Source organism: Anomaloglossus baeobatrachus, chromosome 5 (assembly GCF_048569485.1).
Source record: "Anomaloglossus baeobatrachus isolate aAnoBae1 chromosome 5, aAnoBae1.hap1, whole genome shotgun sequence".
Lineage (NCBI taxonomy): Eukaryota > Metazoa > Chordata > Amphibia > Anura > Aromobatidae > Anomaloglossus > Anomaloglossus baeobatrachus.
In genome coordinates, this window is record NC_134357.1 from 414,535,906 (window position 1) to 414,607,994 (window position 72,089).

General features: G+C 46.8%; 1 protein-coding gene across 2 annotated transcripts; it reads left to right on the top strand.

Annotated features, from left to right (window-relative positions):
• The first annotated feature begins 394 nt into the window (after positions 1–394).
• On the top strand, positions 395–55,663 carry ACBD4 (acyl-CoA binding domain containing 4). Of its 2 annotated transcripts, XM_075350258.1 has the most exons (12): positions 395–547; positions 23,190–23,250; positions 35,602–35,874; positions 36,439–36,559; positions 39,576–39,660; positions 40,066–40,186; positions 49,199–49,351; positions 50,626–50,723; positions 50,800–50,932; positions 51,829–52,025; positions 53,128–53,178; positions 54,104–55,663. In XM_075350258.1, the coding sequence occupies exons 2-12, from the start codon at positions 23,190–23,192 to the stop codon at positions 54,209–54,211; spliced, it is 1,401 nt and encodes a 466-aa protein (XP_075206373.1). In that variant the 5' UTR covers positions 395–547; the 3' UTR covers positions 54,212–55,663. The 2 variants fall into 2 exon arrangements, with proteins under 2 accessions (XP_075206373.1, XP_075206374.1); XM_075350259.1 differs by lacking the exon at positions 23,190–23,250.
• Positions 55,664–72,089: the final 16,426 nt, after the last annotated feature.

Here is a 72,089-nt window from a genome sequence, read left to right on the forward strand (position 1 = left end):
TGGACAGAGACATAGATAGAGGGATAGATAGATATAGACAGACATACAGATAGGTAGACGGACATACGCGTAGACAGACAGAGATAGAGGGATGGATAGACTGACTGATGGACAGATGGATGGATAGAGGGGTAGATAGATAATAGATAGATGCCAGATTCTTTGCCATTCAGGACTCTAGGAAAGTTGGATGTGCAGCCTTCCTCTACACATTGACATGCTATTTTCTGGCAATTATGCTTAGTAATCCGCTTACTACACATTACTGACTGTATCTCCCAACAAAATGGGGGATACGACCAATCCCATCATGTCTCCATGACAGCATGACATGCTCACTGTCCTGTTTATTCTCGTAGTCATGATGGAGCCTCACGTCAGCACAGAGTCCTCCCACAATGCAAGCTTTCCCCGCCTCGCTCCTCAGGCCTACTTCTACCTCATAATCCCCGGCCTTGGGTGATTGCTGCCTCTGGATGTGTGTGCGGCACAGGCGGGAGGAGGAGATGCTGGCAGCTCCTGAGCCTCAGTGCCCGGCGCTGTGTAGGTAATGACATTGCAGGGCTGAGGTACAGCAGTGCATATGCTAGTATTGTGCTATGTGATGCAATAAAGCTGCCATTTTACAGAATGTTACTGATATGAATGAAGGTGACTGGACCCTAGAAAGGATTAATGTCTTAGTATCTTGTTTACGTCACACTTTTCTTTATAATGATGCAAAATGGGCATTTTTGCAACATTTTTTGTGAAAACATGGCTCCTTAAATTTGTGAGGACCTGTATCTCAGGAGTTGCCTGTCACATGTCCACCATTTTGGGTTTTTTTCGTTGTGGAAGTCGCAGAATATATACATAAGACTGCACGTTGCCTCCATGTATTGAGAAGTTCCTCCAGAGGCGGTATTACAAAATTGACTGATATAAAAGTGTATAAAAAATTAGGGTGAAAATCATAATAAATTATATACGTTATCTTCGGACATTTTGGCCATAGTGTCAAGACAAGGCGTCATTAATTTGTGATCCATTTTTGGTGACACTCGCACACTTTTATATCTTACGCCACCTCGCCCACGATATTTTGTGGCAAACGGTGCACGGCTGACAAAAAATTTTAGAGCAAATTTGTGCTTTTCGTGCCCACGCAAGGTGAAATTCAGATAACTGTATATGACGGACCAAGTATGGACCGCGATGCAAGGACCGGCTGAGGGTCTCCTCACCCAAATATACCAGCCTCATATGTGCCTGAGGATGGTGGTCTTGGGTCAGGAGACCCATGGTTGGTCCATATGTCGCCGTCCACAAGTATCAATTCAGCCTAAATCAGAAAGATGCCAAAAGTAATCCACCAATATACCTCTTTTTACCATATAGCACTCTTCTGCAACTTACCACTGTATAATTGTATCTTTCTCGGGGGGGGTATGGGGACTTCTATTTGTCAGATGCCACTGGCATATATGATTACAAACAAACACCAGGAGAAGAAGAATGGGTATGATTGCCGCGCTGCCATAGTCCGAGAAACATCCAGGAGTAGGTCAATAGTGATTTATTTCTACACGTTTCACAGAGAGCCTCTCCTTCCTCAGGAAAATCAGTGAGAACAAGTCACAGGAGACAGGGGTAATGCTGTGCTGATCTGTGCTGCTCTGTACGGCGGCTGCTCTGTATGGTGGCGTCTCTGTACAGCAGTTGCTCTGTGCGGTGGCGGTGCCCTGTACAGCCAGCGACGCGGTATGGTACGGGCCATTCTGACGATGTCGGTGGTGAGGACTTCAAATAATGGCGCCCAGAGTTCGCGTGTGCGCAGATGGATCTCTCGGCTCAAGATCTCATCTGCGCACGCACCGCATCCAGGCACCATTTCTTTGAAACCCTCACCACCGACATCTTCAGAATGGCCCGTACCTCACCAAGAGCAGGGCCAGCACAGCGATAAAACACCACCGGATTATAAAACGGACCCCATCTTTTTTTTTTTTACCTTTTTCTTCCTCTAAATTTGGGGTATGTTTTATAAAACGAAAAATATTGGTGGTATACACCACTGGGGTCAGGGGGCAGACAGTTCTGGGGGTATATAGCACTGGCGTTAGGGAACAGACAGTTCTGGGGGTATACACCACTGGGCGGGAATACAGCACTGGTGGGAGGGCAGACAGTTCTGGGGGTATATAGCACTGGTATTGGGACAGACAGTTCTGGAGGGTATACAACACTGATGGGGGGCAGACAGTTCTGGGGGTATACAGCAGTGGAGTGAAGGGGCAGACAGTTCTGGAGGGTATACAGCAGTGGAGTGAAGGGGCAGACAGTTCTGGAGGGTATACAGCACTGGGGTCAGAGGACAGACCGTTCTGGAGGTATACAGCACTGGGGTCAGGGGACAGACAGTTCTGGAGGGTATACAACACTGTGATGGGCGGCAGACAGTTCTGGGGGTATACAGCAGTGGGGTGAAGGGGCAGACAGTTCTGGAGGGTATACAGCACTGGGGTCACAGGACAGACCGTTCTGGAGGGTATACAGCAGTGGGGTGAAGGGGCAGACAGTTCTGGAGGGTATACAGTTCTGGAGGGTATACAGCACTGGGGTCAGAGGACAGATCATTCTGGAGGGTATACAGCAGTGGGGTGAAGGGGCAGACAGTTCTGGAGGGTATACAGCACTGGGGTCAGAGGACAGACAGTTCTGGAGGGTATACTACAGTGGGGTGAAGGGGCAGGCAGTTCTGGAGGGTATACAGCACTGGGGTCAGAGGACAGACAGTTCTGGAGGGTATACAGCAGTGGGGTGAAGGGGCAGACAGTTCTGGAGGGTATACAGCACTGGGGTCAGAGGACAGACAGTTCTGGAGGGTATACAGCAGTGGGGTGAAGGGGCAGACAGTTCTGGAGGGTATACAGCACTGTAGTGGGGGGAAGACAGTTCTGGAGGGTATACAGCACTGTAGTGGGGGGCAGACAGTTCTGGAGGGTATACAGCACTGTAGTGGGGGGCAGACAGTTCTGGAGGGTATACAGCACTGTAGTGGGGGGCAGACAGTTCTGGAGGGTATACAACACTGATGGGGGGCAGACAGTTCTGGGGGTATACAGCAGTGGGGTGAAGGGGCAGACAGTTCTGGAGGGTATACAGCACTGGAGTCAGAGGACACACAGTTCTGGAGGGTATACAGCACTGGGGTCAGAGGAAAGACAGTTCTGTAGGGTATACAGCACTGGGGTCAGGGGACAGACAGTTCTGTAGGGTATACAGCACTGGGGTCAGGGGACAGACAGTTCTGTAGGGTATACAGCACTGGGGTCAGGGGACAGACAGTTCTGTAGGGTATACAGCACTGGGGTCAGAGGACAGACAGTTCTGTAGGGTATACAGCACTGGGGTCAGAGGACAGACAGTTCTGTAGGGTATACAGCACTGGGGCCAGAGGACAGACCGTTCTGGAGGGTATACAGCAGTGGGGTGAAGGGGCAGACAGTTCTGGAGGGTATACAGCACTGGGGTCAGGGGACAGACAGTTCTGGAGGGTATACAGCACTGGGGTCAGGGGACAGACAGTTCTGTAGGGTATACAGCACTGGGGTCAGAGGACAGACAGTTCTGGAGGGTATACAGCAGTGGGGTGAAGGGGCAGACAGTTCTGGAAGGTATACAGCACTGTAGTGGGGGGAAGACAGTTCTGGAGGGTATACAGCACTGTAGTGGGGGGCAGACAGTTCTGGAGGGTATACAGCACTGTAGTGGGGGGCAGACAGTTCTGGAGGGTATACAACACTGATGGGGGGCAGACAGTTCTGGGGGTATACAGCAGTGGGGTGAAGGGGCAGACAGTTCTGGAGGGTATACAGCACTGGGGTCAGAGGACAGACAGTTCTGTAGGGTATACAGCACTGGGGTCACAGGACAGACAGTTCTGGAGGGTATACAGCACTGGAGTCAGAGGACAGACAGTTCTGGAGGGTATACAGCACTGGGGTCAGAGGACAGACAGTTCTGTAGGGTATACAGCACTGGGGTCACAGGACAGACAGTTCTGGAGGGTATACAGCAGTGGGGTGAAGGGGAAGACAGTTCTGGAGGGTATACAGCACTGGGGTCAGAGGACAGACCGTTCTGGAGGGTATACAGCACTGGGGTCAGCGGACAGACCATTCTGGAGGGTATACAGCAGTGGGGTGAAGGGGCAGACAGTTCTGGAGGGTATACAGCACTGGGGTCAGGGGACAGACAGTTCTGGAGGGTATACAGCACTGGGGTCAGAGGACAGACCGTTCTGGAGGGTATACAGCACTGGGGTCAGAGGACAGACAGTTCTGTAGGGTATACAGCAGTGGGGTCAGGGGACACAGTTCTGAGGGGAGCATACAGCTCAGTTGGATGTTGGTGCTGCAGCTCCTCTTTTCATGGTAGATGCAAGGGTAAATGCTCGAGTGTATGAGCGCCTTCCAGGTACTGTACCTTCTCTTCAGCTGTGGGACAGGAGTTCAGCACACTGCGCGCTAGCTCCGCCCACAGATGAACTTCACTGTCCCTGCACACAACGCTCAGCAGTGACACGCTGCGTGCAGGAAAGTGTGGCGGCTGCCACCCGAGCACTGCGGTCCACGGAACTCAGCCTGAGGTCCGCAAGATACATCATAGCCCCTGCTGATGGTGAGTGGGTTTCCAAGGCAGTCCAGGGCCGCAGCACTTGCCCAAGTGCGCCGAGGCTAATGCCGGCCCTGATCATTATCATTAAAGCGTAACCTTTGTTTTAATTTTTATTTGATGAATCAATAGTGCACATGAAACTAAGAAACTTTGTAATATATCTTATCAGACAAATTTGATTTTTTTCTCTGCCAGAATTGATCAGTCATTATGAAAATTTTGTAGATAGAAGATGAAGGGGTGGAGCTCCGCCTCTAGCCCCTCCCTATGCCTCTAGCTCCTCCCATCATAGACTTATTGAGCTGTTTGCTGTCATTTTGATAAAATCAATGTTTTTCTGCTGCAGATCTAGCAGTTATACAGAGCTCATGAATATGCTGGATTACCTGGCAGCACGCCAAGTAGTCCTCTAATGATAATCTCCTGCTGATTAATCAGTGATTTTATCAAAACTACACTAAGCAGCCCAGTAAGTGACACATTGCTGGAATCAGGATCTCTGCCCCTACATTATGCTGCTCTCAGATTAGGTGGTGACAGATTCCCTTTAAATTGATGGTGCCAACAATTTTGTCCTCCCCAATTTTGGAATTTTGTAAAATTATATCCAATTTGCTTTTTTTTTCCCCCTGTTTTTTGTTGTTCCAATTTACACAAAGGAAATAAACATGTCTATAACAAAACATGTTTAACTGCAATAATTTTCTGAGAAAAATGCTTCATTTTCTGGAACAATTTCTAGGATGCTAACCGTTTCGGCCATGACGATATGGCACTGCTGATGCAGACCTGGTCCACAGTAACATGGGGTTAACAATAGAAAGATGCAGATTTACAGTAAACCAGATGAGACACATATAAGCAGACGGGAAACCACAGGCAGAGAATGGAGATGGTAGTTTCCTCCTGCAGAGCTGGAGTGGAATGGCCTCATTAATTTTTGCAGAACGGATGTAGAAATGCAGGTAGGATACGGTCCCACTTGCGTATCACTCGTGCGAGTCACACATCGTTATCACCCGGCACGGCTGCACACTGTCCAGACAGGAGCTGCTCGGCTGCATGTATTTCTATGCAGCTGAGGCGCTCCTGTTTGGAGAGTGTGCAACCGTGTCGGGTGATACCGATGTGAGACTCGCACGAGTGATACGCAAGTGGGACCGTACCCTAAATGTTAGATCTGATGGTCGATCGTTAATAGTGGGTGACCTGCACATCCTGAGCTCCACTCGCCCATTAAGGCCGGCTTCTCACTTGCGAGTTTCTCGCAGTAGAGCAATGCAAGAAAATCTCGCATTGCACTCGGACACATGTTAGTCAATGATTCAGCTTGCATTTGCGATTTTTTTTTTTTTTTCTCAGTCCAAATCGGACTGAGAAAAAAATCGCAACATGCTGCTTTTTTGCGAGTTTCTCCTGCGAGTTTCTCCAATGCAAGTCTATGGGAGCGTGTAAATAATCGGATGTCACGGGACGGCACTCACACCATCCTAGTGACATGCGATTTTCTAAATACATTTCTCGCATGTTTCCTAAAACACTGGAAACGAGTGATGTCTCCCAATGTCTGTCAATCACTATTCTCTGTCAGTCGGTCTCCCTCTCAGTCTCTATTCTCTCTCTGTCGGTCCGTCACTATCTCTGTCCCTCTCTCACAGTCTGTCGGTCATTTTCCCCTCCTTTCTCATACTCACCGTTCCCCGATCCCCGGCTTGGCGCTACACGGCATTTACACTGCTGCGGCGGCTTTTACTATTTTGAAAAAGCTGGCCGCTCATTAAACAATCTCGTATTCCCCGCTTTCCCCGCCCATAGGCGCCTATGATTGGTTGCAGTGAGACACGCCCCCACGCTGAGTGACAGGTGTCTCACTGCACCCAGGGCCGGCGTCAGCACGCGGCATACCCGGGCAAATGCCGGGGCCCTGGAGAGCTGGGGGGGCCCACTCGGCCTCGTCAGTTCTGCTGCCCCCGGGCCAAGTTCCGGAGACTACAGTCCTTGGCACTGGAAACTGTGGCTGCCGGCCCTTTAAGGCCCGCAGACCACAGCGTTCACTGTGTTCTCCTGCATTGAGCATCATCTGTGGGCGGAGCTACCGCCCGGCGTCCTGCTTGGTCGCACAGATGAAGGAGTCACAGTGCCAGCCAGCGACCCCCAGCACATCGCTTCCCTCCGGCGCTGTGTGGGCCCCATCTGCACCGTGACCTGATCAGTATGTGGGACATCACTCCCTCCCCGCCCCTCCCTGTCCCCACGTGCGTGTGTGGGCCCCGCAGAGCCGCATGTGTGGGCCCCGCAGAGCCGATTGTGTGGGCCCTGCAGAGCCGCGTGTGTGGCCCCCGGAGCCGCGTGCGTGGGCCCTGCAGAGCTGCGTGTGTGGCCCGCAGAGCAAGGTGTGTGTTTGTATGTATGTATGTATGCATGCAGCAGAGCAGTATGCGTGTCTGTATGTATGCATGCTAAGCAGTATACGTGTATGTATGCATGTATGTATGCAGCAGAGCAGTATGCGTGTCTGTATGTATGTATATATGCAGCAGAGCAGTATACGTGTCTGTATGTATGCATGTATGTATGCAGCAGAGCAGTATGTGTGTCTGTATGTATGCATGTATGTATGCAGCAGAGCAGTATGCGTGTCTGTATGTACGGTATGTATGTATATATGCAGCAGAGCAGTATACGTGTCTGTATGTATGCATGTATGTATGCAGCAGAGCAGTATGCGTGTCTGTATGTATGCATGTATGTATGCAGCAGAGCAGTATGCGTGTCTGTATGTATGCAGCAGAGCAGTATGTGTGTGTCTGTCTATATGCATGTATGCAGCAGAGCAGTATGTGTGTCTGTCTGTATGTATGCATGCAGCAGAGCAGTATATGTGTGTCTGTCTGTATGTATATATGCAGCAGAGCAGTGTGTGTGTGTGTCTGTCTATATGTGTGTATGCAGCAGAACAGTGTGTGTCTCTATGTATGCATGCAGAGCAGTATGTGTGTGTCTGTATGTATGTAGCAGAGCAGTATGTGTGTGTCTGTCTATATGTATGTATGCAGCATAGCAGTGTGTGTGTCTCTGTATGTATGCATGTATGATGTGTATCTATGTATGTCAGTGTATATGACTGTATAGATTTGTCTGTTTATATGTATTTTTGTGCGTTTGTCTTTAAATATGTATATGTACGTGTATGTATCTGTGTATGTGTGTGTGTCTGCGTGTTTATGGGGCCCACTGGGACTCTTCCGCCCGGGGCCCACAAAAACCTGGAGCCGGCCCTGACTGCACCCAATCACAGCAGCTGGTGGGCGGGTCTATACTGTGCAGTGAAATAAATAATTAAATAATTTAAAAAAACGGCGTGCAGTCCCCCCAATTTCAATACCAGCCAGATAAAGCCATGCGGCTGAAGGCTGGTATTCTCAGGATGGGGAGCTCCACGTTATGGGGAGCCCCCCAGCCTAACAATATCAGTCAGCAGCTGCCCAGAATTGCCGCATACATTATATGCGACAGTTCTGGGACTGTACCCGGCTCTTCCCGATTTGCCCTGGTGCGTTGGCAAATCGGGGTAATAAGGAGTTAATGGCAGCCCATAGCTGCCACTAAATCCTAGATTAATCATGTCAGGCGTCTCCCCGAGATACCTTCCATGATTAATCTGTAAATTACAGTAAATAAACACACATGCACACCTGAAAAAATCATTTATTAGAAATAAAAAACACAAATTCCCTCATTACCAATTTAATAAGCCCCAAAAAGCCCTCCATGTCCGGCGTAATCCACGGACCTCCAGCGTCGCTTCCAGCATGAAGGTGACAGGAGCTGCAGCAGACACCGCCGCTCCTGTCACCTCCAAGCAGCAACTGAGGTGAGTAGCGCGATCAGCTGAGGTGTCACTGAGGTTAATCGCGGCCACCGCTGGATCCAGTGGCGGCCACCGGGTAACCTCAGTGGCAGCTCAGCTGATCGCGCTACTCACCTCAGTTGCTGCGTGGAGGTGACAGGAGCGGCGGTGTCTGCTGCAGCTCCTGTCACCTTCATGCTGGAAGCGACGCTGGAGGTCCGTGGATTACGCCGGACATGGGGGGCTTTTTGGGGCTTATTAAATTGGTAATGAGGGAATTTGTGTTTTTTATTTCTAATAAATGATTTTTTCAGGTGTGCGTGTGTGTTTATTTACTGTAATTTACAGATTAATCATGGAAGGTTTCTCGGGGAGACGCCTGACATGATTAATCTAGGATTTAGTGGCAGCTATGGGCTGCCATTAAGTCCTTATTACCCCAATTTGCCAACGCACCAGGGCAAATCGGGAAGAGCCGGGTACAGTCCCAGAACTGTCGCATATAATGTATGCGGCAATTCTGGGCGGCTGCTGACTGATATTGTTAAGCTGGGGGGCTCCCCATAACATGGAGCTCCCCATCCTGAGAATACCAGCCTTTTAGCCGTATGGCTTTATCTGGCTGGTATTAAAATTGGGGGGGACCGCACGCCGTTTTTTTTAATTATGTAATTATTTATTTCACTGCACAGTATAGACCCGCCCACCGGCTGCTGTGATTGGGTGCAGTGAGACACCTGTCACTCAGCGTGGGGGCGTGTCTCACTGCAACCAATCATAGGCGCCTGTGGGCGGGGAAAGCAGGGAATACGAGATTGTTTAATGAGCGGCCGGCTTTTTCAAAATAGTAAAAGCCACCGCAGCAGTGTGAATGCCGTGCAGCGCCGGGGATCGGGGAACGGTGAGTATGAGAGAGGGCTGCTAACTTCAGTCACTCCGGGGATTAGCGGTCACTGGTGAATCCTTCTCAGGTGACCGCTAATCAGGACGCGGCACAGACCGAGCTGCAGCATGACAATGAAGTCGGGTGAAGTTCACCCGAGTTCATTCTGATCGTGCGGCTCTGTCTGTGTCTGCTGTCGTCTGCCATTAAGCTCTGCTGCATGGCTGTCTGTGTCTGCTGTCAGCGGCCATGTAGCAGAGCTGAATGGCAGATGACATAGTAAAAAATATGCATTACACACGCATTACACACGCATTACACACGCTAGTAAAATCATTAATTTATTCAGAAAAAGCATCGCACTTGCGTTGCACTCGGACCTAACGTGAACTAAAATCAGCCGAGTTTTTTTCAGCCCAGTCGGACCGATTTTACTCGCATAGGTGTGTTTCCAGCCTAATAGTGGGTGACCTGCACATCCTGAGCTCCACTCGCCTATTAATAGTGGGTGACCTGCACATCCTGAGCTCCACTCGCCCATTAATAGTGGGTGACCTGCACATCCTGAGCTCCACTCGCCCATTAATAGTGGGTGACCTGCACATCCTGAGCTCCACTCGCCCATTAATAGTGGGTGACCTGCACATCCTGAGCTCCACTCGCCCATTAATAGTGGGTGACCTGCACATCCTGAGCTCCACTCGCCCATTAATAGTGGGTGATCTGCACATCCTGAGCCCCACTCACCCATTAATAGTGGGTGACCTGCACATCCTGAGCTCCACTCGCCCATTAATACTGGGTGACCTGCACATCCTGAGCTCCACTCGCCCATTAATAGTGGGTGACCTGCACATCCTGAGCTCCACTCGCCCATTAATAGTGGGTGACCTGCACATCCTGAGCTCCACTCGCCCATTAATAGTGGGTGATCTGCACATCCTGAGCTCCACTCGCCCATTAATAGTGGGTGACCTGCACATCCTGAGCTCCACTCGCCCATTAATAGTGGATGACCTGCACATCCTGAGCTCCACTCGCCCATTAATAGTGGATGAACTGCACATCCTGAGCTCCACTCGCCCATTAATAGTGGGTGACCTGCACATCCTGAGCTCCACTTGCCCATTAATAGTGGATGACCTGCACATCCTGAGCTCCACTCGCCCATTAATAGTGGATGACCTGCACATCCTGAGCTCCACTCGCCTATTAATAGTGGGTGACCTGCACATCCTGAGCTCCACTCGCCCATTAATAGTGGGTGACCTGCACATCCTGAGCTCCACTCGCCCATTAATAGTGGGTGACCTGCACATCCTGAGCTCCACTCGCCCATTAATAGTGGGTGACCTGCACATCCTGAGCTCCACTCGCCCATTAATAGTGGGTGATCTGCACATCCTGAGCCCCACTCACCCATTAATAGTGGGTGACCTGCACATCCTGAGCTCCACTCGCCCATTAATACTGGGTGACCTGCACATCCTGAGCTCCACTCGCCCATTAATAGTGGGTGACCTGCACATCCTGAGCTCCACTCGCCCATTAATAGTGGGTGACCTGCACATCCTGAGCTCCACTCGCCCATTAATAGTGGGTGATCTGCACATCCTGAGCTCCACTCGCCCATTAATAGTGGGTGACCTGCACATCCTGAGCTCCACTCGCCCATTAATAGTGGATGACCTGCACATCCTGAGCTCCACTCGCCCATTAATAGTGGATGACCTGCACATCCTGAGCTCCACTCGCCCATTAATAGTGGGTGACCTGCACATCCTGAGCTCCACTTGCCCATTAATAGTGGATGACCTGCACATCCTGAGCTCCACTCGCCCATTAATAGTGGATGACCTGCACATCCTGAGCTCCACTCGCCCATTAATAGTGGATGACCTGCACATCCTGAGCTCCACTCGCCCATTAATAGTGGATGACCTGCACATCCTGAGCTCCACTCGCCCATTAATACTGGGTGACCTGCACATCCTGAGCTCCACTCGCCCATTAATAGTGGGTGACCTGCACATCCTGAGCTCCACTCGCCCATTAATAGTGGGTGATCTGCACATCCTGAGCCCCACTCACCCATTAATAGTGGGTGACCTGCACATCCTGAGCTCCACTTGCCCATTAATAGTGGGTGACCTGCACATCCTGAGCTCCACTCGCCCATTAATAGTGGGTGACCTGCACATCCTGAGCTCCACTCGCCCATTAATAGTGGGTGATCTGCACATCCTGAGCTCCACTCGCCCATTAATAGTGGATGACCTGCACATCCTGAGCTCCACTCGCCCATTAATAGTGGATGATGACCTGCACATCCTGAGCTCCACTCGCCCATTAATACTGGGTGACCTGCACATCCTGAGCTCCACTCGTCCATTAATAGTGGGTGACCTGCACATCCTGAGCTCCACTCGTCCATTAATAGTGGGTGACCTGCACATCCTGAGCTCCACTCGCCCATTAATAGTGGGTGACCTGCACATCCTGAGCTCCACTCGCCCATTAATAGTGGGTGATCTGCACATCCTGAGCTCCACTCGCCCATTAATAGTGGGTGACCTGCACATCCTGAGCTCCACTCGCCCATTAATACTGGGTGACCTGCACATCCTGAGCTCCACTCGCCCATTAATAGTGGGTGACCTGCACATCCTGAGCTCCACTCGCCCATTAATAGTGGGTGATCTGCACATCCTGAGCCCCACTCACCCATTAATAGTGGGTGACCTGCACATCCTGAGCTCCACTTGCCCATTAATAGTGGGTGACCTGCACATCCTGAGCTCCACTCGCCCATTAATAGTGGGTGACCTGCACATCCTGAGCTCCACTCGCCCATTAATAGTGGGTGATCTGCACATCCTGAGCTCCACTCGCCCATTAATAGTGGATGACCTGCACATCCTGAGCTCCACTCGCCCATTAATAGTGGATGATGACCTGCACATCCTGAGCTCCACTCGCCCATTAATACTGGGTGACCTGCACATCCTGAGCTCCACTCGTCCATTAATAGTGGGTGACCTGCACATCCTGAGCTCCACTCGTCCATTAATAGTGGGTGACCTGCACATCCTGAGCTCCACTCGCCCATTAATAGTGGGTGATCTGCACATCCTGAGCTCCACTCGCCCATTAATAGTGGGTGATCTGCACATCCTGAGCTCCACTCACCCATTAATAGTGGGTGACCTGCACATCCTGAGCTCCACTCGCCCATTAATAGTGGGTGACCTGCACATCCTGAGCTCCACTCGCCCATTAATAGTGGGTGATCTGCACATCCTGAGCCCCACTCACCCATTAATAGTGGGTGACCTGCACATCCTGAGCTCCACTTGCCCATTAATAGTGGGTGATCTGCACATCCTGAGCTCCACTCACCCATTAATAGTGGGTGACCTGCACATCCTGAGCTCCACTCACCCATTAATACTGGGTGACCTGCACATCCTGAGCTCCACTCGCCCATTAATAGTGGGTGATCTGCACATCCTGAGCTCCACTCACCCATTAATAGTGGGTGACCTGCACATCCTGAGCTCCACTCACCCATTAATACTGGGTGACCTGCACATCCTGAGCTCCACTCGCCCATTAATAGTGGGTGACCTGCACATCCTGAGCTCCACTCGCCCATTAATAGTGGGTGATCTGCACATCCTGAGCCCCACTCACCCATTAATAGTGGGTGACCTGCACATCCTGAGCTCCACTTGCCCATTAATAGTGGGTGACCTGCACATCCTGAGCTCCACTCGCCCATTAATAGTGGGTGACCTGCACATCCTGAGCTCCACTCGCCCATTAATAGTGGGTGATCTGCACATCCTGAGCTCCACTCGCCCATTAATAGTGGATGACCTGCACATCCTGAGCTCCACTCGCCCATTAATAGTGGATGATGACCTGCACATCCTGAGCTCCACTCGCCCATTAATACTGGGTGACCTGCACATCCTGAGCTCCACTCGTCCATTAATAGTGGGTGACCTGCACATCCTGAGCTCCACTCGCCCATTAATAGTGGGTGACCTGCACATCCTGAGCTCCACTCGCCCATTAATAGTGGGTGATCTGCACATCCTGAGCTCCACTCGCCCATTAATAGTGGGTGACCTGCACATCCTGAGCTCCACTTGCCCATTAATACTGGGTGACCTGCACATCCTGAGCTCCACTCGCCCATTAATACTGGGTGACCTGCACATCCTGAGCTCCACTCGCCCATTAATACTGGGTGACCTGCACATCCTGAGCTCCACTTGCCCATTAATAATGGGTGACCTGCACATCCTGAGCTCCACTCGCCCATTAATACTGGGTGACCTGCACATCCTGAGCTCCACTCGCCCATTAATAATGGGTGACCTGCACATCCTGAGCTCCACTCGCCCATTAATACTGGGTGACCTGCACATCCTGAGCTCCACTCGCCCATTAATAGTGGGTGACCTGCACATCCTGAGCTCCACTCGCCCATTAATACTGGGTGACCTGCACATCCTGAGCTCCACTCGCCCATTAATACTGGGTGACCTGCACATCCTGAGCTCCACTCGCCCATTATTACTGGGTGACCTGCACATCCTGAGCTCCACTCGCCCTTGATCTGACTGTGGGTGTAAATGGGAATCATATAAAATAATTGCCTAGCTTCTTAATTTATATGGTGTTTATGGATATATACCTTTTTGCTTTGTTGTTCTGTGGGATCAGCCAATCCCTCCTTCAGGACCAAATTAATCTACCTGGTTCCTACCGGATGTTATATGTTCATCATATTTAAAAGGTTTATTTGGGATGAGAAAAGACTTGTCCGTTTTCTTCCACAAACCGCTCAAAATCAAAGTCCGGTATTGCAACTCAGCTCTGTTGAATTGAATGGTGCTTAGCTGCAATACCACACATAAACTGAGGACAAGTGTGGCGCTGTTTTTAAAAGATAGCAGTGATTTCTTTTATAATTCTGAACTTTTATACAGGAACTTGGCATCATTACCATCTTGCATATGCCCCCATTTACAAGTGCCCCATTCACTCGGAGTACTTCCTAGTAGTATCCTTATGGGAGGAGTTGAGCGGCTGTTCAGAGATCACTTTCTCTGAGACCGCGGCAATCATAGGAAGTGATATGGACACTATATGAAAATTGGGGCACTATTCAGGGGGTCAGATATAGTGTTACACTTCATAGGAAGATACAGCATTGCTTTAGTTTTTCCTAAACAAAGCATAGTGGAACACAGGTGTCATAAATGGTGTAATTTGTGCCAAATCTTTTACTATACACAGAACTACTCCATATTTATCAACAGATGCACCCTAAATGTGTTGTCCGGTCTAAAATGACAAGTCTGTAGTCGCTCAATGTTACTCCTATGTGACTGCAGACTTGTGAATCCTCACATCGTGGGCACTGTGCGCTGTGAGGATTCTCCAGTATCGGAGCTGGGAATCCAACTAGATGGGCACGGCTGCTCTCTATACACTGGCATTAAACAAGGCTGTTCCCATCTAGTTGGATTCTGTCTGGGATTATGCATATCATATACTCGCGGCCATGTGACCGCTGTTCCCGGCTTTAAGCCCGGAGAATCCTGACAATTCTGCAATGTTAGATCAGACAATCCTTTTAAAGAGAATCTGTCACCAGGTTTTTGCTACCCCATCTGAGAGCAACATAATGTAGAGACCCTGATTCCAGAGATGTGTCACTTACTGAGCTGTTTGCTGTCATTTTGATAAAATCAATGTTTTCTCTGCTGCAAATCTAGCAGTTATACAGAGCTCATGAATATGCTGGATTACCTGGCAGCATGACAAGTAGTCTTCTAATGATAATCTACTGCTGATTAATCAGTGATTTTATCAAAACTACACTAAGCATCCCAGTAAGTGACACACCGCTGGAATCAGGATCTCTGCTATGGTATGCTGCTTTCAGATTAGATGGCAAAAACCTGATGACAGACTCGCTTTAAGGCTATGTGCCCACGAGAGCTTGCTTCTGCGGATTTTGCCGCGGAAAACCTGCGGATTTATCTGGATTTTCCAGATAAATCCGCAGGTTTCAGCAAGTACAGACACTCCCCATGTTATCCTATGGGACGTGGGGAGGGTCTGTGTCCATGCTGCGGAATATGCTGTGGCTGTCCCGCAGCCGCACATAACTGCATGTCAATTATTCCTGCGGAATTACCTGCAGAAATCCCGGCCCTCCACTATGGAGATAGAGGCCGGGAAGTCCGTAGGTAAATCGCATGAAAGTCCGCAGGTTTACCGCAGCTATTCCGCTGTACTACTGCAGCTAAAAATATCTGTGGATGCCGGCGGGCAGCTGCGGGAAACATCCGCAGGTAAGAGCTCCGGTGGGCACATAGCCTAAAGGCTACTTTACACACTGCGATATCGGTCCCGATATCGCTAGTGTGGGTACCCGCCCCCATCTGTTGCGCGACACGGGCAAATCGCTGCCCGTGTCGCACAACAGCCGTCACACATACTTACCTGTCCGGCGACGTCGCTGTGACGGGCGAACCGCCTCCTTTCTAAGGGGGCGGTCCGTGCGGCGTCACAGCGACGTCACTGAAGCGTCACTGAACCGCCGCCCAATAGCAGCAGAGGGGCGGAGCTGAGCGGGACGTAACATCCCGCCCACCTCCTTCCTTCCTCATAGCGGGCGGGAGGCAGGTAAGGAGAGCTTCCTCGTTCCTGCGGCGTCACACGCAGCGATGTGTGCTGCCGCAGGAACGAGGAACAACTTCGTTACTGCTGCAGTAACGATTTTTAAGAATGGACCCCCATGTCGCCGATTAGCGATTTTGCACGTTTTTGCAACGATGCAAAATCGCTTATCGGTGTCACACGCAACGGCATCGCTAATGCGGCCGGATGTGCGTCACAAAATCCGTGACCCCAACGACTCCGCATTAGCGATGTCGCAGCGTGTAAAGCCCGCTTTAGGGGAATTTGTTAGCAGGTTTTTGCTATGTAATCTGAAGACAGCATGCTGCAAGAGTTAACGCAGAAGATTCAGGGATGCCTGTTTTGTCATGGTCTGAACTGTTTGTTTATTTGCTCTACTTGTTTAAGCATCAGGATGTCTGATTGCAGGGACTACAATGTCATGTGCATGCTAGTCCGACACACCCTCTTTTCTGATTGACACCTCACTGTCGATGTACAATCTCTACAGAGAGCCTGGTGTGGGTGGGGACGGCTTTCTCAGGTCTGCTACATTACTAAATGTAAAAAATCTGATTTTGTCAGAAAGGCTGCACCCGGGCCAGTAGTTTAAGTGATACATCTTTGGATTCAGGCATTTGGAACAATCTCCTGCCAAGATCCTGCAAAACTGTGTATAAGGCTGTGTCCATGTTGCTTTTTTATGTGCTTCTTTAATGCACATAAAAAAGCATGTTTTGGCAGGAAACACGGAGCAGAAAACACGTGCATTTTTTTATTGTTTTTATTGTTTGTGTGTTTTTTCATATGCGTTTTTTCTGCTTCTTTTTGAGCTTGTTTTTAGTTACGGCAATCGCGGGGGTTCTGTCACTGTACCCCGCGATCGTTATCGCATCTCCGACTGATGTTACAGCAGGGACCTGACTCTCACTGCCTGAAGCGATCCCTGCGCGCTCCTGGCAGTTTAACCCCCTAAATGCTGTGATCAGTGCGATCAAATCACACAAGAGGCAGGGAGAGAGCAGTCATAGAGACCCGAATGCTGCCATAGTAACTCAGGGTCATCACCATGACAACCCAGGGTTACTGAGCTATGGAGAGCCTCACACACCATGCAGAGCCTCACGCACCCGCGGCAAAAATGCGCAAAAAACACATCGGTAAAAATGCATGCGTTTTTATTGCGTTTTTGTGCGTTTATGGCTGCGTTTTGCTGCGTATTTGATCTTTGCGTTTTTCTGTGTTTTTCCAATGCATTGCATGGGGGGAAAACTAAGAAAAATGCAGGAAAGAATTGACATGTCCATTTTTTTTTTTAAGTTCAAAAACGCAGCTTAAAAAAAAGTTGTGTGCGGAGAACAAAAATGAAAACTCAAAGACTTTGCTGGGGAAACAAAGTCATGCAGTTTTGAGCCCAAAAACGCTGCGAAAAACGCACTGTGCGCACATAGCCTAAGGCGAAGGGCTGCAATATAAACTACTGTAGTGATAAAGCATTGCAGTAAATTCACATGCTGCTGCTTTGTTCAGCAACAAAATCTGCAACAAAAAAAAATGCAGCGTGTGCACAGCAAGTCACGATTCTCATAGACTTTGCTTAGGTGCATTTTCCTTGCTTTTATTGATTAAAACAAGCAAGAAAAAACACATAAAAAAGCAAAAGCTCCACGTGTGCCCATAGCGTTTAGTATACCTCGAAGAATTGAGGCTGTTTTAAAGGCAAAGAGCAGTCACATGAAATATTGGTTTGATTTAGATTTCTCTTTTGTTCATTCACTTTGCATTTTGTTAATTGATACAAATACATTTGGCAACACATCTATTTAAAGCTTTCTTACTTTGTAGGTTTTTCCCAAACCTGTGAAAACATTTAGCATTTTGTACTGTGTGTGTGTGTGTGTGTGTGTGTGTGTGTGTGTATATGTGTGTATGTATATGTATATATATATATATATATATATATATATATATATATATATATATATGTGTGTATGTATGTGTGTGTACATATATATTATATGTGTGTGTGTGTGTATATATATTATATATATATGTGTGTGTGTGTGTGTGTATATATATTATATGTGTGTGTGTGTGTGTATATATATATATTATATATATGTGTGTGTGTGTATATATATTATATATATATATGTGTGTGTGTATATATCTATATATATAATTGCCTTATTCTGTCTGTCTGTCTGTCTGTCTGTCTATCTGTCTGTCTGTCATGCTCCAAAATTGTGAAAAACCTTACGGTGACACAAAGCTGATTGGCCGCTGGGCTCGCCATGGCCCCGCCCCCCCACACGGATTGGCCGCTCGCCCAGGCTGCGCCCCCACACGGATTGGCCAGCCGCTCGCCCAGGCTCCGCCCCCCCACAGATTGGCCTCTCGCCCCGGCACCCTGCAGGCATTGGCAATTCGGCCACGCCCCGCCCCCCTCACGCAATGCACGCTAGCTCTGGCCCCGCCCCCTCCCTCCCCCCGCGCATTCCCCGAACTGACACGGCTGTCACGTGAGTACTGTACTCCCCCCCCCCCCCCCCCCGCCCCCGCTCGCACGGGAGTGGTGTGGATACGTTGGTAACCAATGGTTACAAGCGCATCAAGGTCCTGCGCACGTAACAGCACACACACAAACATACACACTCACTCTCACACACACCTCACACACACCTCACACACACCTCACATCGCATCCACACACTCACAGCATCCGGCGATATCGCTTGCTTCTCGGCCTCGATGTGACCTTCCAGGACCTGACGGAGGATCACATGACCTGAAGCATGTGGTATCTCCGGATGTTGTGACTGTGAGCGCGTATGTGCGATATCGTCAGTGTCTGTGTGTGTGAGTGTATGCGATCGGGTGTGTGTGAGTGGATGCGATCGGGTGTTTGTGAGTGGATGCGATCGGGTGTGTGTGAGTGGATGCGATCGGGTGTGTGTGAGTGGATGCGATCGGGTGTGTGTGAGTGGATGCGATCGGGTGTGTGTGAGTGGATGCGATCGGGTGTTTGTGAGTGGATGCGATCGGGTGTGTGTGAGTGGATGCGATCGGGTGTGTGTGAGTGGATGCGATCGGGTGTGTGTGAGTGGATGCGATCGGGTGTGTGAGTGTCGGCAGAGGAGCACGGCGTGCTGGAGGAGGCTGGGAGCAGAGAGGCTGATCATGGGGAAGGCTGGGAGGGGGAGGCTGATGCTGAGGGAGACTGGGAGGGGAAGGCTGATGCTGAAGGAGGCTGGGAGGGGGAGGCTGGGAGGAAGGAGGCTGGGAGGAGAGAGGCTGATCCTGGGGAAGGCTGGGAAGGGGAGGCTGATGCTGAGGGAGGCTGGAAGGAGAGAGGCTGATGCTGGGGGAGGCTGAAAGGAGAGAGGCTGAGGCTGGGAGGAGAGAGGCTGATGCTGGGGAAGGCTGATGCTGAGGGAGGCTGGGAGGGGAAAGCTGATGCTGGGGAAGGCTGGGATGACGGAGGCTGGGAGGAGAGAGGCTGATCCTGGGGAAGGCTGGGAGAGGGAGGCTGATGCTGGGGGAGGCTGGGAGGAGAGAGGCTGATGCTGGGGGAGGCTGGAAGAAGAGAGGCTGATGCTGGGGGAGGCTGATGCTGGGGGAGGCTGGGAGGAGAGAGGCTGATGCTGGGGAAGGCTGGGAGGAGAGAGGCTGATGCTGGGGACAGAGAGGAGAGGCTGATGCTGGGAGGAGAGAGGCTGATGCTGGGATGAGAGAGGCTGATTCTGGGAGGAGAGAGGCTGATGCTGGGGGAGGCTGGGAGGGGGAGGCTGATGCTGGGGGAGGCTGGGACGAGGGAGGCTGATGCTGGTGGAGGCTGATGCTTGGGGAGGCTGATGCTGGGGGAGGCTGGAAGGAGAGAGGCTGATGCTGGTGGAGGCTGATGCTTGGGGAGGCTGATGCTGGGGGAGACTGGGAGCGGAAGGCTGATGCTGAGGGAGGCTGGGAGAGGGAGGCTGGGAAGAAGGAGGCTGGGAGGAGAGAGGCTGATCCTGGGGAAGGCTGGGAAGGGGAGGCTGATGCTGAGAGAGGCTGGAAGGAGAGAGGCTGATGCTGGGGGAGGCTGGAAGGAGAGAGGCTGAGGCTGGGAGGAGAGAGGCTGTTGCTGGGGAAGGCTGATGCTGAGGGAGGCTGGGAGGAGAAAGCTGATGCTGGGGAAGGCTGGGAGGACGGAGGCTGGGAGGAGAGAGGCTGATCCTGGGGAAGGCTGGGAGAGGGAGGCTGATGCTGGAGGAGGCTGGAAGGAGAGAGGCTGATGCTGGCGGAGGCTGATGCTGGGGGAGGCTGGAAGGAGAGAGGCTGATGCTGGTGGAGGCTGATGCTTGGGGAGGCTGGGAGAGGGAGGCTGATGCTGAGGGAGGCTGGGAGGAGGGAGGCTGGGAGAGGTAGGCTGAGAGAAGAGAGGCTGATGCTGGGGGAGGCTGATGCTGGGGGAGGCTGGGAGAGGGAGGCTGATGCTGGGGGAGGGAGGGAGGCTGGGAGGAGAGAGGCTGATGCTGGGGAAGGCTGGGAGGAGAGAGGCTGATGCTGGGGACAGAGAGGAGAGGCTGATGCTGGGAGGAGAGAGGCTGATGCTGGGATGAGAGAGGCTGATGCTGGGAGGAGAGAGGCTGATGCTGGGAGGAGAGAGTCTGATGCTGGGGGCAGAGAAGCTGATGCTGGGGGCAGAGAGGCTGATGCTGGTGCAGCATGGGGGATGGAGCACGATGGGGGGGTGCGCAGCATCGGGGATGGAGCATGATGGGGGGGTGCGCAGCATCGGGGATGGAGCATGATGGGGGGGTGCGCAGCATCGGGAATGGAGCACGATGGGGAGTGCGGAGTATGGCGGATGGAGCACGTTTGGGAGTGCGCAGTTTGGCGGATGGAGCACGTTTGGGAGTGCGCAGCATGGCGGATGGAGCACGTTTGGGAGTGCGCAGCATGGGAGATGGAGCACGATGGGGGGTGCGCAGCATAGGGGATGGAGCACGATGGGGAGTGCGCTGCATGGGGGATGGAGCACGATGGGGAGTGCGCTGCATGGGGGATGGAGCACGTTTGGGAGTGCGCACCTCCCCCCAACACACACACACACACACACACACACACGCGCGCGCACTGCACAACACACCACACACCACACACACACACACACACTGGGAACCACAAACAACTGCCCTACACAGACACCCACACACACAGACAACGCTGCACACACACAACACCCAACACACAAACACCGCGGCACACACAAATATACGCACATACCGCACAACACACACATTGCACAAAACATACCTCCCCCCAAAACACACCACACACACACAAACCGCGCAACACACACACAACGCTACAGACACACAGCGCTCCACAAACAACGCAACACACGCAACACACATACAACACCGCTCTCACCCCCCCGTCACACCCAGACAACACCCAGAACATGTACAGCGCCCTACACACACACTTGGTAACTACACACAACAACATCTATATATATATATATATATATATATATATATATATATATATATAACAAAAGTCATACATGAACTACACAATACGTAAATTCTAGAATACCCGACGCGTAGAATCGGGCCACCTTCTAGTATTATATATATGTGTGTGTGTGTGTGTGTGTATATATTATATATGTATATGTGTGTGTGTATATATATTATATGTGTGTGTGTGTGTGTGTATATATTATATATATATATGTGTGTGTGTGTGTATATATATTATATATATGTGTGTGTGTGTGTATATATATTATATATATATGTGTGTGTATATATATATATATATATATATATATATATATAATATGTGTGTGTATATATATGTGTGTGTGTATATATTATATATATGTGTGTGTGTGTGTGTGTGTGTGTGTGTGTGTGTGTGTGTGTGTGTGTGTGTGTGTGTGTGTGTGTGTGTGTGTGCGAGTAGAGACGGTCTGAGCAGATTAGATTCCCAATAGTGTAATTCCAATTCTTAATGCACCAATAACCTATAGTTCAGGTACCACAAATATTTGTTGCAGTTCCTGGACATGGTATAACAGCAGCACGGGGCCATGGATACAGTATTATTAGTATTATTATTTTTTCTGTTTTGTCCATGTATTTCCAGTAGTGCTGGATCAGCAGTTTCCCGCATATCTGCAGAGCTGGCTGTTGTAACATGTGGAGCAGATTCCTCCACTGAGAAGGACGTTATTACAGATCACTGATGCTGATTTCTCGCATACATCTGTTAATTTCTGGAATTAACCCTGAAGCCCTGTCTGTTACAGGCCACGTTCACACTAAATAATAATGGTGTTATTTTTAAAAGAGGTATCAAGCACTTGCAGAGCATGTTTGCACTTTTGGTAACGAACTGTGGTAGCCATGTCCATACTTTCAGAGGATTTCCAGGTAACCCATGCGATTTAGTGCATGTTTTTCCCAGCAGCAGCACATTCATGTTTACTTTCTCCAACTGGGAGAGCTAAATGTGAGGGTTCCATGAGCAGAACCCCACTATGATCATAGGTAAGGGCGGAACGATCGAGGTCGCAGGGATCGCAACCAGGCCCGGAGCTGCAGGGGGCCCACCGGCCCGAGCCCCTACTTCAGCTGGATGTGTGTCTGAAGCCGAACATCCAGTTGAAATGCATCATGGTGCAGAGACCTGTCGGGTCCCTGCACTGCGATACCTGCTGCCGGCCAAATAGAAGCTGGCAGCTGTCATCGGCGTCCCCGTGACTGAGACGGCACATGACAAAAGACATCTTGCATTGGCATAGCACGAACTCTGATGAAAGCTGCCGACCATTGCAGACCAGCTATAGAGAAGGACTTCACGCGGCATGGGAGCCAGGATGGTGGTGAGTACAGTATATACCAGGAGGGGCCCAGAAGAGAAACACACACCAGGAGGGGGACAGTATAGCCAGGATGGGGGACATATTTACTAGGATGGGGAACATACCAGGATGGGGGATATATAAATTATAGACCAAAAAGATAAAGGATTAGATGTGTATATTCCTAACAAAAAACAAACACAAGCCTCTAAAATCAATACATCTTTATTTTATAGATGAAAACACAAGCAAACATCCGAGGCAAAACCAATAGTGGTGTGCAAGTACTACACAAGGGTAAGTTTGGACATTAAGCAGTAGGGGTGACAGTGGGTGACAGTCCGTATAAGTCAGAGCAGGATAATCCACCAGTTTTAGCAAGGCATGGGTCTTACCCTGCACTTCTTCCCTGCCTGACAACAGATGTAAGATCACCCTACTTATTACGGCGCCCCCGTTCCTTGGCGGCTGTCCCTGTCACTCCCTATTCTGCCACTAATTATATACCCTCCACCATACCTCAATAAAGTGCATGTGCAAATACAGTTAGGTCCAGAAATATTTGGACAGTGACACAAGTTTTGTTATTTTAGCTGTTTACAAAAACATGTTCAGAAATACAATTATATATATAATATGGGCTGAAAGTGCACACTCCCAGCTGCAATATGAGAGTTTTCACATCCAAATCGGAGAAAGGGTTTAGGAATCATAGCTCTGTAATGCATAGCCTCCTCTTTTTCAAGGGACCAAAAGTAATTGGACAAGGGACTCTAAGGGCTGCAATTAACTCTGAAGGCGTCTCCCTCGTTAACCTGTAATCAATGAAGTAGTTAAAAGGTCTGGGGTTGATTACAGGTGTGTGGTTTTGCATTTGGAAGCTGTTGCTGTGACCAGACAACATGCGGTCTAAGGAACTCTCAATTGAGGTGAAGCAGAACATCCTGAGGCTGAAAAAAAAGAAAAAATCCATCAGAGAGATAGCAGACATGCTTGGAGTAGCAAAATCAACAGTCGGGTACATTCTGAGAAAAAAGGAATTGACTGGTGAGCTTGGGAACTCAAAAAGGCCTGGGCGTCCACGGATGACAACAGTGGTGGATGATCGCCGCATACTTTCTTTGGTGAAGAAGAACCCGTTCACAACATTAACTGAAGTCCAGAACACTCTCAGTGTATCTGTCTCTAAGTCAACAGTAAAGAGAAGACTCCATGAAAGTAAATACAAAGGGTTCACATCTAGATGCAAACCATTCATCAATTCCAAAAATAGACAGGCCAGAGTTAAATTTGCTGAAAAACACCTCATGAAGCCAGCTCAGTTCTGGAAAAGTATTCTATGGACAGATGAGACAAAGATCAACCTGTACCAGAATGATGGGAAGAAAAAAAGTTTGGAGAAGAAAGGGAACGGCACATGATCCAAGGCACACCACATCCTCTGTAAAACATGGTGGAGGCAACGTGATGGCATGGGCATGCATGGCTTTCAATGGCACTGGGTCACTTGTGTTTATTGATGACATAACAGCAGACAAGAGAAGCCGGATGAATTCTGAAGTGTACCGGGATATACTTTCAGCCCAGATTCAGCCAAATGCCGCAAAGTTGATCGGACGGCGCTTCATAGTACAGATGGACAATGACCCCAAGCATACAGCCAAAGCTACCCAGGAGTTCATGAGTGCAAAAAAGTGGAACATTCTGCAATGGCCAAGTCAATCACCAGATCTTAACCCAATTGAGCATGCATTTCACTTGCTCAAATCCAGACTTAAGACGGAAAGACCCACAAACAAGCAAGACCTGAAGGCTGCGGCTGTAAAGGCCTGGCAAAGCATTAAGAAGGAGGAAACCCAGCGTTTGGTGATGTCCATGGGTTCCAGACTTAAGGCAGTGATTGCCTCCAAAGGATTCGCAACAAAATATTGAAAATAAAAATATTTTGTTTGGGTTTGGTTTATTTGTCCAATTACTTTTGACCTCCTAAAATGTGGAGTGTTTGTAAAGAAATGTGTACAATTCCTACAATTTCTATCAGATATTTTTGTTCAAACCTTCAAATTAAATGTTACAATCTGCACTTGAATTCTGTTGTAGAGGTTTCATTTCAAATCCAATGTGGTGGCATGCAGAGCCCAACTCGCGAAAATTGGGTCACTGTCCAAATATTTCTGGACCTAACTGTACATTCATGTTATATATTCATAAATCGGGAATAAGTCCATCAACTTAGATATGTGTATATATTATGACATTCCATACATCCCAGGACAAAGGACCCTATATTTATGTACATATACGATGTTTGTAGATAGAAGCAATTACTATAATAAGGCTAGCATAATTAATAAGTTCCCTTAAATTCCAGGGAAACAAACAACCAATATAGTTCTTAGATTCAGTATAATATCATATAAAAATGTTTAATTATAGCAACATCCCATCATATCATAGGTCCAAAAGCCTGAGACAAATAATGTCATAAGGTAGAGAAATTTTTAGCCCTTATTAGAGGATACTTAGCGTTCACTAGTAGCTCCCTTGCGGTTCATGGAGCCGACTGCTAGGCCAAGGAAATCCCCAAATTCATATATAAACCTTATCCGACACGTTTCCCCCCTCACATTCGGGGTTCATCAGGGGTAAGGGGACTAATCAAGTCCAAAAGAAGGGACCACCTGTAGAATAATAAAGATACTTACATATTTGCATATTCGTATCCATAAAAAATACTCATTAATGGTCATATAATAATAATGGGGGGGATATATACCAGGATGGGGGAACATATATTCCAGGGTTGGGGAACATATACACCATGCTGGGGGACATGTACACAAGGAAGGAGCCCAGGATGAGGGACATTAGAACAGGATAGGGGACATTACTATATAATGGGGGGGAGGGAAACTCATATGTCTGTATAGGATTTAGAACACTAAATGTATAAATACATATACATGCATCTGACTAACATGCGGGGATGGGGGGCCAGGTCCAAATTTTGCATCGAGGCCCATCAAACTCTAGTTACGCTACTAATCATAGACCATATTACAGTGAGACAAATGGAGTAAGTAGGGGTTAGTAGACTTATTGGGGCCAATTCATCCAGACTAGCATAGCGCACATCATGTTACGCCAGTCTTGCTGAAATAGAAGGTGCCAAATTCATTAAGGGAATACGATAATTAATTTGGCGCCTATACTACGTAGCGTGCACCTCTGTGCCCTGCACCAGAAATGTTACTTCAGTCAGGGGCTAGAGCTGCATTTTTGATTAGACAGGTGGGCGTGGGCATTCCCCATCTCCCCCAGCTGCCACAGCAGTCCATTGGTGCCCTGAAATTGCCATGTGGGTCAACAAATGATTCTAAAACAGTGTATCCTCAGGATCCTGTGCCTTAAATGCCACTTTTAGAAATTGACGCCAGGTATGGTGACTGTTCAGATCCTGAGCCCACTCCATGTGCTGACCGGAGATGTACTGTAACTATACGGGGGATGTCAGGAAGGGGTTGAAGGGTTGATTTTGATGTGTAGGATTGCTATTTCCAATAGATGGCACTAGAGAAACCATTCTCTTTTGTGTTTTTTTTAAGGGAAGAAGCATTTGCAAGTCTAAGATGACAGCACATCGCAGCGAGTGCCTGACAGTAGTAGACAGGTTGTGTCTCCATAATACAGACTCTGTCACGTGTTTCCAAGTAATACTACTGTCTCCTCTAATAATAGACTGTGCAAACCAGGCAGCCCACTCAGGATCGCTGTATCACATTATTTACTGAAGACTAAGATCAATCTTCACCACCGAAATAGAATACAACTATTTGTCCTTTGACTAAAGTATACAGTACATGCTAAAAACAAAAAAGCATATCTGCCAAAATTCCTATTGTAATGCCGATATACTAACACCGAGTTAATGTGTTGCAAAAACTATAAGGAGTACTATAGGGTGTGCGTTATACTATGTGGAGGACTATGGGGTGTGCATTATACTCATTATACTACATGAAGGACTATGGGGTGTGCATTATACTACATGAAGGACTATGGGGTGTGCATTATACTACATGGCGGACTATAAGGTGTTACTTATACTACAAGGAGGACTATGGGGTGTGCAGTATACTATGTGGAGAACTATGGGGTGTGTATTATACTAGGTGGAGGACTATGAAGGTTGCATTATACTATATGGAGGACTATGGGATGTGCATTATATTATGTGGAGGACTATGAGGTGTGAATTATAATATATGGAGGACTATGGGGTGTGCAGTATACTATGTGGAGAACTATAGGGTGTGTATTATACTAGGTGGAGGACTATGAGATGTGCATTATAATATATGGAGAACTATGGGGTGTGCAAATGACACGCCCACCCCAGGGCCGGGGGACTCTGAACCGGGCCACACTAGTCCGGGGATGTCAGGAGACCGACTCCGTGACCCTGGTGGTGTCTTTAAATAAAGGGGATGATGATTATTTACAGTGGAATAAAGTTTGTGACGCCTCCTGTGGTTTTTGCGGCTATGTGGGCTTCTGCTGCATTGTGTGTTCCCCGGGGCTGGTGATGATGTTGCAGCTGAGGTGTTCTTGCTCCCCACAGGTGGAGCGGGACCCTGGGGCGACTGTTGGGATTTGAAAAGTCTGTCAGGGCAGGCTGTGACGCAGGAGGAATGGAGACGACACCAGGGCTTTGCAATAACAGTCTTTTACTCACTGAACCAGTTCTTCAAGTTTAAAGCCATTTTAGTCCATCCACGGTATGCTGGGATCCCTGGTGATGGGCAACCACCGATCCCGAGTAAGTCCGAGGTCAGTACAGGTTCTCGCTTTTGTTTGCCTTTCCTGGTCGTCTCTCTGCGCTGACTTTCACCCTCCTGTCCTGCGCCTCCACACACATTGCCCTGAGCCAGGGGCCGCGGACCAGCAATTTGACTTCTGCCTGCCTGGCTCCCTCTGGGGACCTTCAAAGGGATTGCTGCCTGCCTGGCTCCCTGGTCCTCTGTGGGCCCCCTTCCAGTGGATTTGTGTGCTGCTTGTGGCCCAAAGGTGCGTACAGCCACCCTGGCCTCCGGTGTTACTAGGAAGTCCTGAAGTATCGTCCTAGCCTAGGGACCGGGACCCCGTTTGCGACCAATCCCTTCACTTTGAACTACTGTCTGTGAAACGTCACTATAGGGGTATCTGACACACTTCCCTTAAGCCACTAAGATCCTTTCTTTTTTCTCCTCAGAGTTGAACAGGACCCCTGTGGCCCTCACCCCTAGTCTGTCTCCTCCCTCCTCCCTCCTCCTGACTGACTGACTCTGTCAATGGTCAACTTTCAAACTTAGCTCCACCCATTTTAGCTCAGACTGCTCACCCACTAAGCTCCTCCCCCAAGATGGTTCTAGATACAGTGCATGGGGACTAAGTGCCATAATCAGATTACTGGTTGCAATGCATTAATGGGACCTGCCCCGGCCTTGATCTAATGTGTGAGCTAATAATTGGGTGTCTGCAGGTCTTTTGGTACATGAACCGGTAGATGACCCCTTTCTTACCCAGGATGGGGCACCACACCTCTAACTGAGGTGCAGTACCTCTGTGGCGATGGCAGCCTCAGGGGTGCCACATATTATACTACATGGAGGACTATGGGGTGTCCAGGATACTGCATGAAGGACTATAAGGTGTGCATTATACTACATGGAGGACTATGGGGTGTGCATTATACTATGTGGAGTACTATGGGGTGTGCAATATACTATGTGGAGGACTATGGGGTGTGCATTATACTACATGGAGGACTATGGGGTGTGCATTATACTATGTGGAGTACTATGGGGTGTGCAATATACTATGTGGAGGACTATGGGGTGGGCAGTTTACTACACTGAGGACTATGGGGTGTGCATTATACTACATAGAAGACTATAAGGTGTGCATTATACTACAAGGAGGACTATGGGGTGTGCATTATACTAGATCAAGGACTATAGGGTGTGCATTATACTACATGGAGGACTATGGGATGTATATTGGGGTGTGCATTATTTTATATGGAGGACTATGGGGTGTGAATTAGCTGATAATTTTAGTTGTTTCTTAAAGGAAATCTCTCAGTAGGATCAACCTTCCTAAGCCTTCTACATGAGCATGTACGTCATAGGAAGTTGGATAAAATTATACTTTGATATATGCATTCCGATGTCTTATTCCCGAGAAATCCAAATTTTTCTTAACATGTAAGTGAGCTGTTAAGATCTGTGGGCCGGACACTGATCTCCCTGATAATCTGCCTCCAGAGCTTATATAAATGAAAGAAGGCATTACCAGTGTGAGGCATGTAGATCAGGAGAGCGGACTGTCAGTCATTACATGTCTCACACTGACATGCAATGAGACATGAAGTAGCAAAAAAAGGAATGTGAACATTGCAAATTGTTATTTTCAGTAGGATTTAATAAAAAATATAAAGGGTGTGAAAAAACGGAGATAGCATCTCTAAAGAAAATGTATAAAATTACAAGTTAAGATGCAGAGGACAGCAACGTGTGAAGAAGGTCTGTCTGCTGTGATTTCCTGTTAGAAAAGTCCGGTTTCACACATGGCTGTTTGCGGTTAGAGTAGAGACTGCAATACACGCACCGTCCGCGGACCTAAAGACGCTTACCTCTTATTCACTATTTAAATAAGATGTCTATTCAGCTGAAAGTACCGTAATGTTATGCTAACAAGGCTAATAAGTGCTATGCAATGTTCAGAACCCACCACGAGGGTCTGCAACTGCATGCTGCCCCTGCCGCAGGAGACCCACAACCAGTCTGTGCTTGGACCATGAATGTCTGAAATGTGAAACCAGCCTAAACATTTTTGTTGACTGGAGGACTGGAAGCCATCATCTATCTCAACCAAACTCACAACTTGCCAGTGAAGCCTTAAAGGTAACCTGTTAGCCAGATGGGTGCGAATGTGGACTGGACTATTCTCTGGCGATGAAGCTTTAAAGCATATTTTCTCTGAAATGTCAGAGCGTTTCAGAATAAAATTACCTGGCTGCAAGCGAGTAGCCATGATCTGATCTGTGGTTAGGCAGCAAGAATTAGATGACCCGTTAGTTCCCTTTAAGGCCTTCTAGCTCCTCTAAGGAAATCATGCATTTGATTGACATAAAGGATGGGTTCCAGTCCTCTGCCAGACAAAGGGTTTAGGCCGGTTTAATGCTTAATCTCTTTTTATTAAACTTTCAAGATATTATGATACAGAATTAACAGTATGTATAGTCACCTTATATCAACTATAAAGTTACAATCAACTACATATTTTGTGAAACCAAATGTAACGAAAGATGATCTAGAAAGAGATATGGGTCTCTGCAAAAACAAGATTCACCATCGCATAGGTCCCGATGATTTAGGCCGGTTTTACACATTGACACATTCCCTGTCCAAGTACGGACAGGCTGTGGGTCTCCTCCCCAAATCAGTAACCTCATAAATGCTCATAGAAGTTCAGCCGGTCCGGACATTCTTGTTCATATTCAGATTGTGAATGTCATACGTGTGAAGCCAGCCTTAAGGGTACTTTACACGCTGCGATATCGGTACCGATATCGCTAACGAGTGTACCCGCCCACGTCGGTTCTGCGTCATGGGCAACTCGCGCGGCGTCACAGCGACGTCACATGGCAGCCGTCCAATAGCAGAGGAGGGGCGGAGATGAGCGGCCGGAACATGCCGCCCACCTCCTTCCTTCCTCATTGCCGGTGGACGTAGGTAAGGAAATATTCGTCGTTCCTGCGGTGTCACACATAGCGATGTGTGATGCCGCAGGAACGACGAACAACATCGTACCTGCAGCAGCAACGATATTTGGAAAAGGAGCGACGTGTCAACGATCAACGATTTTTCACGTTTTTGCGATAGTTGATCGTCGGTCCTTGGTGTCACACACTGGAATGTCGCTAACGGCGCCGGATGTGCGTCACTAACAACGTGACCCCAACGATATATCGGTAGCGATGTCGCAGCGTGTAAAGCCCCCTTAAGGGGCTCGTTGGGGTCAGGGAATTGGTGACGCACATCTGGCCGCATTAGTGATGCCGTTGCGTGTGACACCTATGAGCGATTTTGCATCGTTGCAAAAACGTGCAAAATCGCTCATCGGTGACATGGGGGTCCATTCTCAAAAATCGTTACTGCAGCAGTAACAAGGTTGTTCCTCGTTCCTGCGGCAGCACACATCGCTCCGTCTGACACCGCAGGAACGAGGAACCTCTCCTTACCTGCCTCCCGGCCGCTATGCGGAAGGAAGGAGGTGGGCGGGATGTTACGTCCCGCTCATCTCCGCCCCTCCGCTTCTATTGGGCGGCGGTTCAGTGATGCAGCTGTGACGTCGCTGTGACGCTAAACGAACCGCCCCCTTAGAAAGGAGGCGGTTCGCCGTTCACAGCGATGTCGCCGGGCAGGTAAGTAGTGTGACGGGTCTGGGCGATGTTGTGCAGCACGGGCAGCGATTTGCCCGTGTCGCACAACAGATGGGGGTGGGTACCTACGCTAGCGATATTGGTACCGATATCGCAGCGTGTAAAGCGGCCTTTAGGCTATGTGCGCACTAGAAAAGTGATTTTTCTCAAGAAAATTTCTTGAGAAACTTCTGGGAGTTGAAGTTTACCTGCGGTAAAAAGCCGCACCAAAACCGCTGGAAAAACTCATGCGGTTTTGCCGCGGTTTTGCTGCAGGTTGGTCTCTGCGTTTTTTTTATGCTGAACTGCAATAAATAATATAGATAATAGATAGATAATCGATAGACAGATAATGGATAGAGGGAAAGATGGATAGATGAATAGATAGATAGATAGATAGATAGATAGATAGATAGATAGATGAGAAAGACCTATATAATGTTCCACCCCCTTCATATTCTAAGCTGGCACCCTTTAGTGACTTTCATGTGGCACTAAAGGGTGCCTAGCCTTGTATTTAGCCAAAAAAATAATTAAATAATTTAAAAAAAAATGACGTGAGGTCCCCCCCATCTTTTGTAGCCAGCTAGGGTAAAGCAGATGGCTGCAGCCTGCAGACCACAGCTGGCAGCTTCACCTTGCCTGGTAATCCAAAACAGAGGGCACCCCACGCTGTTATTTTACATTAAATAATTTAAAACAAAAAACGTGGGGTCCCCCCATATTGGATCACCAGCCAAGGTAAAGCGGACAGCTGGGGTCTGATATTCTCAGACTAGGGAGGTCCATTGTTATTGGACACTCCCCAGCCTAAAAATAGCAGGCCGCAGCCGCCCCAGAAGTGGCGCATCCATTAGACGTGCCAATCCTGGCACTTCGCCCCAACTCATCCCGTTGCCCTGGTGCGGTGGCAAACGGGGTAATAGATGGGGTTGATGCCAGATGTGTAATGTCACCTGGCATCAAGTCCTGGGGTTGGTGATGTCACGCGTCTATCAGATACCTGACATCACCAACCCAGTCAGTAAGAAATAAAAAAATAGACAACAAAAAAAGTTTTATTTGACAAAAGACTCCCCACATTCCCTCTTTCATCAATTTTTTGACAAGAACAATCAAATCCGGGTCCGGCGTAATCCAATAAGGGGGGGGGGTGGGGTGGCACGACGATCCATACCATAGTCACTGTCCCAGTAAGTGAAGAACAGAATGTTCCCCATTGGCTGGGAGAGCAATGCAGTGACCTGAGCTAACATCAATAGGTCAGCCCAGGTCACCGCAGGGGATGCCGAGCGCTGCCATCAGGAGGTTAGATGAGATCATTACCTGCTGTGATGATCTCCTGCAGTCCTGCCATCAACGCTGTCACTGACTTCTATGCCCGCCGCGTTGTCGGCAGTATCGCGAGAGCCCGTGACATCACCGCCAGTGACAGTCTCGGGCCGCTCGCGAGACGGGCATAGACAGTAGTGACCGCGGTGACGTCAGGAGGCAGGAGATCATCACCGCAGGTAATGATCTCATCTCACCTCCTGACAGCAGCGCCCGTCATCCCCGCGGCTGCACGGGGAGGCTACACTGCTGTGTGTCAGTGTCTGCCTGCGCTGCAGCGTGACAAGCTGCTGACACTGTGGGCAGACACGGACACTGCAGGGTGGGCAGCCGCGGTGCCGGAGCGGGACACAGACTGCATGGGCACCTGGAGGTCACACGGAAGTGCTTCTGTGCGGCGTCCAGGGAGTGTGACGTCTGTGTTTACTCTGCTCCGCTTCCTCTTCTGTCATAATGACATCACTCCCTGCAAAACCGCAGGCAGCGATGAGCATTACCGCAGGTAAATCGCGGCTATACCGGGGGTATACCGCACATCATTTACTACCTGCGGTATACCCCCGGAATTGCGCGATTACATTACAGTGAATGGAGTGAGGTACCTGCGGAAAAGAAGTGACATGCACATTTTCTCAAGAAATTTTCTCAAGAAAATCTTCACAAAAAATTTTCTTGAGAAAAAAACGCAGTGTGCGCACAGCTATTTTTTTTTTTTCCCATAGGTTTTGCTGGGAAATGTCTGCAGAAAGATTTCAAACATTTCTCAAGAAATTTCCGCAGCAAAACCACGGGTAAAACGGCCTAGTGCGCACATAGCCTTTAGGGTTCACTGGTAGAACCCCCATAAATCCTATGTCTGCTAGGTTACATTGTATAAATCTACACAAAAAGATGAGAAACTTTGTAATTACTTTGTAAACACTTTTACTTTGTGACTGTAAAGGATCTGTTCTATTTTGCGTAGCCTGGAGATAAGGGGAGCACAACATGTATTTTAGGGTTATTAGCTTGCACCACTTTGAGGGGCTGCACCAAAACTCAAAGAGGCCATAGATATCTCAGAAATGAGTGTTTTTAGTTCTGGAGCTGCCACTTTAAGAAAAAAAAAGGAAAGGGTCCCATGGGCCCCTATTTGATGCACAAGTCTAGATAGCATGAGGCCAAATGTGGTCCATGAGCCATCCTCTGTTTTAGGATCAGTTTGCACATTGTGTATTTGGTGCCAATGTTTCTATAGTGTATATATCCGCTCTGCACAAAGTTTTAACCCCCCCCCAGCAGACTTTACAATCCGCACCACAGATCAATTTCTGTACAATATTTACTCAGCGATGTGTGGATGAGATTTGTTTGTGGTCTCGTTAACTTAGCTGGGGCTATATTATTCTGCAGATCTTCTGCACCAAATACCCGCACAGTCTGCCAGTACACTGTGAAATATCTGAGCTTTCTGATGTAGGGGAAAAACGCCCCTGCATCCATAGGAGCTCAGCTACAGTGTTAGAAGTTGCCTGGTTTCCAGTGGCATCCAGCAGAATGGCAAATACAGCTCTGGGCTATAATAAAAGGTGTTAGTTTTGGATTAGTCCAAGGTAATTATCATTATAATAATTATTATTATTTTAGTTGAATATATTGATGCTGTATATAATCTGGAAAACAATCTTCAAACGTGGACATTCTAAGTGAAGTATTATACTCCTGAACCCTTTAACACTAGAAGTCCCAGAAATGTCGAGCTCCATAGGGTTCCAATGGTAGAAATGTTAAATGACCCCTCTCTGGGACTTCTAGTGTTTAGACCCCTACATTACATGGTGCCCATTGACAAGTGACCACAGAATATTTTGTGCCAGAAAGTGTGGTTTACTGTTTCCAGCCACTCTATATTCTGTCTTATTTGGACGGGTCCTGGGTGTTTGTCCTCGTACATCGCCTATACCTATTTATTAAAATCGTCATCTCTTTATACTGGTGCTGCTGTTGGACGACCGTTCCCTACCCTTTAGTGGTGCACAGGTTGTTTTCCAGCCTGCGTTCCCAAGGTGTTTACCTCTGTAGTAAACAGTTTTTTTCACACTCCTGAGAATAAAAATCACAAGGGTGGACGTCTTTAAATATCTATTGATTTCACTCTTCTTGTGGAAACCCTTCTATCTGTGGGATCATAGACGCTTTACAGTCACCTAAATGTATATAAATCTGCCATATCTTAGTTATCCATCTGCTATCCATTCCTAGCGCCAGGGCCCACTGATGTTAAAGTGTCCCTTCTGTACCCCCTGTTTGTTGTGGTTAATCCCTTGTTTGTTGTGTGTATCACCGTGCGCTGGATGATACCTTTCGGGTAAATAAACATAACAAATATGCAATACATCAGACCTTGACAAGACAGGCATCCGTGAATTCTCTGTGTTAACCCTTGCAGCATGATGTCTACAGATTACATAGCAAAAACCTGCTGACAGATTCCCTTTATAAGAATATAATGTGGATCTCCTCCCTAAAAAGCTGAATTCAGACCATGACGTTTGGACAGGTCTCATATATGCCAATGAGGCTGTTGAGTTTGGATGAGGAGATCCATGGCCTCTCCAGACATCACACTCCGTACTCGGATCATGTTTCATAGACGTCTGAAATTTTCCCAAAGAATATTTCCCTCTAGCAGGGGTCTCTCTTCCCATCAGGGCTCTTGTAAAGCTGGGTGACAGCTCGTGTGATTTCTGCAGTGGTAGTTTGATTCTTGTCACGGTTATTCCTTAGATGTGGCTACAGAGAAATTCCCTTCAATCTTGTCTGTCAGACGTGTTCTGCAGTAATGCCTTTCTTTATGATTCTGTATCTTGCAGGTTCTGCTCTTGTCGCTGTCATTTTTCTGCAAACCAAGTCAACAGCGTGGGATCAGAGTTCAGCTGTTATCAGGACATGGTACAGCAGAGCAGTGCTGCGGCAGGAGCTGCCAGTACTTGTGTCCTGTAGAGGAAACACCGAAGCCGTGTGCGCTGCAGTCTGGGATTGTGCAGCGCTGCGTCCTGGACACATGGGGACGGATCAGGATGAAACTGGATACCAGAGGCAATTTAATGCAGCTGTGTCCGTTATTCAGAGCTTACCAAAAAATGGTATGTAAAGCCCTATGTGACCCTGTTATGTCAGGACTTAATGTAAGGTTCCTTGACTACCTATCATTTACCCATAATACATCCTAGAGATTAAATCCCTATTTCTCTGTGATTTATGGGCCCCTATACCCGGAGACCCCACAGGCCTACCTGCCCTATAAGAAAACCCTGGATAGTATTTAGGGGCAGTGATAGATCAGTCATGATGTAATTAGTAGACTGTGCCATATGGTAAATATGAATACTATGACCGGTTGGAAGGTGAAGTCCTAAATCCCGATTCCCGGGGTCACATTTGCCCCTTAAGCTTTAAGATAACTAAATCAGTGACACCGCTTCCAACTTTCTCCTTGTGCCACATCCATTATTCTGACACTTTATCCTGGTTTCCATGTATCCAATGAGACGGGTCATGTAAATAAGTCGTGCAAAAAGTATATATCTAGGCCTCTTCAGTGTAATAGGAAGATGTATAGAACCAGCTTGCTTATTCCTATGTGTCTATCCACCTTTTGTGTCATCATCCACTGAGTAACTAGACATTTTATTTTCTGGTCCCTCTAGGCGCTTATCGGCCGTCCTATGAAGAAATGCTCCGATTCTACAGCTACTACAAACAGGCTACGATAGGACCCTGCAATATATCTCGCCCTGGATTCTTCGATCCTATCGGAAAGTACAAATGGTATGGGCACTATACTTTATCTCCTATGCCAGCATGTGAACGTCTTATAGTCTTATAGAGACAGTCTCCTATTCAGAATCCTCCTCGGTGAGCAAGAGTGGGGTGATAAATATCAGCGACTCCCAACTGGCAGATTACCTGGATATCTATTATGGCTGCCGTGTACTGCCACGTTTTCCTGAGACAATCCCATTAATGAGGACCTGCCACTTGCCATAAAAGTGTTTTTGTTTTTTACATGCTATAAATGCCGCTAATCTCCTGAATCTGCAATGTTTTTCTTTTCATGAGATAAATGGAGGACCACTATAGAGCAGACACAATGTTTAATTTAAAGGGGTTTTCCACTACTATTTCACACCCTTTGCCACATATCATAACTCTACAAAACATTACCTTTTGTAATATACATACAGTATGTGGTCAAAATTGTTGGTATCACTCGTTTAATGAAAGAAAAACCCACAATGGTCACAGAAATAACTTGAATCTGACAAAAGTAATAAATAAAAAAAATCTAGGAAAATGAACAAATGAAAGTCAGACATTGCTTTTCAACCATGCTTCTGCAGAATTTAAAAAATAAAACTCATGAAAAAGGCCAGGGCAGAAATGATGCTACCCCTGAAAATAATGTGACAAAAGGGACATGTTAAATCAAGGTATGTCCCATAATTAGCACAAAAGGTGTCTACAATCTTGTAATCAGTCAGTGGACCTGTATATAGGGCTACACATACTCACTGTGCTGTTTGGTGACATGGTGTGTACCACACTCAACATGAACCAGAAGAAGCGAAGGAAAGAGTTGTCTCAGGAGATTAGAAAGAAAATTATAGACAATTATAATACCATCTCCAAGCAGCTTGATATTCCTGTGACTACAGTTGCACATATTATTCAGAAAATTTAAGATCCATAGAACTGTAGCCAACCTCCCTGGACGTGCCACAAAAGGAAAATTGATGATAAATCAAAGCGATGGATAATAAGAATGCTAACAAAAGAGCCCAGAAAAACTTCTAAAGGGATTAAAGGTGAACTTCAAGCTGTGGGAACATCAGTGTCAGATTGCACCATCCGTCGTTGTTTGAGCCAAAGTGGACTTTATGGGAGATGACCAAGGAGAACACCATTGTTGAAAAAAAAACAAAAAAAAAAGCCAGACTGGAATTTGCCAAACTACATGTTAACAAGCCACAAAGTTTCTGGGAGAATGTCCTATGGACAGATGAGACAAAAATGGAATTTTTTGGCAAGGCAGATCAGCTCTATGTTCACAGCCAGTAAAATGAAGCATATCAAGAAAAAAACACTGTCCCTACTGTAAAACATGGAGGAGTCTCAGTAATGTTCTGGGGCTGCTTTGCTGCATCTGGCACAGTGTATCTTGAATCTGTGCAGGATACAATGCAATCTCAAGACTATCAAGGGATTTTAGAAAGAAATATGCTGCCCAGTGTCAGAAAGCTTGGTCTTAATCGCAGGTCGTGGGTCTTGCAACAGGATAATGACCCAAAACACACAGCTAAAAACACCCAAGAATCTCTAAGAGGAAAACATTAGACTGTTCTGAAGTGGCCTTCGATGAGCCCTGACGTAAAACCTTTTTGAGCATCTTTGGGAAGAGCTGAAACATGCCATATGGAAAAGGCAACCTTCAAATATGAGACAACTGGAGCAGTTTGCTCTTGAGGAGTGGCCAAAATACCTGTCAAGAAGTACAGAAGTCTCATTGATAGTTATAGGAATTGTCTGATTGCAGTGATCACCTCGAAAGGTTGTGGAACAAAATATAAAGTTAAGGGTACCATCATTTCTGTCCAGGCCTATTTCATCAGTTTTATATTTTTTCTTTAATTCTGTGGAAGCAGAAAAGCAATGTCTGACTTTCATTTGTTCATTTTCATAGATTTTTAATTTATTATTACTTTTGTCAGATTCAAGTTATTTCAGTGACCAATGAGGGTTTTTCTTTCATTAAACAAGGCTTACCAACAATTTTGGCCACGTGTGTACTTGTATTGAATGTATAGCGTCTATGAGCGTATCCTAGTGGGGATCACATAGTACTGGATCGTTATGCAGATTCTTCTTCCTCCTCTGTTACGGCTGATAGTTTGTTTTTTTTTTCCAATATAGAAATCAGAACAAATGATAGGAATCTGTCATTGGGCTCATGGTGGTGGGTGTAGACGTTTTGGAGTGAATCACAATCAGACTGCCTCACAAGCTGAGCTGGACAGTTTCATTCAGAAGTAACAGCATAACACCTATGTTTTTGAAATGCAGATGACAGCACTTTACTAGCAAAGGTGTTAGGTAATCCAATCACTTACATGTACAGCTAAAAAGCACCAAAATTTGCATAACATACGCAATGACGGGGATGTACTACCCATCTGGCAATTGCTGGTACCTACCCTGGGCTGCTTTTACCCCTGGTATCTCCCAATACCTTCAGCTGCACAGGGTAGAGAAGCGAGGGGGCGAGCTAAGTGCTGGATCACAGGCTACTGCATTGCATTATGGAACTCGTAGAGTACAATAAGCCTGGGGAGAGGAAGTGATCTATGTAAACATCAGAGTGATGCTATCTGCATGATAAAAGGTTTATATTACTATAATAACAGTATGGATGCATTTAGTGGCACATCATAGCACAATTGATGAATAAAAAAATAGGATAGTCGATAACTTCTTTAAGGGCTCTGGTAAACATTGACATTTACATTATGTAAAAAAATGCATATTTATGGCAAGTGACCGGTCCTCTAGTTACTGTTCGTACTGATATTAGCAAATGTATGCAGACAATGGCAAATGCAGAAGTGAAACAGTGGTGAGCACTACGCAATGTAGACAAAGCACAAACTTCTATATCCTTTTTTTATATGACCCATATCAGCCCCTTGTCTAATTATACGAGGGTCCAAGGGTAATTCAATATTACTTTCTTCTCATTTTCACCGAACAATTATCCTTAATTTGCATTACTTTGGTGTGTTTTTTGCAGGGATGCTTGGAGCAAGCTGGGTGATATGAGTCAAGAGGACGCCATGTCTGCGTATATCAAAGAAATGAAAATGGTTGCAAAAAAGGTACAGTATATAATGTGATTTCTTATTAAGGACAAATGCTAATAATGGTGGAGAAGTTGAATAAAGCCATTATTATGACCCAGGTCCTATCAGATCTCATTTTAGTCCTGACAGTTCATTTGTAAATCAGCCACTAACATGAGGTTGTCATGTTATATCCAGTATATAGTCATGGCATTAGTCCATAGCTTCACACCATAGAAGAGTGGTGATTCAAGATATTCACTATAGGCTTTGTTGGCACCTAGATCTGCTTATATCAACCACTCCACTTTGGGTCATGGGTGCCTAAGGGGGAACTAGCAAGGCGGCATATTTTGACATGTATTTCTGACATACAGGACCTTATGTTCTGGAGTATTCTGTAGGGAAAAAGTGAAAAACCTTCTATTTTGTATGTTTCAGATAATAGATACAATCCCCTTGGAAGACACATCACCAGAGATGTTTGAGCCTTTCCGTCCCCTGTATGATGTCATCCCTGACATGCCGCGTCCCCCAGACTCCTTTTTCGAGGCCAGCAATGGTAGGTGGATGCTCCACTATTATAAAATCTTAATCATGACCTCTACACTATTCTTTAATCTCATTAAGACATTTTACGCTCCATCTTAATGATGGGCATGCAAAAAGAAGATGCACCAAATTTATTAGTAGGCACAAACCACTATGCACCTCCCCAGAAATATGACTACTGTCAGAGACTGGAGTAACATTTCTGGAATAATGTATTTTGTCACTTTCAATTAATTTGACGGGTGGATGTAGCCACACCCTGTCCCTCCCTGTTTTCTTCCATTTTGGTAGAGCTACTTCAAACTGGCGTGAAAATGCCAAAAGTCATAGAATGTTTGTGCAACTCCATGTTGCATAAAATATTTGCAACTTTTCAAAGGTTTTACGCCAGTTTTCTGGTGAAACTTAATAATAATAATAATAATAATCTTTATTTCTATAGCGCCAACATATTCCGTAGCGCTTTACAATTCAGGAGGATCATATACAAACAAGTAACAGTTATAGAAATACAATATTTAGAGGGGAAAAAAAATACAACCCTGCTCGTGAGAGCTTACAATCTACAATGAACTGAATGATGAGCATGCGCTACCATGCTCGGGTGCTCGATATTTGTTGACAGCAGTTGAGTGCTCGGTACTCATTAAGAGCAGTTGGGTGCTCTGTATCTGTTAAGAGAATTAGGGTGCTCGGTATTTGTTAAGAGCAGTTGGATGCTTGGTATTCGTTAAGAGCAGTTTGGTGCTCAGCATTAATTAAGAGCAGTTGGGTGCTCAGTACTCATTAAGAGCAGTTGGATGCTCAGATTGGCGTGACTCCACTTTGACTTGAGCACCTGAGTATAATGGAAGTCAATGGGGGACTCAAACATTTTTCCAGTAAATCTTTTGGAAAAATGCTCGATTCCCCCATTGACTTCCATTATATGTGGGTGCTCGAATCGCGCCCATCCAAGCATCCAACTGCTCTAAACGAGTACTGAGCACCCGAGCATGGTAGTGCTCGCTCATCAGTAGTGAAAACTCTTTTATGAATTGCCCCCACAGTGTCCTTTTATGCAGTTTTAGGGGTTATCGATTCAACACAATATGAGCTTCATATAGTAATAATTTAAAAACAACAATATTTTTTAATGCAGCTATGAAAACATAGCAAAAAATCGTAGGAGTTACGCTAACGCATTTCGAATCAAAGCTTGGTTCTTAATCATTGCATAGTGTCCTTTAGGCCTCCTTCACACGTCCGTGCAAAACATACATTTTGCATGGTCTGTGGTGTAGGTGCGTATGTCCAAGTGTGTGTTCAGCATGTGCTGGCCGTGTGACATCCGCATAGCACACGAACGGCATGAGTTTCTATACTTGCCTGTCCATGGTGCGCTGCTGCTGCTTCTGGTCCGAGGTGCAGTGAATATGTAATGAGCATAATGAGCGGGGGTCGGAAGCAAGTGACAGCAGTGCTGAAGACATCAGTGGTGGAGAAGGTGAGTATAGAAAAGCATTTTATTTCACAGACAGGTGGTTTTCTCCGGTACGTGTCACACGGATCACATCAGTGTGCGGTCCGTGTGACACCCATGCTGCCGGAGAAAATCGGACATGTCTACATGTGGAACACACTGACACACTTATGCTCCACATGGACACACGGTCCATGTGCAAACACGCACGTGTGAGCAGACCCATTGATTTTAATGTGTCTACATGTGTCCATGTCTCCGGTACGTGTGAAAACGGATGTCACACATACTGGAAACATGGACATGTGAAAGAGGCCTTATACAGAGCCAGTAAAAGAAGTCAGCCCAGGTTTACTACAGAGCCGCCGAAAATGTAAACTCAAGGTGAAAGCTAAAAGCACCTAGTATATTTTAGGAATATACTGTTTCTAGGATAAATTGCTAATTTTATTTTGGAACAGATTTTGAGTACAGTCATGGCCAAATGTTTTGAGAATGACACCAAAATTATATTTTCACATGATCTGTTGCCCTCTGGTTTTTAATTGTGTTTGTCTGATGTTTACATCACATACAGAAATATAATTGCAATCATATTATGAGTACCAAAAGGTTATATTGACAGAATGAGTTAATGCAGCAAGTCAATATTTGCAGTGTTGACCCTTCTTCTTCAGGACCTCTGCAGTTCTCCCTGGCATGCTCTCAATCAACTTCTGGACCAAATCCTGACTGCTAGCTGTCCATTCTTGCATAAGCAATGCTTTCATTTTGAGAGAATTTGTTAGTTTTTGTTTGCCCACCCGTCTCTTGATGATTGCCCACAAGTTCTCAATGGGATTAAGATCTGGGGAGTTTCCAGGCCATGGACCCAAAATCTCTATGTTTTGTTCCATGAGCCATTTAGTGATCACCTTTGCTTTAAGGCAAGGTGCTCCATCATGCTGGAAAAGGCATTGTTGGGCGCCAAACTGCTCCTGGACAGTTGGGAGAAGTTGCTCTTGGAGGACATTCTGGTACCATTCTTTATTCATGGCTGTGTTTTTAGGCAAGACTGTGAGTGAGCCGATTCCCTTGGCTGAGAAGCAACCCCACACATGAATCGTTTCAGGATGCTTAACAGTTGGCATGAGACAAGACTGGCGGTAGCGCTCACCTCTTCTTCTCCTAATAAGCTGTTTTCCAGATGTCCGAAACAATCGAAAAGGGGATTCATCTGAGAAAATGACTTTACCCCAGTCCTCAGTAGTCCACTCCCTGTACCTTTTGCAGAATATCAGTCGGTCCCTGATGTTTTTTCTGGAGAGAAGTGGCTTCTTTGCTGCCCTCCTTGAAACCAGGCCTTGCTCAAAGAGTCTCCGCCTCACAGTGCGTGCAGAAGCACTCACACCAGCCTGCTGCCATTGCTGAGATAGCTCGGCACTGCTGGTAGTCCGATCCCGCAGCTGAAACAGTTTTAAGATACGGTCCTGGCGTTTGCTGGTCCTTCTTGGGGCGCCCTGGAGCCTTTTTGGCTACAATGGAAGCTCTCTCCTTGAAGTTCTTGATGATGCGATAGATTGTTGACTGAGGTGCAATCTTTGTAGCTACGATACTCTTCCCTATTAGGCCATTTTTGTGCAGAGCAATGATGGCTGCACGTGTTTCTTTAGAGATAACCATGGTTAACTGAAGAGAAACAATGATACCAAGCACCAGCCTCCTTTTAAAGTGTCCAGTGGTGTCATTCTTACTTAATCATGACTGATTGATCGCCAGCCCTGTCCTCATGAACACCCACACCTGTGTTAATGGAACAATCACTAAAACAATATTAGCTGCTCCTTTTAAGGCAGGAATGCAATGATGTTGAAATGTGTTTTGGGGCTTAAAGTTAATTTTCTTAGCCAATATTAACTTTGCAAGTAATTGCTGTTAAGATGATCACTCTTTATGACATTCTGGAGTATATGCAAATTGCCATTAGAAAAACTTAAGCAGTAAACTTTGTAAAAATTAATATTTGTAGCATTCTCAAAACTTTTGGCCATGACTGTATTATATGGAGTGTTCTTTGGATACTACAGATTATTTTGCCACTATATGGTGGTAATATATGCTCACATACATAGTCACAAATCTGCTGCAGTTTATGGAAAGCCAAGGCTGGTTTAATACAAAAAAGAGGCTTATGCTAAATTGGCAAGCGGGCCGGCTACATATACAAGACTGAGGCTCCACAACTAGCCTTGGCTTCAGCTAAACTACAGTACATACGTGACTGCATATGAGCAGATTATTGCTTTGTACAGGGGGTTAAAGTTTAAAGATCTGTTGGATAGGCTGATAAACTTTGACCACGTTCCAGTATATCTTATCACTAGAGAGCGGCTATCTTCCCCATGAAATAAACATCTAGAGCTATCTGCAAGAGGTTGCCGCCTGACTTATGAATACAATACAGACAGCAAATTGAGGTTCATACACATAGCTGCTTAAAGGGATTTTATTTACAGGAAGGTTCTTCAACTTTTCTCCTATAGGCTATGTTCACACAGGATGTTTTTGCAGTGTTTTTTTTCCTGACCAAAACCTGACCTTGTGGCAGGATGTCTCCTGGGAGTCCTCTGCGGTTTTGATGCGTTTTTGTGGAGTTTTTACAGCGTTTTTTTCTGTAATGTCACGACCTGCAAGGGTTCAAGAGTACCCGAGTACTGGGCCAGACCGGTATTTACCTGGATCCAGCACTCTGGTAGTAAAAAAAAAAAAAAAAAAGTAGAAGAAAAAAAAAAAAAAGTAAAGCAAGCGCGCTATACTTACCAGTCTCCGGTAGATGCTAGAGTGTATGGGCTCCTTCCAGGTTTGATGTCATTCAACAGGCCCCTATCACATGGGGGCAGGGGGGGGAAGCATAAGATGTAGTGGAAGGAAGAAAACATGACCAAGCTCACTAACCCAGCTAGTCATGCCCACTAACCTGGAGGACATTCTAGGATCATCCGTACCTGCTCCCACGGCCCCTCTTACTTCCGGTGCCGCTCATTAGCTTCCCCCCCAGTGGAGTCTGTGGGTCTATCGTACAGTAAAAAATAAATAAATAAAAAATGACGTAGGGTCTCCCCATATTATGATACCCAGCACAGATAAAGCCTACAGCTACAGGCTGCAGCCCCCAGCTGTAGGATTATCTTGGCTGGGTATCAAAATAAGAGGAACTGCATGCTGTTTTTGTTTTTTTTTATTATTTAAATAAATACTTAAAAAACAGCGTGTGATCCCACCCAATATTGATACCCAGCCAAGAGAAAGCCCACAGCCTGGGGGCTGGTATTCTCAGGCTGGAGAGACCCAGCCTAAAAATATCAGCCTGCAGCCGCCCAGGATTGTCGCATCCATTAGATACGACAATCCCACAGCACTTTACCCGGCACTTGCCGAATTGCTTTTTATTTAATTTTACCATCAACTGAGCCATATGAGGGCTTGTTTTTTGCAAGACGAGTTGTACTTTTGAATAATGCCATTCAATTTATCATAAAAAGGACTGAAAGCAGGAAGAAAATTCCAACTGCTGTGAAACTGCAAAAAATGTTTTTTTGGGGGGGTTTTATTTACCATGTTCACTATACTATAAAAATGTTGCAGCAGCCAAACAAACATAATTCTAATGTTTAAATTTTATTTTCATGACGCCGTTTACCGACCAAGTTAATTAATTTTATATTTTGATTAGGCTGTTACAGACTTAACAATACCACATTTGTATTTGTTTTAATTATTCCTTAAAGGGGTGGTTCACCCATATTTTTTATTGTCTAGATCGATATTATATTGAGAAACAATGTTTCTCTCAAATACCTTGTGTTGGCAATAGTGCCTGTGAGAGGCGCTATTGCAGACCGCTGCTCCCCGTCCAGTGACGTACCCGTCCAATGCTGCCTCGTCACATCCGTGCAGCCGGCTACATTCTGAGCCCATCTGCTCCCTGCTCCTCCTCCCTCCTCCCTCACAGCACGTCTCTTGCTTGCAGCGTTGTGCGAGGAGGGAGGAGGGAGGGGGGAGCAGGAGACGCGCCGTGCTAGGAGAGAGGAAGAGGGGGGAGCAAATGGGCTGTGACAGCAGTGAAACACCGCTCACAGCTCAGAGTCTGGAAGAATGTAGCCGGCTGCACGGATGTGACGTGGCAGCATTTGACGGGTACGTCACTGGACGGGGAGCAGCGGTCTGCAATAGCGCCTCTCACAGGCACTATTGACAACACAAGGTATTTGAGAGAAACATTGTTTCTCAATATAATATCGATCTAGACAATAAAAAATATGGGTGAACCACCCCTTTAATTTTAATAGAGGAAATGGGGGGAGGGGGTGACTTAAACTTTTCTATTTTTTTTTTGTAATAGTTTTAAAAAATTTCTTTCCACTTTTCACTGTACTTTAACCTGCAGTCATCCCGTCACTTGTACTATACACAGGAATACTACACAAAATCACAGACGTCTATGAACATCAGCCATAAGCTGGCATTTATAGGAGTATCATCATGGCACGCACACAGGTCTTCAGCAGACCCTTGGCCATCATGTCGATCAATCGGCGTCCCACAATTGCATCTTGGGGGGCGCCAAAAGGTGCATGGACTGACATGCCTCCCTGCCAGTGCACTATAAATGCCTCTGTCAGAGATTGACAGCGGCTTTTAAAAGGCCAGTAGAGCTCCACCCGTGGCAGTTATAGTAAAAAAAATTGTGGATATAAAAAGCGCATATAGGGTTTTACTAGGATAACAACAGTAAGGGTTAATGAAAACCACTCACCTGAGATGGTTGTGGGACACACAGCAGTATTAAAGCATGTATCAGCTGCTGCAGACTCCACGTGCCAAAGGCAGAAGCAAGAAAAAACAAGGATACAAATGGAAAAACGTTCGCGCTGCTGTGCCAGTAAAGAGTTAATTCCAAATAAGAGCAATGCAGGGTAGTTTATTCTACGCGTTTTGGAGATAACCCCTCTCCATCAGGATATCCACCAAAAATCATCAGGAAATGGTGGATTTCCTCATGAAGGAGAGGGGTTATCTCCGAAACGTAGAATAAACAACCCTGCATTGCTCTTATTTGGAATTAACTCTTTATTGGCACAGCAGCGCTGATGTTTTTCCATATTTATCCTTGTTTTTCTCGTGGCAGTTATAGGGAGATGATGGCTGAATATCAGAGCCATCATCTTCCAGGAAAGCTGCTCAGGAACTGAGCCCGCATCAAAGTCAGGAAGCTATGACATAACTGTAATTATAAGGGACACACAGGGGACTGATGTACAGAGTTCATCCTTGTAAAGTAATAATGCTGTGACTGCATCCTATAAACTACCGTGTTTTTCCAAAAATAAGACATTGTCTTATATTTTGTTTGCCCCCCCCAAAAAAAAAAAAGCACCATGGCTTAATTTTGGAGTAGGTCTTACTCTTGAAGAAACATGGTTGGGGGAAAGTTTACTCCCCCCAAAAATTTGACACCTTCCCCCCCCTCCACCTTCCCAGAAAGACTCATACTTACCAGACCCCGGATGTCTGCATGGCTCCCAGGTCTTCCTGTGATCTCCGGTGGGCCTTCCCAGCAGGTATGCTGCACGCCGTCCTCCCCTGCTTCTGCCCGACACACTCATGTGTGATGTATGTACATCAGATTGCGCACTCATACGCATACACACACAATCACCAATCAGACAATCAGATCACACACACAATCACCGATCAGATCGCACACACACATACTCACTAGTCACTCACCACGTCCAGGGGTACAGAATGCCTCTGGCCGCAGGGGAAGATGGGAGGGAGTTACGCATCGCATGTCCTGTAAGCATTCCATCCGCAGGTCCTTGCGTTCCACCACACTACGTCTCAGTTATTGGTGGATGTGGTGATTGTGTGTGAGATCTGACGTGTGTGGGTGTGAGAGCTGATGTGTGTGTGGGTGTGCAATCCACTGCAGTGCCTCCCGCTTGGTGTCTGGAGAGGATGATCGCCGATTCTTCTGTCTTCTTTCTTCTCTCTTTTGGAGGTGTCTGTTGTCTGTATTGAAGTGTGCTGCTGTGTTCTTTAACTTTACCTGCATGGACACTTCATTATTGAATCCGTGACTAGGGCTTATTTTCGGGGTAGGGCTTATTTTTGGAAAAACACGGTAATAATGCCACAATATGCCCCCTTATAAAGTAATAATGCATTTTGAGTTCCACTTTAACAAATAAAAATCGTTCCTGGAGTGCCCACAAAAAGTAATGATGCATCCTTTGCAATTTCAAAAATACTCTGATTACCCCCAAAAAAGTTTAAAGGCCCCATTACACGCAATGACATCGCTAACGAGATGTCGCTCGGGTCACGGAATTCGTGACGCAAAGCCGTCCTCGTTAGCGACGTCGTTGCATGTGACACGTACGAGCGATCGCTAACTATGCAAAATATTTACCAAATTGTTGATTGTTGATACGTCGTCCATTTCCAAAATATCGTTGCTGGTGCTGAACGCAGGTTGTTCGTCGTTCCTGAGGCAGCACACATCGCTACGTGTGACACCCCAGGAACGACGAACAACAATGTACCTGCGTACTCCAGCAACGAGGTGGGCGTGACTTTCATGCGGCTGCTCTCCGCCCCTCCGCTTATATTGGACGCCTGCTGTGTGACGTCGCTGTGACGCCGCACGAACCGCCCCCATAGAAAAGAGGCTGTTCGCCAGCCAGAGCGACGGCGCTAGGAGGGTAAGTACGTGTCACGGGGACTAACATTGTGCGCCATGGGCAGCGATTTGCCCGTGACGCACAATCGACAAGGGCGGGTGCTTTCACGAGCGACATCGCTAGCGATGTCGCTGCTTGTAAAGCGCCGTTTAATGTCCCAAGTGCTCTCACTCCTCCCTCCTGCCACCAAAAATACGTAATAATACCCTTCAAAAATAATAATGCGGTCACTAAAAGTGGTTATTTCCCGACTGGCTGCTTAAAAAAATCAATCGAGTTGCAAAAAAAAAATTGCATCGAGTCCACCAGCCGAGGCTTTCCTAACACAGCTAGCACAGGCGGAGCGATTTGGTGACGGCTTCTTGCTACTTCCGCTGGACATACTGAAGTAATGTGTGGGCCCCTGCTAGTAAGTGAGCTGCAGACCTAAAATGATCTGCCGCCTTCCAAACAGAGAGCGGTAGGGTAGGGACCCCCTGGGTTTTCTGCTTTATAATAGGGTTTAGAAGTATCAGTCTTGAGGGCACCAATAAAGGTGTGAGTAGTGCGTTCCCAGGAATCTGGATGGGCCCCACTGTGTTAAGGACCTGTTACCTGCCCAAAAACTGAGTACACATTCACGAGTGGCCGGGCCCAGCATATGTATAGGGTAGTCAGGGGCTTTTTGGACTAATAGAAGCTTGTTTGGCTGACACCAAGGTACTGTAAATGGCCAGCCTATATTATGAGGCCAGAAATATTGCATTTATCCATATTATCCCTGCGCCATTTATAGACCTGTTTATTAAACTGATTTTTTTTCTCTACATTGTCCATAAACGCTGCCATGTTACAGATGATGAGAGATCAGAGGATACTAAGGAGCTGAGTGAAGAAACATGGGAGCAGTGCCCTGGAGATACCAGACAATATACTGCTATAATGGAGGAGCTGGAGCCGGGGGCACAGTCTGCGCAAGAAGAGCCAGAACAAAGAACAGATCCTTTAGGTCAGCGTGTACAGTCCACACCTGAATTATTCACAGTAATGTAAAATCTGCACTAGGATATGTGGTACAGATTGGGGACGGTTTACTAAATGCAGATCAGGTGCTGCTTCTGGGCCCTGATTGTAAAATGGAAAATTACTAACTGTGCACTAACATACTCCCGCCATTCATCCTGTTCTCCCGCCATTCATCCTGTTCTCCAGACGGTGCACAGGATAAGGCTAAGTTCACATTTCCGGTGTTTTGCATCAGTCACATGCGTTGCTTGACGCATGTGACTGATGCGCTGTACAACGGATGACAAAGAACAGAATTCTTTGTCGGACTCCGTTGTGTGCGGGGGGCGGAGCGCGAGGGGGTGGATTTCGGGTTGGGTGGAGCCGAGCGGGGCCGTGGCACTGAGGACGTCAGTGCCGCGGGGACTGCAGGGCTGGGGACGTGTGTGTGTGTGTGTGTGAGTGTGTGTGAGTACATGCTGAGTGCGGGAGGGGGCGGAGCCGAGCGGGGAAGTGTCAGGCTCCCTGCACATGTAGCCAGGGTAAATATCGGGTATAAGCAAAGCACTTTTTGCTTGGTTACCCGATATTGATCTTGGTTACCAGCATACCACTTAGCGCTGGCTCCCTGCACACGTAACCAGTGTAAATATCGGGTAACTAACCAAAGCGCATTGCTTAGTAACCCGTTGTGTACCCTGGTTACGTGTGCAGGGAGCCAGAGAGAGCATGCGCAGCGAAATGCTATGGATCGCACTGCTCAAAAAACGTTACATGCTGCGTTCCTCCCGCCCAGCAGTCAGTCGTTCCACGACTGATTAGTCGGACGGAGGGTGCAACGCAGCATCATCAGTCACAATCCGCCGCTCATACAAGTCTATGGGAACAACGGAATCCACCAAACGGATTCCGTTGTTTACCAGAGCCGCGGATTGTGACTGATACAATTTAACGGAAGTGTGAACCTAGCCTAAGAAATGGCCATCGCCCGTCAGTCGCTCTCCACTTCTGGTTTCTCTAAAGTGCATACTCTAGTCTACAGCATCATAATAGTGCTAACCACTTTGCCTCTGTGCTTCTTATGGATTGTTAGGCACCAGTTGCCTTGGAGTTGAGAACTTCTATATGTGTATTGCAGGTTTCACAGCATGCAGTGTGGTCGCCATGACCATTTCTCAGCTTTCAACAAGGATATAGCTCTATTTTAAGCTGGATTGTATACAACATCTATTGCTGTCATTGATTTTTTTATTATTATTGTTTTTCATCCACATTCAGGTGAGGCAACACACCCAGAGCAAACTGAGCAGAGGCTGCAGAGCTGGGGGTCAGAAAATGATTATTCTGACAGCGTGGAGCAGCTGGGGGCTGAGAAGGTGGGACGCTAATGTAAGAAAACTATTGTAATACTATGAGAATTAGTATATTTATTATGTATGTGCACCCTTTTAGGACTGTGAAGAAAATGATTCTAGGATCTATCCGCACTTATTTCAAGCATCTGATGTTGCACACAAAAAGACCAAGACTAGGTCAAGGAGGAAAAGTGTAGACCGGCGAAAGGATGATGATGACTGCGTATCAGGTATAAAAGGAAATATGTAACAGCAAGACGTTAAAGGGAACCTGTCACATGTAAAAATGCTATTAACCTGCAGATACGAGGTTAATCTGCAGGTTAATAGCGTTTTAAACCTGTCTGGCGCCTGCACATTGATCCCTGCTGCCAGGAGTACGTGAACTTTAATCCTCCCGGGAGTGTTCCAGTTTCAGTCACAGGGGCAGCGCCAGCGTGGGTTCAGTCACCACTCTGTGTATAATGAGTGGCGGCTTTAACCGCGCCCCCCCCATACTGACTGACAGCCACTCTGTATTAGAACCTGCTGTCAGTCAGTGCGGGGAGCGGTTACAACCACCGTTCTCCATACACAGCGGTGACAACTCGCGCTGGCACCACCCCCATGACTGGAACTCGAACACTGCCGGGAGGGATAAAGTTCAATTCCTCCTGGCAACAGGAACCCCATTTATATGCTTTTAAAGGTGATGTGCCTTGTTTATAAGGCAAAAACTGTTGCCAGGTTAACATAGCAATTTATATAAACCTACTTCAGTTATTCACGTGCCCGGGGTCCCAGCAGCGTTTTCTTTGTCCGCACAGTAACTGTGCATAGGGGCGGCTGGCTAACTCATTTTAATAGCTAAGCCGGCCTCTTCTCTATGAAATCAGCCTGTCAGCCAGCCCCCTCCACACACAACACAGATGACGCAGGCGCCAATGCTTTTGAATCTTACATTTTTTGAGTATACTGTTAGCAGACAGATAGATGGTTACAAGGGGGTATTGTGATTCTGCAGCAACTACTAGGAGCTTCACCTTTTTTAGTGGTTTACACTACATTAAAACTGATTTCAGGAATCATTTATCCAAGATTGTATGGTTTTTCACATAGTGTTGGTTCCCCCCCTTCCTCTGTTTAGTTCCTCAATCAACTAGTGATGTCTGGCAAAGAAGTCGCAGTGATGAAGACAGCGGAGACCCATCACATGGATTACAGACCAGACACAGAAGTGGACCACAACACTTAAGCCCTCAGATTAAAGCCACGGTAGAGGCTCTGCAGGCATCAATCCAGAGTCTCTGTCAGCGGCTAGAAAGCCTGGAGAGAGCTTTACAGGTGATGATCCTGCAACGTTACCGGTTATCTATGTTATATGGGGAACATGAAGTAGCTTATGATGCTGGGTGCAGAGTGCTTCTCCTATTTATGAAGTAGCTTATGATGCTGGGTGCAGAGTGCTGCTCCTATTTATGAAGTAGCTTATGATGCTAGGTGCAGAGTGCTGCTCTTATTTATGAAGTAGCTTATGATGCTAGGTGCAGAGTGCTGCTCTTATTTATGAAGTAGCTTATGATGCTGGGTGCAGAGAGCTGCTCCTATTTATGAAGTAGCTTATGATGCTGGGTGCAGAGTGCTGCTCCTATTTATGAAGTAGCTTATGATGCTGGGTGTAGAGAGCTGCTCCTATTTATGAAGTAGCTTATGATGCTGGGTGCAGAGTGCTGCTCCTATTTATGAAGTAGCTTATGATGCTGGGTGCAGAGTGCTGCTCCTATTTATGAAGTAGCTTATGATGCTGGGTGTAGAGAGCTGCTCCTATTTATGAAGTAGCTTATGATGGTGGGTGCAGAGTGCTGCTCTTATTTATGAAGTAGCTTATGATGCTGGGTGCAGAGTGCTGCTCTTATTTATGAAGTAGCTTATGATGCTGGGTGTAGAGAGCTGCTCCTATTTTATGAAGTAGCTTATGATGCTGGGTGCAGAGTGCTGCTCCTATTTATGAAGTAGCTTATGATGCTGGGTGTAGAGAGCTACTCCTATTTATGAAGTACAGTAGCTTATGATGCTGGATGCAGAGTGCTGGTCCTATTTATGAAGTAGCTTATGATGCTGGGTGCAGAGTGCTGGTACTCTTTATGAAGTAGCTGTGCTTCATTTTCTATTTCATGTATGGGACTAAGCTGCAATACCACATACAGCCAGAGGACAAGTGTGGAGCTGTTTATAGTAATCTTATACAACCCCTGAATGTCACATATAAACCTACAGTATTCACTAATGACCACAAAGCATGGTCTCACATTATCTATTATGTTACATGCCTTTTTTTCCTCATGTATTTGGGTAATAATCACACAGTAGATCTTATCAGATAAGCGTTAGGTTTCTGGTTGTCATTCAGAATGGTTACTAAACACAGATTCTTCTTCTCTCTCAGCACCAGCGACAGTACATAGAAGGGCAAACGCTGCCATCACATAAAGTGTCGGTACGTTGATAATCAAAAAGTGTTGCTAAAATCCGGCCAGTGTCAATGACTAAATTCCTGCTGTAATGTCCCCTGCAGTAATGTCCCCATTGTATAGTAATGTCCCCTGCAGTATTGTCCCCATTGTTTAGTATTGTTCTCATACCGATACCCTTTTTGCCCCCTATTATCCCGTTGTTTACACACAATAAAAAATATTCTCACCTGTTCTCCGTGCCCGCGGTGCCTCCAGCTGCTTCTTGCAGTCCGTAGGCACATAGACCCCTCCGTGATAGCGTCCGGTGTACGATCATGGAGGGCTCTGTGTGCCGGCGGACTGCAAGAAACAGCTGAAGGCACCGCGGGCACGGAGAACAGGTGAGAATATTTTTTTATTGTGTGTAAACAACGGCAGTAAAGCCATGACAGCACCGTGCACCGCCGTATAAGACGACATCCGGCGTATAAGACGACCCCCGACTTTTGAGAAGATTTTCAGGGGTTAAAAAGTCATCTTATACGCCACTTCATTTTTTTTCTTCTATTTTTAAGAATATTATATGGTAAAGTGAATGTTATCATTCCAAACTCTATCACCTCCCATATGTTGACGGACAAAAATAGTTACACCTTTTGGAAGGAAGGGAGGATAAAATGAAAGCGCAGGAATGGAAAGCTGCCACATAGGTCACAATCTCATCTGAAATCCCTCATCAGTCTCTGCTGTGACCTCGCAGCTCCTTACAATTATGGGTTGTAAATCTGTTGTTCGGCACGAATAAGGTTTCAACGGCAATGATGGAAAAATCCAACATGACAGATCTGGGTGTTGAAGCCTGTACATGATGCCTGTACTTAGGCTGGACACAGCTCTATTACAGACACTGTATTTGAAATTAGTATTTTCTCACATTAGAACATGTCTGTTTTTTTTCTCTTTTTACAGAAACCGCGACGTCCCGCACTGGCCAAGTCTCGGACCTTTCTGTTCATAGTTATCTGGCCATTTGTTGTGCACTGGCTGCTGCGCAGATTTTTATGGAGGAAGAGATGACCTGTTGTTTTTGGCCCATATTGTCCCCTGTACAGAGCTATTTCTGGAGTGGACAGAGTGATTCAGACTGTCACTGGCCAGTTGTTTTCTAAAAGAGACTGCCGATAAAAAACCCAAGATGCTCAGTGACCACTGCATGTGTAATGGGATAATCAATATTAGTATAATGCTGCCTTGTTGATTTATGAATTATATCACATTGTTTTCACCGACTTTGTGAATAATATTGATCATGTCTGCAACTTCTACACTTTTTAAACACTGCTGCCTTTATAGTTGATAGATAGGTGTATGTCCATACATACGTCTAAGGGAAAGTAAGCAACAAAGACCCAAGACAAACACAAGTAACAAAGAGAAGGTTAGCATACAGAAAAACATAGTTTATTACTAATAGAGAATAGTAGACTCAGAGAGAACCACTGTTGGGCAGAGTTGGAGAGAAGTGTCATACATGGACCGACAGGCAGGCACTAGTCAGGACAGGAAGGCAAGCTATGGAGGTGTGCAAGGGCAGAAGATGAGGCATCAGAGGTGTGCAATGGCACAATGCGAGGCCACAAAGTGGTGTAATGCCCAAGTGGAGCCCATTGAGTTGTGCAATGCCCGAGGGGAGGTTGTGGAGGTGTGCAAGGGCAGAATGGGATGCTTCACAAGTGTGCAATGGCCCAAGGGGAGGCCATGGAGTGGTATAATGCCGGAGAGGACCCAACAGAGTGGTGAACTGCCCGAGGGGAGGCCATAGAGGTGTGCAATCCCTGAGGGGAGGCCATAGCGGTGTGCAATGGCACAAAGGGAGGCCATAGCAGTGTGCAATGGCACAAGGGGAGGCCTCAGAAGTGTGCAATGGCTCAAAGGGAGGTCACAAAGTGGTGAAATGCTCAAGGTGAGCCCATGGAGTTGTGCAATGGCAGAAGGGGAGGCCTTAGACGTGTCCAATGGCCTGACGGGAGGCCACAGAGTGGTGTAATGACCGAGAGGAGGCCATGGTGGTGTGCAAGGGCAGGAAGGGAGGGTTCAGAGATGTACATGTGCAGGTGGGAGGGCCATGGAGGAGTACAAGGGCAGGAGGGAAGCCCACCGAAGCATGCAACGGCAGGAGGGAAGCACACCAAGGTGTGCAGGGGAAGGAGGGAAGTCCACCAAGGCGTGCAAAGGCAGGAGGGAGGCCCACTGAGGCGTGCAAGGGCAGGAGAGAAGGCCTCAGAGGCGCACAAGGGCAGAAGGGAAGACCCCAGAGGTGTGCAGGAGAGGCTGCAAAACAGCCCAGGGCCACAGAGTTGAGGGAGCGTTTGTCAAGGTTCTAGAGCAAACGTTCCATCCCTATGTACCAACATAGTCGGTTTAAGAGCTATATCTACATTTAGTGAAATCCTACCTTTTATCATAGTAATTACACTCCCACCTTTCATCTCACATGCTTCAGTAATAAAATGGTTATACCTCAGCAAATCAGCCGCTTTCTTCATGGATCTGTTTGGGGCATGCGTTGCCTGCCAAGCTCTCTAAAGGTATGTTCCCACATTGCAGATTTGTGTGCAGATTGTCTGGACCCAAAACTGCATGTCTTGGCAGGAAAAACGCTGCAGTTAAAGCGCTCGTTTTTTTATTGCGTTCTCATTTTTTTTATACGCTTTATTTTATGCAATGAGAGAGGAAAAAAACAAAAGAAAAACATTGGACATATTTATTCTTTAGGTGCACATTTTTTCTGCACCAAAATCTGCAATATGGGCACAGCCCTTCAGGATTCTCAAAGATTTTGCTGGGATGAGTTTTTGCAGCGTGTGCACAGGGCCTATATCTGTCCTAAAACTATTATAATCTTTAGGTCAAACATGCTAAGAGCCATTTCTCCAGATCCCTCTCATACATTACATTGGCTTGGCTGCGCATGTATGTGTTCTGATTAGGGAAAGTGGGGTAACTCAATAACAAAAGGGGAACAAAAGGGTTTTGACATGCTGACAACCAACTGCCCTATCCTTCATTCCAACAACAAGCTGTCACGGGACCATCACACAAGTACAGGACATGGTGACTACATGTCTGAAGGCTTCAAGACAAAAAACGTCACCTGACTGTGGTTTCATGAATAGACACTTCTTTGAGAATATGGATTATCAAATCTCATGTGCAATGTATTTCCATCAATGAACATCCCGTAGCATGTAAGGCTTTCCTGGTCAGTGGGCAACAATGTCTGATTGTAGCAAGGATCACAATAAAACTTAAAGGGATTGTGTCATCAGAAAATTACTTAGTTACATCAGGTTTTTATATTAAATGTATTTCTATTTTTTTCTCCTATCACTATCTTATCTATATGCGAAAAAAAATGTTGCAGCCTTAAGACTGACTGTTAGGTTCTGTTCACACTAGAAAAAGGATTTTTCTCAAATTTCTTGAGTCTGAAAGACTAGCACACTTGCGATCAAAAAATGCACCAATAACGCACCGAAAACTGCATGCATTTTTACCGCGTTTTTGTGCGTTTTTGATGTGTTTTTTTGTGCGTTTTTCCCGCAGGTTGGTCCCTGCGTTTTTTATTCATTATCTAGGACAAAAAACGCAGGTACCTGCAGAAAAGAAGTGACATGCTCATTCTTTTTCTCAAGAAATTCTGCAGAAAGTTCTTAAGAAAAAAACGTAGTGTGCGCACAGCTATTTTTTTTTCCATAGGTTTTGCTGGGGAGTGTCTGCAGAAAGGTTACAACCATTTTATCAAGAAATTTCTGCAGCAAAAATGCAAAAAAAACGAGGGTAAAAACGCAGTGTGCGCACGGGGCCTTAAAGCTAAATACTACATTCATTTTCTGTACAGATGACTTATCACCAGTCTCATTATCATTACAGACAGGATGACAATGACCAATGACACCTCTATTAGTGGACAACAGAGGACCCACCATTCACAATGGGTGATGTCACAGCTCACCTCCTCCCACTCCTTGCATAATGACCTTAGCCCAGATCAAAGCGTGCCTAGAAAATACTTCTATAGAAGTGAGAGCCATTCTATTATTCTCTATGACTGTGTGGCTGTTGAAAAAGAACAGGAAGTGAGAGTCTAGTATTAGGCCTAGTGACCTGGGCAAGATTTCTGATTTTTATTTTTTTTTCCTAAAATATAGATCGTTATATGAAAAAAAAAATATTTTAACATAAAAACTTGATTTATCGATTTAGACAATGGGTAATTTTCTGATGACCCATATACCTTAACAGGCTGTTCCTAATTGAGACATTTATGGCACATGGATTGCACCATATCACCATAAACGTCTGCATTAGAGCACTCTAACCTATCGGGGAGCACAGGAACAAGCAATCAACGCTGCCCCCCTTAGGCCTGTACTGGATATTACACATTCATAGTTATTATTTATTGATCACCTATACTCTCCATATTGTACATTTAAAATACTTACTAAGCTAATATAAGAATTAAGTCCTCCATATCAGCGGCTTTCAGCATTTTCAGGATTCTTAGCTTTTTGCACTATTATCTGCAGATCCTCAGATTTCATCCCTCGCCTCCAGGCTTGCATAGATTGACCTAGTTACCGATTTATATTGTATTATCTAAATCAATATTCCATCTGCATGAAGAAAATATAGATTTGGCTCCGACATGTCAAGGCTGTGTAGCCATCACCAGGCCTAGTACATTGTGTAATTGATCTAGTGATGGGGACATTGGATTACAAGCTGTACCTGTGACTTTTTCCTTGGAGGGGTCGCAGCCCCCTATAACATAATAGGCGCTATATGCATTTCAGAGGGGTGTACTATATTGTGCTAAACATACAGCTTGAATTCTAGATGGCGCCTCCGCAATAATGACGCTTTCACACATCCCGCTTAGGTTCTATTGTAGTGATTAGGGTTTTTAGGAATACTATGAGAATATGGATTTTTAGGGCATACTGCATTTTTTTCCCTTTTTAAAGATTTTTTTTCTTGATCACATTTATAGCATACAATCTTCATTTTTAGTCTGATGTTAAATAGATTTTGAGGCCACATTGGTAACCTGTCACATTGTATATGCCGTCTGATCTTTGGATAGCATCGTACAGAGAAGGTGAAGCTGAACAGAATGATATATAGGTTTGTAGGGAAAAAAAATCTATATAAATTGTATTTTATTCCTTGAAATTCCTGATATTTGTATACATGAGTCCAGTGGGCGGTCCTACTAGTGATTGACAGCTACCTCTGCATGCACAATCATACAGGGAAGACTCTGAATCACTAGTAGGACCGCCCACTGGACTCATGCATACAAACACCAGGGATTTTATTGAGTGAAGTACAAGTTTTACTATGTTATCCCACAGCAATGTCCATCAATCAGATCGGCTCCTCCTGCTCTATAACCTCCTGCCATTCTCAATATGACAGATTCTGTTTAAAAATGCACTTCTCTTGGCACTTGACACTGGCTGTGTCTGATATTATTATATATTATATTGCAGCAATGCTGTGAGCTGCAATGCCGGACACGGCCCGTGAATAGGGGCGGTGCTGTTTACAGTCTTATACAACCCCCAAAAGATTACAGTAAAGGCCCCGACACACACGAGATCGCTAACGAGATCGCTGCTGCGTCACCATTTCTGTGACGCAGCAGCGATCTCGTTATGTGTGACACCTACCCAGGGGCGTAACTAGGGGGGGGCTGGCGGGGCATGTGCCCCGGGTGCAAGTGTCAGGGTCAGTAGGTGACCTACCAGCGATCAGGCTCCTGCTGTGAGATCTCTAGTCGTTGCTGAATGGTTGGGATCATTTTCTTCAAAGGCGATGTCCTGCTGGGCAGGACGCATCGCTGTGTTTGACTCCTACCAACGACCTCCTAACACAGCCCCAACGCCCGCCGAGATCGTTATACAGGTCGCTGATCGTTACTGCGTCGTTGGTAAGATCTTATCAGGTCACATCATTTTCGGGATCGCTGGTAAGCCGTTAAATGTGACGGGGGCTTAAAAGTGAGCTTATTTTCTCAAGCTCAATTGACTATTCTGGAGCGATCACGTCACTAATGTGCTTGGCGTAGGATAAGATTGTATTCAGGAGTTTCATATGTACACAAAACAAAGCTATGTAAATGAACCATATGTAAGTTATGCAACAGGAACTACTTATAATATCCTGGAAAAAATACTGTTCCCACCACTGCCGGAGATGTTTGCTGAAACCTGACTGCGATGCAGTAAGGATATACAGTACATCGCACTGGCAAATAAGAATTAAAGGAACCTCTGTATTATCCTGGAAGAAACCTGCCCCTTCTTCCCTCTTACTGGGGCAATCCCAATAATCTGATTTTATCCCTCAATGTCCCACCGTTCACACGCCGGCCTACTGTTTTGCCTAAAACTAACCTTTGCATTAGCTTTCTTTGCCCCATTTACCTTTCAATTGTGAATACATTGTTTATGTTTGTGGTTACTAAGGAGAAGACAACTGATATCTTCCAAGATCAGCAGGGAAGGTGGCGGTCATGTATGTAGAATAGTGGTTTGGATTTTTTTCACCCATGCTACCTATACACATCTGGTGGCCATACATACGAGGGCATGTTCACATTAGATTTGCACATCTGCAGATGTGTGGCTTATGCGTTGTGTGATAGGGCAAGCTAGTAGGCCTGCCTACTTGTGTAATGTTCTGTAACGCCCATCAAATCCTATGGAGCCTCGTTGTGAGAACATTCTCAGAGCGAGGCTCCATAGGTCACTCCCAGTCAGCAGCATACCCAGAATTTCTCATGCTTGTGAGAAATAACATATCTGCCGCTGACCGCGAGTGACCTATAGAGTCTTGTTCTGAGAACATTCTCTGAATCAAGCTCCATAGGAATCGATGGGCATTGTGGGACATTGCACCATTAAATTACGTCAAAACGTCTAGCATTTCTTTTTAATAAATACATTGGTGTATGAGGGAGTGTGGGGGAATATGGGGGACACCACGCTATTTTTAAAAATATTTAAATAATTAAAATAAATGGCGTGAGGTCCCCTCTATTTTTGAAAACCAGACATCTGAGTGCTTTACCTACGCTGGTTATCAAAAATGTGGGGGAAACCAAGTCATATTTTTTTCTTATTTATTCCCTATCCACGTTTGTTTGCAGGGCAATTGTCCAGCTTTTATCTCCATTTTGCTATCTTTTACAACCCCTTAGCCCTTACGGCAATAATTTTACAGCACCAAAGTTCAGATCCGCGTTGACTTACATGGCCAAATCCGGGTCCCCAACTGAAATTTGAACTAATGTCTGGGCCATGGGTCCGCTCATCTCTAATGTTGTGCAAAGGAGGAAACATCTTTCTGGGTACTTTATTTCACCGATTATCAAACATGGTCGACATCTTTCTCGATGATGCTGATGCTGGTATTGGTCGCCCATAACAAGCTCTATTACATTTCACCTAATGAATTTTCATTGTGGCAGAAATCGTCCATTTTCATCAACTTCGTCAAATATGTGATGGCCACCTTAATGTTTGTCAGGAAGCCTCAAGGGATCGGAATACTGGGACCCCCTCAAATCATGACCATGGATGTCCCGTGTTCCACCTGTGAATGAAGCTGAAGTGTGCAGGCATTGCCACTGCTCCATTGACTGGAAATGGAGTGTAGCAATGGTCATCAATCTGAAGTATTCCTCCATTCACATGGGGACATGTAAAGGTTCCTATACACATTAAAGGGGTTGTCCAATCAAAATATATTGATATTATATGGGATAGATAAAAAATGTCAGGTGGGGCACCCCCATGACGATCTGTTACACAGTATAGCGGTGGCAGCACTGGCCAGCTTCATTTAATGGGTAGTGGCCACTCTGCAGAATACAGAATTACTCCTACACAAAGGAGTTGTAAAGTTGGATCCCCACGGAGTTTATGGTAATGACCGATCCAAAGGGTAAACCGGACAAACCCTTGAAGTTAAGTTCTGATAAAGCCACCAAGTTTTGGCCAACTACTATGTATGGGGGTCACCAGACTCTTCAGTGACTTCAGTGGTTAGGGTAAAGGGAGGATCAGACACGGATTTTATTGGTGATCTCTATCAAGTGTCTGTGCACCACTTCTTTGGAGAAAAGCTCCCCCTTCTGGGCTTCAGGGATGTTTTACCAGATATTTATCTCCTATCAACCATGAAGAAGATGAAAATTGATTTTCTTCGGCGCTCCATTGGGAGACCCAGACGATTGGGGTGTATAGCTACTGCCTCCGGAGGCCACACAAAGCATTACACTAAAAAGTGTAAGGCCCCTCCCCTTCTGGCTATACACCCCCAGTGGGATCACTGGCTCACCAGTTTTCTGCTTTGTGCGAAGGAGGTCAGACATCCACGCATAGCTCCACTGTTTAGTCAGCAGTAGCTGCTGACTATATCGGATGGAAGAAAAGAGGGCCCATATAGGGCCCCCAGCATGCTCCCTTCTCACCCCACTTGTGGTTTGTAAGGTTGAGGTACCTATTGCTGGTACGGCGGCTGGAGCCCACATGCTGTTTTCCTTCCACATCCCCCTGAGGGGCTCTGAGGAAGTGGGATCTTACCGGCCCCAAAGCCCTGAGGCCGGGCTCCATCCACAGACCCATTGAACCTGCTGGATACGGAGCTGGGTACCGTTCAGGGACATGGCCCTGCACCATTCAGGTACTCTGTGTCCCCGTACACACAGGCACAGCACACTCCAGACTTGCTGGGTGTGCTAGTGCGCCGGGGACAGTAAAGGGTTACAGTCACTACAGCCTAGCTGAGTGACTTTATGTATGGGGAACTACCGCGCCGGACGCTCCGGGAGCGGCGGCGCGGCTGGGACTTGTAGTGCGCCGGGGACTTAGCGCCGACCGCGCTTTTACGGCGGCGGCGCTTATAAATCCAGTCCCCGGCTTTTGCGGCCTAGCTCCGCTTCGTTCCCGCCCCCACCCTGTCAATCAGGGTAGGGGAGAGACGCTGTACAATCAGCAGCGCCGAGGGCTGGAGCCTTATTTACATGCTCCAGCCCTCTCACTGGACACTGTGGGACGCTGGTTTCCCGCTCTGACTTGGGGGCACGCCCACGGCCCGCCCCTACTCACACGAGCGGGAGAAGGACGCCGGCAGCCATTCCTGCAGTCCGAGCTGAGAGATCGGACTCTGGGCGACCAGGCACAGGACTAGGGCGACCACACACCCGCTTATAGGCGGGCGGTAAGCGGCACCTGAAGTGCTGACCCCACTAAATACCGCAGTTGTCCATTGGTATTTTTATGCTTACACTGCATAGGTCGCTATTTTTGGCTATATGCCCTCTTAGATGGCGACACATCAGCAGCAGGAAAGCAGGGGTGCTAAGGCACAGGCTTTCTATGCTGCTTGTATTGCATGTACTGAAGTGTTCATGTGTATTTATGCTTGTATGCTATACACTGCACTGTACGGTCGCTAGTCTGGGCTATTTTCGCCTAGAATGACTAGATTACAGCAGCAGAAAAGCAGGGGTGCTGAGGCACAGGTTTTTTCTATGCTGCTTGTATTGCAGGGGTTGCAGTGTTCATTGTACTTATGCTTGTATGCTATACATTGCACTGTATGGTCGATATTCTGGGCTATATTCCCCTAGATGGCTAGTCTACAGCAGCAGAAAAGCAGGGGTGCCAAGGCACAGGCTTCTATGCTGCTTGTATTGCATGTGCTGCAGTGTTCATTGTACTTTATGCTTGTATGCTATACATTGCATTGTACGGTCGCCATTCTTGGCTATGTCCTAGATGGCTAGTCGGCAGCAGCATATAAGCAACTCAGGCTTTCGATGCTGTTTTTACTGCATGTGATACTGTTCCACGGCACTGAACCCCATTGTGTGCAATGCTCCCCTGGAGCACTTGGTCAGCCGGGGTCTCTACTAGACGTGGCCAAAGGAACCACCTGTCAACCCTGTCCAAGGACAGGGATGGAGTTGCAATGGGATAGAGACTTGCAGTCCGGACAGGCCATGGGCAATCTGGATCATTGCTCCCTGGCCACCCTCATTGGGAATAAAATCGGTGCTCCGGGGGGGTCCCAGGAGGCTCTCTGTATGATGGGGCAGACGTAGCTGATCAGGACTTTGATCCTGACAACGCTCTCAATCCGGATACACCGGATGGTGACGCCATAAGGAATGATCCTATAGCGTCCATCAATGGAATGTTGGATCTTTCTCCCTCAGCTCCCCCAGCGGAGGAGTCAGCTTCACAGCAGGAGAAGTCCCTTTTCAGTAGCTCAAACGTAGATTGAGTATTTTTCTGGCCACGCTGACTTCAGAGAAGCAGTCCAGGAACACCACGCTTACCAGATAAGCGTTTTCTCCAAACGTATTAAGGATACACGTTATCCTTTTCCCCCTGACGTGGTCAAGCGTGGGACCCAGGGTCCAAAGGTGGATTCTCCAATCTCCAGGCTTGCGGCTAGAGCTATAGTTGCAGTGGAGATGGGACTTCACTTAAAGATGCCAGACAGATGGACTCTGGTTGAAATCTGTCTATGAGGCTATCGGCGTGTCGGTTGCTCCGGCATTTACAGCCGTATGGGCACCCTAAGCTTTTCAGCTGTTCTTGCACAGCTGGTCTTGAGCATATGTACATTTGTGCCGCAGGGGCGTCCGTAACCTCGCAATGTCTGCATTGCGACTTACCCTATTAATGCTGTCCTGGAAGGACAGTCGAGGTTTCGGTCCTTCCCAAGCTCGGGCAGGTCCCAATTGTCCTCGTCCAAAAGAGCTGAAAAGCCTCAGAGGGGCTCAGTTTCCGGGGGCTCAATCACGCCCAAGGAAGGCAGCCGGAGGAACCGCTACCAAGGCGGTCTCCTCATGACTCTCAGCTCTCTCATCTCTCCGCATCCGCGGTTGATGGCAGACTCGCTCGCCTTTGCGACATTTAGCTGCCACAGGTCACAGACCGGTGGGTGAGGGACATTGTGCCCACGTGCACAGGACAGGGTTCTGTTCTCGTCCTCCGACTCGATTCTTCAGAACGTCCCCACCTCCCCACCGAGCCGATGCTCTTCTGCAGGCAGAAGGAGTGGTAATCCCTGTTCCTCTTCAGGAACAAGACACGGTTTTCCTCCAATCTGGTTGTGGTGCCAAAAAAGGATGGCTCTTCCCGTTCCGTTCTGGACCTAAAACTGCTCAACAAGCACGTGGAGGCCAGGCGGTTCCGGATGAAACCCTCCGCTCCGTCATTGCCTCAATGTCTCAAGGATATTTCCTAGCATCAATAGACATCAAAGATGCTTATCTCCACGTGCCGATTGCTACAGAGCACCAATGTTTTCTACGTTTCGTGATGGGAGACGACCATCTTCAGTTCGTAGCTCTGCCATTCGGTCTGGCGACAGCCCCACGGGTGTTCACCAAGGTCATGGCGGCAGTGGTAGCAGTCTTGCACTCACAGGGACACTCTGTGATCCCTTACTTGGACGATCTACTTGTCAAGGCACCCTCTCAAGAGGCATGCCAACTCAGCCTGAATGTTGCGCTGGAGACTCTCCAGACGTTCGGGTGGATCATCGACTTCTCAAAGTCAAACCTGTCACCGACCCAACTCACTAACGTATCTTGGCATGGTGTTTCATACCCTCTCAGCGCTAGTGAAGCTTCCGCTGGACAAGCAGCGGTCACTACAGACTGGGGTGCAGACTCTCCGTCAAGGTCAGTCGCACTCCTTAAGACGCCTCATGCACTTCCTCGGGAAGTTGGTGGCGGCAATGGGACGGTTCCGTTTGCGCAGTTTCATCTGCGTCCTCTTATTGGGACATTCTCCGCCAATGGGACGGGAAGTCAACATCCCTGAACAGGAAAGTATCCTTTTCACAGAAGGACTCTCTGCAATGGTGGCCTCTTCCCACCTCATTATCACAGGGAAGATCCTTCCTACCACCGTCTTGGGCGGTAGTCACGACAGACGCGAGTCTGTCAGGGTGGGGAGCAGTTTTTCTCCACCACAGGGCTCAGGGTACGTGGACTCAGCAGGAGTCCACCCTTCAGATCCATGTTCTGGAAATCAGAGCAGTGTATCTTGCCCTACTAGCCTTCCAGCAGTGGCTGGAAGGAAAGCAGATCCGAATTCAGTCGGACAACTCCACAGCGGTGGCATACATCAATCACCAAGGAGGGACACGCAGTCGGCAAGCCTTCCAGGAAGTCCGGCGGATTCTGATGTGGGTGGAAGCCACGGCCTCCACCGTATCCGCAGTTCACATCCCCGGCGTAGAAAACTGGGAAGCAGACTTCCTCAGCCGCCAGGGCATGGACGCAGGGGAATGGTCCCTTCACCCGGACGTGTTTCAGGAAATCTGTAGCCGCTGGGGAAGGCCGGACGTCGACCTAATGGCATCCAGGCACAACAACAAGGTCCCAACCTTCATAGCACGGTCTCGCGATCACAGAGCTCTGGCGGCAGACGCCTTAGTGCAAGATTGGTCGCAGTTCCGGCTCCCTTATGTGTTTCCACCTCTGGCACTCTTGCCCAGAGTGCTACGCAAGATCAGATCCGACTGCAGCCGCGTCATACTCGTCGCCCCAGCCTGGCCAAGGAGGGCGTGGTATCCGGATCTGTGGCATCTCACGGTCGGCCAACCGTCGGCACTACCAGACCGACCAGACTTACTGTCCCAAGGGCCGTTTTTCCATCGGAATTCTGCGGCCTTGAACCTGACTGTGTGGCCATTGAGTCCTGGATCCTAGGGTCTTCAGGATTATCCCAAGGGGTCGTTGCCACCATGAGACAGGCTAGGAAGCCCACGTCCGCTAAGATCTACCACAGAACGTGGAGGATATTCTTATCCTGGTGCTCTGCTCAGGGAGTGTCTCCCTGGCCATTTGCATTGTCTACCTTTCTTTCTTTCCTGCATCTGGGTTAGAAAAAGGTTTGTCGCTCGGCTCCCTTAAAGGGCAAGTCTCGGCGCTATCCGTCTTTTTTCAAAAGCGTCTAGCACGACTTCCTAGGGTGCGCACGTTCCTGCAGGAGGTTCGTCATATTGTACCCCCGTACAAGCGGCCGTTAGATCCATGGGATCTGAACAGGGTACTAGTTGCCCTCCAGAAGCCGCCCTTCGAGCCTCTGAGGGAGGTTTCACTTTCTAGACTATAACAGAAAGTGGCTTTTCTGGTAGCGATCACATCTCTTCGGAGAGTGTCTGAGCTAGCAGCGCTGTCATCCAAGGCGCCTTTCCTGGTCTTCCACCAGGACAAGGTAGTGCTGCGCCCCATTCAGGAGTTTCTCCAGAAGGTGGTATCCTCTTTTCATCTTAATCAGGATATCTCTTTGCCTTCTTTTTGTCCTCATGCAGTTCATCGGTATGAGAAGAATTTACATTTGTTAGATCTGGTGAGAGCACTCAGAATCTACATTTCCCGCACGGCGCCCCTGCGCCGCTCCGATGCACTCTTTGTCCTTGTCGCTGGTAAGCGCAAAGGGTCGCAGGCTTCCAAAGCCACCCTGGCTCGATGGATCAAAGAACCAATTCTTGAAGCCTACCGTTCTGCTGGGCTTCCGGTTCCATCAGGGCTGAAGGCCCATTCTACCAGAGCCGTGGGTGCGTCCTGGGCATTGCGACACCAGGCTACGGCTCAACAGGTGTGCCAGGCAGCTACCTGGTCGAGTCTGCACACTTTCACCAAACATTATCAGGTGCATACCTATGCTTCGGCGGACGCCAGCCTAGGTAGAAGAGTCCTGCAGGCGGCAGTTGCCTCCCCGTAGGGGAGGGCTGTCTTCGCAGCTCTAACATAACGTATTTCTTTACCCACCCAGGGACAGCTTTTGGACGTCCCAATCGTCTGGGTCTCCCAATGGAGCGCCGAAGAAGAAGGGAATTTTGTTACTTACCGTAAATTCCTTTTCTTCTAGCTCCTATTGGGAGACCCAGCACCCGCCCTGTTGTCCTTCGGAATTTTTGGGTTTTTTCGGGTACACATGTTGTTCATGTTGAACGGTTTTTCAGTTCTCCGATGTTACTCGGAGTGAATTTGTTTAACCAAGTTATTGGCTTTCCTCCTTCTTGCTTTTGCACTAAAACTGGTGAGCCAGTGATCCCACTGGGGGTGTATAGCCAGAAGGGGAGGGGCCTTACACTTTTTAGTGTAATGCTTTGTGTGGCCTCCGGAGGCAGTAGCTATACACCCCAATCGTCTGGGTCTCCCAATAGGAGCTAGAAGAAAAGGAATTTACGGTAAGTAACAAAATTCCCTTCTTTAACACCTTATTAACCACCAATACGACTTATTACTCACCTGAGATATAAGTGAATCGCACACCCTGACAGATGAAAATACAGCAGCTGTTAGTTGTACACTATAGCTGACACCCTGCTGCATCAGTTAGGATCGGTGTTGGCACCAACCATGGACGTTAACCACTTAGATGCTAGTGACAATAGTGACTACGTCATCTAGATGGTTAACAGAGTATGAGAGCTCCCACTTTAACCATATTGACATCCTGAGATCATAGTTGTGGGGTACTGATGATTACCATGGTAATTTACAGCCAAATACCGGCCTTAGAAAGAATCAGCTAAAGGGTTAATAAACTACCTGGCAGCAGTTTGGAATATATGTAGAGGGGCGCTGTTTTTAAATAATCACTTTAATGGGGTTTCCAGTATATATGTCCCCCAAAGTCAAAACTGAATAGGTCTTTAAAAAAAAAGTTTTGTAAATTTCCTTGAAAAAATGAGAAATGACTGCTACAATTTTAAAGCGTCTAACATCATAACAAAATAAAAGAACATTTTACAGGTGGTGCTGATGTAAGGCAGACATGAGGGGAATGTTAGTTACCTGTTTTTCCAAAAATAAGCCCTCCCCAAAAATAAGCCCTAGCAGCTAATAAAGTTAAAGATTACTACAGGACACTTCATTATAGAAAGCAGACACCCCCAAAAAAGGGAAGACAAGACCCCGCAATGATACTCACCAGATGCCGACTGGGAGGACCTGCAGCAGAACACACACCCACACACATCAGATCGCACACCCACACACATCAGATCGCACACCCACACACATCAGATCACACACCCACACACATCAGATCTCACACCCACACACATCAGATCACACACCCACACACATCAGATCACACACCCACACACATCAGATCACACACCCACATACATCAGATCTCACACCCACACACATCAGATCTCACACACACACACACACACACATCAGATCGCACACATCAGATCACACACCCACACACATCAGATCGCACACCCACACACATCAGATCGCAAACCCACACACATCAGATCACTCACACAATCAAACATCAAATCGCACACCCACACCCCATCCAGCGATACCGATTGCTTCTGGCCGTTAGAAAATCCTGCGACACAGTGCAGTGGAATGCATCAATGTGTTCCACTGCCAAGTCGTCCATGTGTTCCACCGCTCTGCGTCCCATCTTCCCCTGCTGGCCGGTAGCAATGCGTATTGCCAGATGTGGTGGGTGAGTGTGTGCAATCTAATGTGTGAATGATCTGATGTGTGTGTGTGTGTGTGTATATATGTGAATACGAGTCTGGGTGCGATATGATGTATGTATGTTGGCCAAAAGCACAGGAGAACAGCTGTGCAGCATACCTGCAGGGAGCACCCACCGAAGATCGCAGGAAGACCTGGGAGCCACGCAGACATCCGGGGTCTACTAGTATGTTTCTCCTGGGAAGAGGGGGTCTGCTTCGTGTTAACCCAAAAATAAGCCCTGACACTTTTTTCAGGGGAAAAATAAGTATAAGACAGCGTCTTATTTTTGGAAAAACAAGGTAATAACTATTTTGTGAGGTGCGACTATCTGAATTACAGGGATAATCATTCAAAATTTGAAAATTGATAATTTTTTAAAAATGTAAAATTTTTGATATTTTTATAAATAAACGCAAAATATATGCACCTAAATTTACCATTATCCTAAAATATAATGTGTCACGAAAAAACTGTCACAAAATTACTGAGATATGTTGAAACATTGCAGAGTTATTGGTAAATAAAGTATACTGAGAGAATCCCGGCACACAGTATGAAAACAGGAAAAAAGACGTAATTCTTGTTGTATGTGGTGGTTTTATTCAAGAAAAAAGGTTTCTCATAGCAAGTTGTAATAGAGTCTTTTCATGGTAACAGAAAAATGCATGACAGTCCGACGTTTCGGCTATAAGTTAAGCCTTCATCAGGGACCATATGATACTGAATATAAACACATGAAAAACACAGACATAATTACAATAATATCATGTTCTGAATAAATACATAACAACAGAGTTTTATCAAGTAATGTGACAAACAAACGTGAGAACAGTGTACGTGAGGCTAAGTGAATCAGATGGGCATCCGATGGGAGGGAGGGTAGGGGGAGGGGTAGGGAAAAGAAAAGAATATACATCAAGGAGGAAGGGAAAAGGGAATTGGAATGGGGAGAGAAGCAAGGAAGAAGGCAACAGAGAGAAGGAAATGATGAAACATACCCGTGTTGTTGTTTATCATAGAAGATTCCTATTAGCAACGCTAGAGATTAACGGACGGACATTTTAGGTATGTGTCCACTAGTGCCCGTACTATATGTCAACTGTTTTCATGTGACCCTAACAGTCTCACGTTATATTTTAGTCTCCTTTCATTGGGCATTTTTTCCATTGCCTAAACACACCAAGCGTTCTCCTACAATTATCTTGAGACAGTTTCTCCATCTACAGCGGTATGTCTGCAGTCTGTCTCATTTTGTCATAGATGGTTTTGCATTACAGTACAAACCCTTTCATCTCTTTGGTCTTTATTCTAGCCACTACATATACGTAATAGGAATACATTCCATTCCTCAACGATATAAGGGCATACACCTACTCATATGACAAGGTGGTTTCCATAGGTATGTGTTACCTATTTCTCAGTTTTCATTCCTTTCTTTCTTAATGTACAATGCCCACGACTATAACCTCTTTTATTTTCTTATTCCCTTCCCTTTTCTCTTTTTTCCTTTTTCTACCCAATAGCCGCACTCTATAGTGACCCACACCTGACAACCAAAGCCCTCCTCTCTGGGAAGATCAATATTTCTCTGAATCGCTTTAATCTCTAGCGTTGCTAATAGGAATCTTCTATGATAAACAACAACACGGGTATGTTTCATCATTTCCTTCTCTCTGTTGCCTTCTTCCTTGCTTCTCTCCCCATTCCAATTCCCTTTTCCCTTCCTCCTTGATGTATATTCTTTTCTTTTCCCTACCCCTCCCCCTACCCTCCCTCCCATCGGATGCCCATCTGATTCACTTAGCCTCACGTACACTGTTCTCACGTTTGTTTGTCACATTACTTGATAAAACTCTGTTGTTATGTATTAATTCAGAACATGATATTATTGTAATTATGTCTGTGTTTTTCATGTGTTTATATTCAGTATCATATGGTCCCTGATGAAGGCTTAACTTATAGCCGAAACGTCGGACTGTCATGCATTTTTCTGTTACCATGAAAAGACTCTATTACAACTTGCTATGAGAAACCTTTTTTCTTGAATAAAACCACCACATACAACAAGAATTACGTCTTTTTTCCTGTTTTCATACTGTGTGCCGGGATTCTCTCAGTATATATGGACATTTTCTCCTGAGCACCAGGTATTAGTAGTGAGCCCAGCATACTCCCCACTGTTGCACGATATTTTGGCCGGAGCTCCTACTTCTGTTTACGATTTTTTCGGATATGTCGTTTTCTACTTTTTCTTACAATGATGAAGCTACATCTGCTATTCTCTCTAAAGTGACCGCTTCCAACCAATTTCTCTCAATACCAACGGAAGAGATCAGAAGCAAGGACTACGAGAAAGAACTGCGCAGACATACTGCTTTAGAGTTACATTACATCACTTTGGCGGAGTACCACAAGGCCAAAAGGATCCCACGGGGTTTGCGCATTCCCCTTCGCCCAACACTATTTTCTGAAAACGCATCATATTGTGACAAGTACGAGAGTATTTTAAATAAATGCTCTATGGACCTTATACTACTCACCATTGAATACCTCGACAAAGAAATTACGGATATCAGTGCCAACATTACTACTATTGAACACCAATTCCAGAATACTCTATCTCCTACAGAGTACAATAATATTAAGACCAAGACTGAAGCGACCATTTCGGAGTTTAGGAAATCCTTACAGACACGGAAACGCGCGAAATTTCAACGGGATCAAGAGGACTATTTAAAGAACCAAGTTTACACCTGGCGGTTCTCTGGCTACAATCAACCACGTCGCACTCCATATCAGGGACACTATTCATCATCTAACAGCTCTGATAGCGAACATAGTCAATCCCGCTCTTCTCATTTTTTAGGTCCAAGACATCCTCCAAAAGGAAGACGCGGCGGGGCAAGAGACTTCGTACCACGTACCGTCACGACTCGATCACAGGTAGGACCAACTTGGTCTATAATATCTCCTCCTACAACCTCTCTCCCAGTGAATCAGCCATATTACAGAAAGGACTTTCATTCTGCCCAACCCCGCCTTTTGACTCCTTTAGACTAGAGCAAGAGACTAGGAGATTTTTCCGGAATCTCCGTCTCAAAGTTCACTTTAACACTTCTAATCTCCCTCCTGTTGAACCCGAAGGTTCCGGTTCTAGTGAAATGTTTAGGTTAAAGAGTCTAGGCCTGTCTATTCCCAGCAGTTTTTGCCCCCCCAAAACCTATCATCCAGTGGAGACATACATCTCTTTGGTAACAACCGATATTGATCGTATTCTTAATGACATACACCAGGGCAAATTTCACCTTAAGCATAACTGCACTCCCGAAGAGTCACGTGCCATTAATGATTTGAAAA

Excerpts from the sequence above, each read along its gene's own strand:
- ACBD4 (XM_075350258.1), top strand. The coding sequence starts at position 23,190 with ATGAAAACACAAGCAAACATCCGAGGCAAAACCAATAGTGGTGTGCAA. Across the intron at positions 36,560-39,575 it reads CCTATCGGAAAGTACAAATG|GGATGCTTGGAGCAAGCTGG; the intron begins GTATGGGCACTA and ends TGTTTTTTGCAG. Across the intron at positions 53,179-54,103 it reads TGCCATCACATAAAGTGTCG|AAACCGCGACGTCCCGCACT; the intron begins GTACGTTGATAA and ends CTCTTTTTACAG.